The sequence below is a fragment of the Fringilla coelebs genome (genome assembly GCF_963513975.1).
Source record: "Fringilla coelebs genome assembly, chromosome: 13".
NCBI lineage: Eukaryota > Metazoa > Chordata > Aves > Passeriformes > Fringillidae > Fringilla > Fringilla coelebs.
The window spans coordinates 12,203,898-12,264,845 of NC_140039.1; the positions used below are offsets into that span (position 1 = coordinate 12,203,898).

General features: G+C 41.7%; 1 protein-coding gene and 1 long non-coding RNA gene across 3 annotated transcripts; both read left to right on the forward strand.

The window, feature by feature from the left end:
• The first annotated feature begins 1,798 nt into the window (after positions 1-1,798).
• On the forward strand, positions 1,799-19,559 carry TXNRD3 (thioredoxin reductase 3). Its single transcript, XM_084214367.1, has 16 exons — positions 1,799-2,223; positions 7,708-7,768; positions 9,302-9,411; positions 9,688-9,801; positions 11,590-11,662; positions 12,518-12,637; positions 13,096-13,238; positions 14,615-14,730; positions 14,839-15,064; positions 15,282-15,374; positions 15,790-15,866; positions 16,413-16,569; positions 16,777-16,884; positions 17,789-17,884; positions 18,092-18,226; positions 18,355-19,559. Exons 1-16 carry the CDS (start codon positions 2,044-2,046, stop codon positions 18,415-18,417), a joined length of 1,872 nt encoding a protein of 623 aa, XP_084070493.1. The 5' UTR covers positions 1,799-2,043; the 3' UTR covers positions 18,418-19,559.
• Positions 19,560-34,949: 15,390 nt separating this feature from the next.
• Positions 34,950-60,371, forward strand: LOC311158666. 2 transcript variants are annotated; one of them, XR_014616478.1, is made up of 3 exons: positions 34,950-35,069; positions 37,009-37,081; positions 59,022-60,371. It is a non-coding gene; the product is annotated as an uncharacterized lncRNA (long non-coding RNA). The 2 variants fall into 2 exon arrangements; XR_014616479.1 differs by lacking the exon at positions 59,022-60,371 and adding an exon at positions 38,266-38,618.
• Positions 60,372-60,948: the final 577 nt, after the last annotated feature.

A 60,948-nucleotide genomic window follows, 5' to 3' on the forward strand; every position in this document is an offset into this window, starting at 1 on the left:
CCATCCAACCTGGACTGGAATGTCTTCAGGGATGGGGCATCTACCACTCCTCTGGGCAACCTGGTCCAAGGTTTATCCACCCTCATTGTAAATAAATTCTTCCTTGTATCTAACCTGAATCTACCCTCCTTTCGTTTAAAACCATTACCCCATTCTTGCTCCAAGGCAACAGTGGTAATAACAACCAACAGCAGAGTGCACAGAGCAGAAAATAAACCCTCAAGTGACTTAATTTGCTGTGGACATTTATTCCTCATGGGACTTGGCACACTGCCATCAGTGTTGAGCATGCCAACAGAAAAGATCTTTTGGATATTTATTCCTTTCTCAGACCTTTCTAGAGCTGATGGATGTGTATATTGAAGGAAACAGACCAAGTTTAATATGAAAACCTACCAGCCTTCAGACAGTGGCATAAACCTTTGAGTTTAGGGTATTAATTCCTGTAATAATAGTAAAGGCAGCACTGTTTCTCACAAGGTAAAAGGAGTCTGAGAAGGAGAGAGAACAATTAGCCAAAGTTAGGAACTAAACAAGCAGTTTTATTTGGACTATGAACATAGTACAGTGGGTAGTTCTGGCCCATACATGTTATGCCAAACCTCAGTAGCTGCAGGTACTGTATCCACTTTCCTATACGCTGATACTGAAATAAAAGGCTGCAAAACTTAGATTTGTTTTTCTCTGTGGGGAGTGTATAAAGTCTTAGTCTAGAACTCCTTCATTGCCAACATTCAAATAAATGCAATATACATTTTTTTCAAGCTCACTGGGCAGTGAACATCACAGGTACATGTGATTCAAAAAGGAATTAAGCAAGTTAATTCAGCTGTCTCCCACCAGGCCCATTTTCATCACTGGTGGCATTACAGCTATTATATGTGGCTATTTTTAGCATTAGTAAATAGCAGTAGGACTGGTCTGTGGCAGGTGTGGGAGGAGAAATGGACTTCCATTACCTACGTTGTTAAAAACTCCTTGTTGAATCTTATGAAATCACTCCGTGCTTTCCTCACCTACAGAAAATAACACCTGTCACTCAGAAGCTCACAGGGTTTGGTTTAGCGAAGTTCTCGGACGTTAAAGCAGGACAGCGCCCTAGGACGGCCCACAGAAGCTGCCGCTGCCACGGGCGCACATTCGGGAGATGCCCGAGCTCTCGGCGCCTTGGCTCGCCGCCCGCACTGCCCCGAGCCCAGGCAGGGCTCCGTCCCCCTGGCCCTGCCCCACACGGGCTCTTGCCGGGCCTCGACAGCGGCCCTGCCACCCGCCAGCCCTGCGGGTTCCCAATTACCAGGCTTCGTGCGAATGGAGTAGTCCCATCTCATCGCACATGTATGCAATAAGCAATACCAGATGCTTCAACATGCCCTTCCTTTAGACCCGCAATGTGTAACAAAATGAAACTTTTTCTGCTTTCTTGGCTAACAATCCATTTTATTATCGGAGACGCTCCACTTGTACCCGTTCTGCTCCCTGTGCAGGAGATCCAAGGGGCAGCAGGTGGAGGCACACGGGGGAAGCAGCTTCTCCCCCATACTTCGCGCTAACTTAACGGGCACCGAGGCAGGTCGAACCCGGGCCTTAGGCCGACCGCTCCAGGCCGGGACGTCCGCGAGGGGGCAAGGGACAACCCCCACACCGCCCCCGGCTCCGCCCGCCCTGCCCGGCACGATCCGCCCTCCCAGCCTCGGCCGGGCGGGCGCTGAGGCGGCTCCACCCGCCCCGCGCCCCGCCCGGCACCACCCGCCCGCCAGCCGCTCATGCGCGCTCTCGCCGGCCTCCTGTAGGCTCACTTTTCGCCCCCTCGCAGAGGGGAGAGAGGCTTAAACAACGCAAGTTTATCCTTCTCTGCATAGCCTTTAGGCAGATAGTGACACTTTCGCCTCTGGTATAAGAGGCGTTTTATAATTTTACAGCGATTCATCGTGCTTGCGGCTGAAATGCAGGGGGGAGGGCCCTCCTTGGCATGTTGTCCCCTCCTCGCTCCCTCCGAATAGGTCGGCCCGGCTCGTCATTCTGACCGCTGCGGAAGGGGCGGGCATGGCCGAGGGTCGGCACGGCGGCGGGGAAGGCGACCGTGCCGTCATGGCGCCGCCGCCGCCGCCGCCGGTACAGACCCGGCTGCCGGACTGGGACGGGCTGAAGGTCCGCGTGCGGAACCTCATCACCTCCCACCGCGTCATGATCTTCAGCAAGACCTACTGCCCCTACTGCAACAAGGTGAGGCGGCGGTGAGAGCCCGCCCGGCGCGGTGCCCCGCGGGCCCTTCCCCTCGAGGCGTGCATGGGCAGACCTTGCCCCGAGGGCGCCCGCTCGGCCCGGGCAGGGCGCAGGGGAGCGGGGCTGAGGGAGGGCGGTGTGGGCTTGCGGCGGTTGCTGCCCGCGGCGGCACCTGCGGGCTTTGGAGCGTGCAGAAGTGGCGCTGTGTCCGTCCCGCTCCAGCACCACGTGCCAGCCTTGGAAAACCACTTGCTACTCGAAACCAGGCGAGGATCCGTGGCGTTCGTGGTAGTTCTTTCGCTTTGCCACGGTGGGAGATGGATGTGTGGCGAGTTCTGCACAGTGTGCTTGTTCCTCAGCTCTACAGCCGCTCAAATCAGGGTGCTGGCTGTGTTCCTTTCTCGCTGGAAATTTGGGTACCACATTGGTGTTCAGTTTGGACAAAGCTGCTGTCCACGAGAGGGATGAGCTAAGTTTTCTGCCCTTTATAAATTTAAGGAAGGTTGACTCTGTAGCAGGTGCGTAAGTTCTAAATTCTGGTCGCAGCGTGTGTTTAAAAGAAGAGAAAAGCACTGTTGGTTAATTGTGATGTTTAAAGAAAAATATGTTTTTAGCCCTAATTGTACACCAATATACACACATTGACTATAGCTAATAAGCCAAACTCATTAAAAAACTCAAGGCCTTCATTAGAGTTTTATGATACTTACACACTGGTCATAGTCCACACAGGACCTGAGGGTTTGTAGGCCCTGGGTTTCTTGGACAGTTACAAAAGGTGTGTTATGAAATTTTATTGAAACCTCACACTACCATATTTGATATGTAAGAACATTGTGTAAGAACATAAGTGGAACTGTTGGATCAAGACCTGTTGTTCCTCAATAGAACTGATAACCAGGAACATACTCAGAAGCCTCACTCCCGTTTCTGGGTTAGATTTAGTTCTGGGAAGGGAAGAGATATTATGATCCCCTTGCAGAAAACTTAACTGAAAATATCCTATCTTGCTTGCAACTTCATTGAGGTTTTGGGAAAGAAAACTTCTGTGTTTGGGAGGATCAACCAAACCAGTGCCTTCTGTCTAAAAACTTTTTGGCAGATAGTAAATCAGAGTACATAGCTCAAATCCTTCTTAATAACTTACTCGAAGTTTTGGTAAATGATGAGTTGGAGTCTTGCTCTGGTCTAGTCCAGTTGACAAAAGTGTTATCTTCTGCTGAGGAAAAATAATTTCTTGAGGACTTTGGAGTTGCCCATTGAGAAATGCCTAGTCTTGGCGTTCAATATTGCCCTGTGTGCTTTTATTGCTTGTGATTGTAAATGCTGATGCTCATGGCACTCAGTTCAGTGTGTTTGAGGTCACATGATGGCACTGTAACTTTTTAAACCTTGTGTCTTTTTCCTTCATCTCTTTGTGGTGTTGCAGAGGCTCTAGACTAAGACAAGAAGGGGACAAAAGACTTGATTGTAGTCCAGTAATTAAATTCCAGATTGTTCTTTCCTGCATTTGTTCATAGCTTTTCCATTAGGCAGATTGCTTGCTTCCCTGAAGCAATCAGATATGAGGAATATTAGGAATATTAGTCTTACTGTCTGCAAAGGGGAAGAGAGAATGAGCACAGGGAGTAGGAGGACCCTCTGTCATGGCCCTTTCTAGGAGAGGGAGTTGAAAAATGCTGTGTGAATTTTTGTGAAGAAACAGGTCGTAAATACAGCTGGGGGAAGAAGAGGTGACTGCCCTGCTAGGCAGATTTCCTTAGCTTATTTTCCTGCTTGGAACAGAAAGGTAATATAACAAAGAAAATGTGAGAAGGGGTATAGATTGCAGACAGAGAATTAAAGAAAGTTTATGGAAGAAGGAAGCCTCACATGAGACATCAAGTGATAAAACAGTGGAATATCTGTAACACTAAGGGTATTAACAATCCCTCTTACCTAAGACTTAGAAGCTAGTGAAAGGAATGGGAAAACAATGGCTAATGCAGGGTTCTTGTTAGCTGATAAAGTCTATAGAATTAATGAAGTGAATATAATTTGGAAGTGTAGTTACAGCTTGGGTACTTAGACTGTAATCACATAGCTCTTAGTTCTTAGACAGATATGAATAGTGTGCATTGTATTATCTTTTACTGAGGATGGTTGCTAGCAGTGTGCTTTTGGTAGGATTAATAGAAAAAGTTGTTTAGTGCTCATGGTCTGAAAGTCCCTAATTTGGTGGTGGAAAGAATTCTCTATTTCAAGTGGAGGTAGCCATGCTAGAAGAAAATTGAAATGGCACTTTTCTTTAGAAACACAACTGCAAATGAATTCCCTAAGTGAATTAGGTAGGTGATTGTATTCAGATTAGCTAATAGCATGACTTGGCAATTGTGCAGTTGTTCCTCTGCAAATGCAATTTGTTGTTCAACTGCTTTAACAGGGCAGTGGTGGAGAGGGGGTGGTGGTAGAATTACTTCCTTGTTATAATTTAACTTGGCTGTTTCTTCAATTTCTTAGCATCCAGAAAAGATTATAAGTAAGATAGACATGCATAAAGAAAACAGGTTTTTTAGCATGAAAAAATGGCAAGGCTGAACACTGTGATATGTTGATACCTTAAGAGCAACAGCTGTGATTGCATAAAGTTACTGGTTATTTTAGTTATATTTTATGCTTTTACAGATTACATACTCTGTCCTCAGGGGGTTCTGGCCAATTCAGCTGTAGCTATTATGGAGTGTTAGCTGATACTTGAAAATGGAGATCTAGGACATAGCATTATTATTTTATGATATGAAGCTTATCTCAAACCTGCTTAGCTTCCCTAGTGACAGAAAGCATCTCTGGGAAGCATTTCCTAAAGTTAGACTAATTTCTAGGTTTCAGTGGAGTTATCTATTGTTTAATAATACTTGGAAGTGTTTTTAGTCCATCACTTTTTGTGAAAACTGAATGGGTTTAGTAGGTAACTGAGGCCATTGCATTGGTGAAAAGGGAAGTAAATGGTTGTATCAGTGACCCTGCAGCCTTGTATCCCATCCCAGACATTTAGAGAAATGATAGTTTTGTCTTTGGGCTGTAAGAACATCTCGCAGTACACTGCTGAAGTTTCCAGTGGGGGGTGACACAGGAATTTCTTGACCTGAGTTGGTATTAGTTTTATTGGGTTCAAAGTTTTCAGTGGATTTTCTTTTTCATTAGTTGGTCTAATAGCTCCTTTGATCTCATTTTAATTTTCGCTTTTACAATGCCAGATAGCAGTGAGTTTTCTGTTTGTGTTCCCTAGGGAGATTTACTTCCTTTTCATTTCAAAGTTGTTTTCTGGTAAATGCAGTTATTGCTGAGTGCTCCAGTGAGTATTTCTGAGAAATCATTTCCTGTTCAGCTTATCTTGATATTACTCATGATTTGTGTGTTATCTTTCTACTCCTCCTAATCATTTCCTTCTCCAAACCAAAGTCATCTATTATCTCTTGCCTGCATTGAAGATTTTGTAACTGCTCATGTGCTTGCTATGATCCTTCCTTCAGTTTCATTAGCACAACACAAGTGTGATTTGTTCATAAGTGTAAAGTGCAATAGTTACCTCTAATTAGGATGCTGGCATTTGTCTGATTTATTTTCCTCTCTACTGAGTACTTTCAGTAGAGGATAAAGGTGGTCTAAATGCCTTAAATCTGTCCTTTCTTGAGCGTAATCTTTCTTGGTTTAGTAATGTTTTGTCCTCCCTCCTGCCAGCTGCTGTTGCAATGTTTTGGCAGAGTTTTTTAAAAAGAAAACAAAAACTAATGAACAACTTGCCTGTTATTCTCCTGCTTTGCTGCAAACTAAACCAGCAGCCAAGCAGCTAATTTTCTGATTTGCCTCTCCATTCTTAACGCTTCCTAGCAGCAATCACTTTAAGCTTTGCTTTTTGGATCTTGCATGGCATTTACTTTGGGATTTGTAACAGCAGATGCAGAGCAGGAGGTCTGGAGTGCTTCCACTGCTGTTTTGCTTTCATTCTGCCTGTAGCTGTAATCTTTCCAGGAAGCAAGCCTGAAGGTAACGGTGAGCTTAGGACAAAAAATTTCAAGGATCATGTCGATGGTTAGAGGACTGGAGCATCACACACACTGAATGTGTGAAGGAGGAGCTCAGTTTGTTGAACCTTGGTAAGGCTGACTGGGAGTTTTAGTTGCTGCCTTCAGCTGACAAGTGGGAAGACAACCAGAGTGTCATTCAAGTTGCAGAGTGAAAGGAGAAGAACCAACAAATACAAGTTGCAATGGCAGACACTCCAGTGGGATGAAATGGAAGCTCTTTACTGTGAGGACGGTCAAACATTGAGCCAGCCCAGGGAAATTCTGGTGTCTCTGTCCTTGTGGATGTTCCAAGTGAGAGGACAGTGTTTGAGCAATGTCATCAGCCTTCACATTTGGCTCTGCTTTGAGCGGGGAGTTCATGCAGGTGGCCTGAAAAGGTCCCTTAGTACTTCCACTATTCTAAAACTGTAGAACCAATATAATCAGAGGCAAAGCTTTTTTTTTTTTTTTTTAATGTTATCTTTGATATATGATATGCTAAGATACTTAATTTGTAGTTGGTACAGAATACTTCTCGTTTCGCTGCAGAAAATCTTCTTGTTTGTCTGCATAAAGCTGAAACTGTATCAGAAAACACTGGAATACTCAGTATTCACTATAGTAACAGTGTGACTCTCAGCAATATTAAAAACATTTTATTCCTCATAGACATCTTTAAACTTACTAGATGGGACTCAACATACTCTTGATGAAGCTCTGTCAATAAATTTGAGGTTCATCAGAAAGCTGATTTTAAAATGTTCAGACTTCTTGCTGGCAAGTGGGTCCATCCCACAGACATTCAGTGATTTTTGCTAGAGCTGTTTTCACATGCCACCTTCACAAAAAAATGTTACTGTAGAAATCTCATTTTGTAAAAGGTTGCCTGATTTGAATCAGGTAATGATACACTTTGTCCATCCAGAACTGAGGTTAAAAAACCACCCAGCTGAGTGCTGAGTACTCAGTGCTGAGTATTTGGAACATATTCCTTCCTTCTGCAGCTTTTTTTTAAAATTTCCTTGATAGCGTTTTGTTTTGCTTCTTTTCCTCTACTCCCTTTTCTCCTTTCTTTTTTTTTTCTTTTTTTTCCCCTTAGTATTACCAAGGAATCTTGCTGCTGTTTTCTCTCCTCTTTTTTTTTTTTTTTTTAAATGGCAGTCAGTTCCATGGCTTTTGGTATGTCACAGGTGGAGAAGTCAGCAGCTAAGCAAATTGTATCTAGAAGCTTTTTAAGGTAATGGGACTTGTATTGGAAGGCTAAATGCTCTGGCTTTAAGTGAGGGACACACAAAACATAGAACCAAACCGCCAAAGTGTGGAGCCTGTGCCTCAGAGCACAGAGGAGACTTAGAGGTCTCGTGAGTGTGTCCAACAGGGAAGTTGTACCCTGAGCTGACAAACCTTTGCACTGCCATGGTGTCTGTTCCTGTTGCAGGTGAAGGAACTCTTCCGCTCCCTGCGTGTGGACTATTATGCTCTGGAACTGGATGTAACTGGTGAGTAGGAGAAAAATGTATCACATGCTGCTGCTTCATGTAACTAAAAATGACTGATTCCTTAAGCTGTCTTGAACTAACTGGGGGACATGTGAAACAAATAAAATACATTGTAATATATGCAGAGATAAAGGCAATTAGGCTTCAATGTGGTTTTTGTACAGGATGTGTTTTTAATACAACTGAAGGCTTTCACTGTAAAAACCATCAGATGATAGAGAATGTGAGATCTGATTTCTGTCCAAGGCGCTATGGCTTCTGGGGAATAAGTCTGTAATTTTTTTCCTACTCCTGGTTCTCTTGTGGCTTCAGATGAATTGTTAATGTTTGACTTGGTATATTGGTGACCTTCTTTGGGAAAAGTGCTGAGTCACTGGAAGGAAGGGTAAATTCCAGTACCTTGGCTGCTGCCAAGTTTCAAGTTGTTTTTCTCCTTAAAGCCCAAGCTGCTTTAGTTTTAGGGCATGTGCAGTGCCTTATCTGTATACGACAAATAGTTTCCTTTATTGGTCTTACTAAACTCTTAAAAGCACTTTTGGTAAACTGTTGAGTGTCTTTTTTTTTTTTTCTGTACAAAACTTAAATTTCCAATGTTTTTTTAAAGTTCTAATGGCTTTTTGAAGTTTTTATTTTTGCCTAAGCAATGTTTGAGAGAAATATAGCTATTTATTCATCTCTTCTTAGTTACTTTTGCTTCTTATTCAAATCGTCATACTGTGAATTAATTATAGCCTAAGATATGTAAAGTACAATGTACAGCCTTTTTTTTCCTGGAATTACTTCTAATTAATAATATATTTCCCTTGCAGTTGCTCTGATTACTGATACTTAGTAGATACAATCCTGGAATAAAAAGATTTTAGTCAAAGTGATTACTGTAAATTCCCATTCCCACATTTACTGTTCAGAGATCCAAATTGAGCCTGTGTGTAGGTGCTGATGATTCAGATGGCAGGTGAGGTCAAGCAATGATAATTTTAAAAGTAGAAAGTTTCTGACAGTGTGGTGGGTAGGAAAAGGAGAAAGGTAGCTTTAGGGTAAGTAGAAAAGCATGTTCATACTTCCCTTACCCATTGTCTCATAGTACAAAGCTGCTGGGCAAAATTATGTTCCTGTGCACAGAGCATACTCCAAAATAAGACAGTTCTCATGAAAGAAAAGGTGTCTGTGTGATCTTGTGAGAGCTGGAAAAAATTTTTGTGTAGTGAACGCTGTAGTGTGTAGCAACAAATGTGACACTGTAAGAGATAAAAATCCTTGAAATAGAAGAGCTAAACTCTTACTACTTCAGCATTACTTCATTCTGTAGAATTGTGGCTTGAAATATCAATTTAATTTCTGTATTTAGGCCTCTTCCTTTGAGAAATAGTTTCCGAAGACTTGCTTATGTCCAGGAAACCTGCAAATTGAATGTTTATAATTGTCTTTGCAGGCCTACAATGTATTACAGTCCAAACCTTTAATACTTCAGGTTGTTCTAGAATCTCTCTTCCTGAAATCTGTTTATAATGTACTCATTTCTTTTATTCTTAGAGAATGGAGACAGTATTCAGCAAGTATTGGCAGAGCTGACCAACCAGAGGACAGTGCCTAATGTATTTGTGAATGGAACTCACATTGGTGGCTGTGATGCAACATATCAGGTAACCTGGCTTTAAAAATCCTAACTTGGTATGTCATGGGTGAAGAAGTCAGCAGTTAAGCAAATTTTATCTAGAAGCTTTTTCTTAAGGTAATGGGACTTGTATTGGAAGGTTAAATGGAAGTAGACAAGACTGAGTGAATTTGCTGTTTGGTCGTACTTAAATGTTGTGTGACACAGCAGACTGGGTGGCGTCAGTCAGAGGAGGCAATGTTATCAGTTGTTTGCTGAGAAACATGTGTGCTAATTTGATTATTTATTTTTTTTTCTCTCCCAGGCTTATAAGGATGGATCACTGCAGAAACTCCTTGGGGATGACCGCATTACAGAGCCCTATGAATATGATCTCATTATTATTGGTGGTGGCTCAGGTGGACTTGCATGTTCTAAGGTAGGATGTGAAAATGACATTAAGGAACAGGTGGTATGTAAAACTTATTCAGAAGTTAATCTCTCTATTAATTATCTTGGTATAAAAAAGTCTATATTTTGATGAGTATTACCGTTCAACTTGTTAATTAATGAAGTAATAGTGGTTCAGCCTTACTCAGGGGATAAAGGGACCAATTTCTAGCCAATGTCTATTCAGCTCTTGATCCTGATAATAGATTTTAGTTTTCTGGCTGAGGGTGGAACCAAATGTTTTTTAACTATTTCTTCTACAGGTGCTTCCAAACAGTAATCTAGAAAACTTAAGGGCTGCTGTTGAAGCCTTTTGACAGTTTAGGATTCAGTATCACCAGTCATCTAAAATTAGTGCTTCTAGCAGTTCCCTTCAAGGAGCTGCTTCACTCTTTAGTTCCCTTTTTAGGTGCTTTTTCAGAAAGGGAAGCTGAGATTGTGTAGCTCTTACACAATTAGCTGTTGTTCAGAGTGCCTCAGAACCTAACGTCCAGATTCAGTTTTCTCTGCTACCCACGGGATTTGGACACGCACTCCCATCTCTCAGCCAGGTGCTAAACTGTCAGTTTGTCTTGGGCAGGGTGAGGCTCTTCTTGACAGCCTTGACAATAGCTGAACTCTACAGCTAAACATGGAACCTTCATTAGAAAATACAAAGCAGGCAGAAGAAGCTGACAGTGGAATTCTTCAGTTGGCCAATTGTCTTTTCAGAATGTTCAGATCTTTCCTCACAGTACCTTCTGGGACATCAGTTGTAAACTTGGTGCTAATTGCCAAATTGTTCAGAGTAGTATTCACAAAATATAAGATAGCCAGCTAAACCTTGTTTGAGGCAGGATTGCAGTTGATGTTCTTAAATACATTTGAGGCACCTAGAGATTTGATTTAAGTGCTTGAAAAATCAAACAATGTGTACCTGGGAATTTCTTGGATAGAGGAATAGGCTTATTCAGGTTGGAATGGACTTGAGAAGAATATCTAATGTAAGCTCCTTGCTCCAAACAAGGTCAACTGTAAAGTCACACAGGATTGTCAGGGACTCATTAATTTAAAATAAGCGAGGGGTGGAGATGGCACAGCCTTTCTGGGAAACCTATTTGGTTGTCCTCATGGTGTGAAAGTTCCTTATATCCAGTCTCAGTTGCTTGTTTCAACTTAAAGCCATTGTCTTTTGTCCCTTTGATACTTGGCCACTGTGAAGAGCCTGGCACAGTCATCTTAATCTACTTCTCATAGGTACTGGAAAGTTGCTCTGGTGTCCCCTCCAAATTCAGTTGTTCTCCAGGTTGAATGTGTCCAATTCCCTTGGCCTTCTCATAGGTGGTGTGCTCCAGCCCCTTGAATATCATGGTGGTGCTCCATTGGAATGTCTCCAGTGTGTCACCTTCTTTTCCATGCATGAACGTGCCAAGTCAGTTCTGTCCTTCTGAAAGGAAAGCAGAGCTAGCAGCATAAATATTTCTTTAGGTTAGGTAGAAGGGAATCACAGGCTGCTGAGCCCGTCTCATACCTTTTTCAGATCATGGCTTTTGACAGCATAGGATGATCTTGATGCAGCATTGAACATGCAAGGAGCCATTCAAAGTTTGGAAAGAAGTCAGTTCTTGAGGGATTTCCGTTTTTGTCTAGGGAAAAAGACAGAAGAGCCATGAATAATGACTAGCTGGTGAAGGTAGTGAAGAAACATTCTACTAGTACTAAATGTATCATGACTATAAATGAGTGGACAGGCTTGCTTGGTTCAGTAGTGCTGACTGGTCTTCTCCATCTTTTATAGGAAGCTGCTGCCTTGGGAAAGAAAGTAATGGTATTAGATTATGTTGTTCCAACACCCATTGGAACCTCATGGGGTAAGCTTTTTTAATCTTGTATTTGATGATGTTTGAGTACCAGTGATACATACTGAGATGTTACATATTATAGATTTGTGTTCTTAGGAGTTGAGGGTAAATCCCTGTAATTCTGGGATAGCAAGAGTTATTTGCTTGGCATGCCTGCTGCTTTTCTGGAGGGTTATTTCTGCTTTGGGCATTGCTATCTCTGTTCTCTGTCAAAAGTTTTTCTAGCTTTGATCACTTTCAAACCATGTGTGGGTAGTGTGCGTGCATGTTCACATTCTGATGTTTGTGGAGATATTTTGCCTTTTAGTTCATCCAGTTCTATATTGTAGGCAACTGATAGGCTCGCTTTAGAACAGTGACTCCTTGGCTATGTATGTCTCACATTTTCCTAATTAAGGACAGCTGCTGGCCGACCTCATTAGTGATACTGGCAGCTGAAAATGAGTAAGAAACTTTGGTGAAACTTCTGTTGAGTCAAGGAATGAATGTGCTCTTGTAGATAGTATTTCAAACACAGGCATATTTAAATACCACATAATAGATGATACTAAATTTTAGAAACTCTGGGCTTTTTGCCTTGCTTGCTTGACAACCTGACTAAAATCTGAAGCCTTGTGGGTTAAGTAACCAGGCTCTATGTTTGACATGCTGTCCCTGTCTTGGGCCAGTGAGCCTAATAACGTCTTACACCAAATACAAGCTTAGTGTGTTCATTGTATTGTATGTCCTTGCAAGAGAAATTTCATGTTAGTGGTGTGACTATAGCAAACCTCCCTGAGTGACATGAGTGATTATGCAAAGTATGTGCTAGGGAAAGCATAAATCCCATTCATGGAAGCAATAATGTGATTCTTTCCATCTTAGGACTTGGTGGCACGTGTGTAAATGTAGGTTGCATTCCCAAGAAGCTGATGCATCAAGCAGCACTTCTGGGTCAGGCACTCCAAGATTCAAGGAAGTTTGGGTGGCAGTATGAAGAACAAGGTTGGTAAGAACATGGAGGGAAGACCAAGACTGTACAGATGAGATGCTGAACTCAAGAGTGTAAAGGCTGATCTCTGAGGATGTGTTCTTGTATTTGAGTCTTGTATTCTTGAGTGTTCTTGTAGTTGGACTTCATATATTAGAAGCAGAGTTCACTTTTCTTAGGTGAATCAGAAGGTGTCCTCGTTCTTGAGTCATAGAAATCTTTGGGGTTGAAAGTTAATTGTGTTTTGTTCTCTGTATTAACTGAAATAAATAACAGAACTTCTAGAATGGGCTTAGTTTAGATAGTAACAAGTAACATAAATATTAATGTAGTAGAACAAGACCTTAATATGTATCTTCATTACTGATAATGATGTTTTCTTAGCATGATGTACAATGAATAAGTTAATCTTTTCTTAAGGGGCACATTGCACTTTTATTTCCTTAAATATTAAATGAGTGTCTTGTTTCAGTTAAACACAACTGGGAGACCATGGTAGAAGCAGTTCAGAACTACATTGGTTCTCTAAACTGGGGCTATCGAGTGTCTTTGAGAGAGAAGTCTGTGACATACCTCAATTCTTATGGAGAATTCGTGGAACCACACAAAATCAAGGTATACTCCGCATTTAAAATATTTAGCTGAGAGGGAAAACTCTTCCTCTAGAGCTGTCTTAGAAAATTCAACACCAAAAAGGCTTCATCTTAACATTGCCAAGTTAGGTCAACTGAAGTTAGTAACTCATTTGTGAAGTTACTGATTAAAATAATTATTGTACTTTAGTACCTGCCACAGTGTTTGCAAACCTAGTTCTGGAAGAGTGATGTGGATTTGTGTCTTGTAAGAATAGAGGAAGGTGGTCTCAGTTTCTACCTTCATGACTGATTTCAGCAGCCTGAGTGAGAAGGAGGGGAAAAGAAAGGAAACTCTATCTGTATGATTTTGCAACTTGGAAAATCCTCATACTAAAGCATAAAAACAATTGAAATTAAATTTAGATTAAGTGCTTGCATAAGAGCTCTGCTAGAGCCTTGTGCTGTATCAGCATACAAATTAAGGTGTCAGTTTTGCAAGACAAAGCTTGTTCTGCCAATCTTGCTATAAGTGAGCATACTGAAGCAAGGTTAACCTAGAAGTGCATATTGAAGGCAACTGTTGCATTCAGTGGGTGTAATTGTCTGTGTGCAATATCAAGGCTGAACTACTTGCGTTTTAAACCAAGAGCTCGGTGCTGAAAGATAATAGTAAATTCAATTTACCTTGTGTACCACCTGTTCAAGTGTCCAAGCCACTTAAGTGTCCTTAATCAATAAATGAAGTAGAACAGTGAGACTTCCCAGCAGGAGGCTGGACTAGATGACCTCCTGAGATCCCTTCCAACCTGAATTACCTGTTGACTTGATGGGGAAAATGTTTCCCTTCATCTGTGACAGAAAACTAACAAAGATTCTGGGAGAGATGCATTGGCAAGATGGAATTTCCAAAGACCAAGGGTCTCTAGAGCTCAAATTAGTTAGAATTCATGCTAGGTTGGGTCTTAGGCCCTCTGAACTGAAATCATATAACTAGTTACCTTTTTTTTCTTTTTAATTACTTTTTTTTTATGTTAGCTGAAGGACTAATTCATATTATGTTGTCCCTCTCATTGCATTGGCCTTTTATGGTGAGGATAAAGGGGTTGTCTTAATTTGTTGTGGCTTTTTATAACTCGGAAGTCCAGTTGTTATGAGTAATCCCATCTAACTTAGTAGTTAAAATGGGCAGGATTCAAAGAGTAAATTATTTTAAGTGCTCTAATGGAAGAAAAGCCTGATAGTTGTTTAAACCTGTTGTTCTTCAGTGACCTGTGTGATCTCTAAATGCATTTGTTCTTGTTTCAAACTGCTTATTCTTAATTTTTAAACATATCTACAATAATTAAGGAAAGGATTACATAATTTTTATCTTAAAGCATATGAAAATGTCAGTCTTAACTGTGTCTTCATCAACAGGCAACTAACAGAAAAGGACAAGTAACCTATCACACAGCAGAGACTTTTGTGCTGGCTATGGGAGAAAGGCCAAGATACCTGGGTATCCCTGGAGATAAAGAATTCTGCATTACAAGGTGAGATGAAAAGGCACGGAAGACTGAACTTGTCTGCTCTAGTGTTTGCCAAGACAAACAAGCTTGTGTTGGAAGGACCTTGTAACTTACGTAGACTTCTCTTTTCAGTGATGACCTCTTCTCCCTGCCTTACTGCCCTGGCAAGACTCTGGTTGTGGGTGCTTCCTACGTGGCTCTGGAGTGTGCAGGGTTTCTGGCTGGCCTGGGTCTGGATGTCACCGTGATGGTGCGTTCCATTCTTCTGCGGGGTTTTGACCAAGAAATGGCAGAAAAGGTCGGAGCCTACATGGAAACACACGGCGTGAAGTTCATCAGGAAGTTTGTGCCTGTTCAGGCAAGTGCTTTCTTCTCTTAACACATCATTACTTTAAACAGCACATGTAAAATCCAGGTGTTGTCTGGGAAGGCTTTGGCTCTGTGCAGAAATAAATGTTTTATGAGACTGAGCTTTTTTAACTGCTTAATGATAGATTAGTAGGTCGAGGCTTGAATGACAATGGAAGTGAGCTCTGCTACTTCAGGTCGTTCTAAGCTTACAAAAATTTGCACAGGTTGAGCAGCTGGAGCAAGGAATGCCAGGAAGACTGAAGGTGACTGCAAAGTCTACTGAAGGATCAGAAACCCTTGAAGATGAATATAACACCGTAAGCATGTCTGGATTTGAAATAAATGGCTATTGAGGCACATGAATAGTGTTGAAATACTACTTCTTGAACAACTTGGAGGGAACTCCTCCTTAAAAAGTTGTTCATGTAATTTACTGGCAGAAAAAAAAAAGTGGAAATTCACTATTTGTTTTTAGTTGAACCCTGTCAGCCTGGAGTTTAGTTCATATAAACAGTGTTGTTGCTTCTGTTTTTGTTTTGGCTTTTCTGTTTGTTACCTCTCTAAAACAAGTTGTACCTGGAAGAGAGTTATTGGTGGCTCTTTCAAATTTTGGCAAAAAAAATTTGGAAGTCATTTTATTCATATGCTTCAGTTTTTTCACTGAAAAACCAAAGGAAATCTTATGTTATACTTCTCTTGCATAAAGTATTGCATTTAATTTGGGGTTTTTAGGTTTTGCTAGCTGTTGGCCGTGATGCGTGTACCAGGAATATTGGCTTACAGACAATCGGTGTCAAAATCAATGAGAAGTGAGTATTACTGAACTCCCTAAAACCACTGAAGGCATCGAATTTTTTTTTTTAAACCTCTGTAAAAATAGCTCATGATGCTGGTGGTCTTTTTATTCCCACTCTTATATATGATGATTATGTGAACCTTTGAAAACTTTTGTTGTTCTGAATTTGAGTACAATTGTTCATTAATTTAATTTCTTCAGTATGTACATTGTAAAATAACTATTCTGAGTGAATATGTACTAGTTGGTCATTGTGCTGAAAGCACAGAGCTCTATAATAATCAGGTGAAAGACTGTGAGTCCAAAGATGTCTGAGTAGCTTGACTGCCATCAGCTAGGCACTGTTGTTCATGTCTGAACTGGCCCACTGAATACAGACTTCAGCAGTGTGTCAGAGTTGGAGGTGATTGATGCTCTGAAGAGTTTGCAGTTGAAGTAAAAAAGACAAAGATATTTAATGAAATAAGCTCAGTAGTTAGAATAGTTTCTCCCCTGTTTTTTACAGAGATCTGAGCAAAATTGTGATGCTGAATTCTGTGGTCTTCTGTTTGTTTTAAAGGAATGGGAAAGTCCCTGTAAATGATGAAGAACAAACCAATGTGCCTTATGTTTATGCAATTGGGGATATCTTGGAGGGAAAGCTTGAACTTACTCCAGTTGCCATTCAGGCAGGGAGACTGCTGGCCCAAAGGCTGTATGGAGGTGGTTCCAAAAAGGTAAAGCTATAAGCAGACAACTTCAACTTTTTTTTCAATAAGATGCTTTTTGCCTCAACTGCAGTAACATGAGTTAATTTATCCACTTATCTGTTAACTCTGCTAGTATTTTGTAAAAAAGAAGAAAAGTTCTTATATAACTTTTTCTGTTATGTAGTGCATAGAACTTGCATAGTCTAAATATGATTTTTTTATTTTTATTTTTAGTGTGACTATATCAATGTACCAACAACAGTGTTTACCCCTTTAGAGTATGGCAGCTGTGGGTATCCTGAAGAAAAAGCCGTAGATGAATATGGACAACAAAACTTGGAGGTAAGAACACCCAGGAGTTCAATTAACTTGTAGCTTGAGGGTGTTTTTCTTGGACCTTGCTGCTTTAGTCTCAAGGCATAGGTTAACAAGATTAGAAGTTTAGACAGGTAGAACTGATGTGGCTGTGTTTTCATCTGGCCAGCAAGGTACTGGGCTTGCAGAAACCCAGGACTGGACTTAATGCCATAAGAATTGTGCATGATCACTTGCAGGTGGCTGAGAGAAGCATTTGACCTCAGGAGGCCAGACTTGGGTTGCAGAGCTGTAGGAATGGTTTTTGTTGTCGTGAAATAAAGGCTTTTATTGGTGAAGTGTCCCAAACTCCTGGGATGAACTATTTTCTGCTGGTTTGCTGTGCTTGAATTGTGAATTTATTTTTTGCTGACATTAACATACATCTATAGGAGTATTGGGGATAACTTCCCCATTTTATTATGGGGGAGTTATAACTTCCCCAATTTCTGGCTTCTGCACATCTCTGAGGAGTTATGAGGAAGCTGCTTGCATACCTTGTGTTTAATTCTTTATATCTCTTAAAATCACTTGACATTATTGAGCTTCTGCTGTTACTGTTTTGCATAGTAGGTTTAAACTTACAGTAACTGAATATTAATTTTGTACTTCTCTTTCTGAAAGCTTGATTTGCAACTACTGTATATTGTAGCTGTTTTTATCAGGTATTTAAATCTGAGCTACATGGTTTGAGTCAAGTCTTCCTCTGCTGAGTTTTGGAGTATGGACTCTGTGCAGAGTGGAAAAAAATCACTCTTGTCTCGTTTGTTATAGACAAGAATATAGTGGGTTAAATGTCAAACCACCTATTTATAAAGGTACTAAAAAGTAGAATTGTGCCTGACTGAGTAAATGAAATTCTAATGCTCTTTTTCTTGTTTTTTTTTCCCAGGTTTATCACACTTTGTTCTGGCCACTTGAATGGACAGTGCCTGGCAGAGATAACAATACCTGTTATGCAAAGGTTATCTGCAATAAACAGGACAATGTAAGTAGCAGGATGGTTATGCTGAGGGTATTGTTGAAGTGGAAAGGACTGCAGAACTACTTTATTTGAAGTAGTCAATTTTTTCCTTAAAGACTCTGCTATTGACCTGCTTGCATAACATTTTTAGTGTAGTGGGAGTTACACACTAGAGCTTTTGTCAAACTTTGCCTGGTACTGACTCATATTTTTCTCTCATTTGTTCTAAAGAATCGTGTGATAGGACTGCATGTTCTTGGACCCAATGCTGGTGAAGTTACCCAAGGTTTTGCTGCCGCAATCAAATGCGGTCTCACCAAAGAATTACTTGATGAAACAATTGGAATCCATCCTACTTGTGCAGAGGTAAGAGAGGGGGAAGGCACAGCCTGATTTAAAACCTGCTCTTGAAGGCAGTTTTACCAAGAGATCCGTAGCTATGTGGATGATGATGCAGGCAACAGTAAATAAGCTCTTGTTTTGGTCTCTTACAGGTGTTCACTACAATGGATATTACCAAATCTTCTGGCCAGGACATCACTCAGAAGGGCTGCTGAGGTTAAGCCTGCTGTTTTACTTGTTTCCATGTTGCGCACTCTCGGTCCTGTGGAAGCTCTAATACATCCAACTGCTTTGCAGCAATGCATCAGTCCCACTGTGGGTGCTGCAGCTGGGAGTGGTGCCTTGGAGAGGCTTCCTCAGCACGAGTGTGTTGCACATGGAGCAGTAATGCAGCAGGGAGATCTCAGACTGTGAATCCTGACTTTGCTTGGATTTGCACTGCGGTGCTTTCTTGACGTTGTTGCTCAAAATCTTCTTGTGAGATGAGCTACGACTGATGATGCCAGGCGAGGCTGGGAGGTTCCTGTCTAGTCAGATGACTGAACTCCTCCTGAAGGAAATTCTTAAATTGCACAAATTAAAGCTAATGCTTCTAGTACCAGTGTCTTGTACAAATGCTTGAAATAGATGACAAATACATAATTGAGTGATTCTTGCCAACAGTTTACAGTAGACTGATTTATCTTTTTGATACAATTAAGTATAACAAAATGCATGTTCAGTTGAGGCAAGAGGGCATAAACAGGATGCAGTGTTGAGCAGTGCAGTTCAAGCACTAGTCTCCCATCCCTACCAGTCTAAAACTGTGGAGTAAGTAACCGAAGACACCACTGTTGTTCACATTCAGTTTTTTGATCTCAGGTGACATCATGTCTTCAAAATGAAAATTTGATTTGTAGGTGTCTTGTGTGTGAAGGCTAAAGAGTGTAAGTGAAAGGCCATGTCGGTTTGCTTAAATCTGGTTTCAGCTCTGTAATTTAAAATCTCACAGAACCCAGAATTATATCTGTGCTGTTATGTGGAATGCTGAAGTCCTGGAGAAGCAGACTCTCTCCCACTAACACAGTAGGTGCCTGCCCATGGAGGCAGAAGGTGTTGTACAGAGCTGCTCTGATTCATGTGGCAGCCCAGGGCAATGAGCTGCTGTGCTTTCTGTAGTGTTGTGTGATGTCAGTACTTTGAAACTCTCTTCCCCCCCTAGCATTCTGCCCTGGGGGAGTTGTGCTTGAATCTGGCTCTTAGTTTTGTCCAAAGAGCTGTTTTGAAAGACTGTTCTGAACATTGTATGATAGTAGCCAGTTTTTAACTATTTAATCTGTGACCTACTGTGGAATTTGAAGTTCAATAAACAATGCATACAACACTCTGTGGTGTCTGACCTCATGATTTATGTTGCCTGAGATTTTGCTGGGCTTTAGTTCTGTTGTGTATCCCATACAGGACTAAAACCCCTGTGGATTTGTGCATATTGTAATCTTATAAATGGAGAAACAAGTTGTGTTGTCTCCCCTGGGGCCTTGCTCAAGATAACAATTGTGCTTTTCTTTGGGTATACAGAATTGAATTTAGTTGAATTCAAACTTGAAAGATCAGTTTTATACCATTTCTGTATATTCCACAAGATTCTGAATACTTTGAACTTCAACACAGCTCAGAGATGCTCAGTAGAATCTAGGTAGCGTTAGCAGCAAATCTTGCTGGTGTTCAAGTTTAGTAACTCTTGGAGACTTTGAGCAATACCCAAAGTCTCAGTAGCACTGCAAAATATCTTCACTTGACAGGGGGGGATACTTGTTGAGCTGCAGGGGCTGCTTTGCTGCAGAGGAGTTACTTCTGGTCCAGTAGAAATGATAACAAACTGACTGGGAATAGCAAAGTTTACCTGGTGTAGCCCTCTTGGAGAGGAAGTGAAGGAGGAAGCCAAGTCAATGAGTGCTAATTCCCGAATTTGCTATTAGTAAGCACTAATTGAGTTTTATTTCAAGTTGAGATTTGATTTGCAGGTTCAGGTTAATTGATCAATAATTACCACTTGCAGATCTGTAACAGTGTCCTAATTGCAGCTGTTCCCTTTGTCACGCTTGCCCCAGCTGTCAGCTCTGGGCCATACACAGCTGGTGGCATCCAGAACTTTTACAGAGTTACTCTTTAAAGCTTTCAACTCTCCAGTTAAAATACACAGTAAGTAGCTTATAGCTGAAGGAAGTGAACATGTCACTTGTGTTTCAGTAGGCTCAGGTGTAAAATACAATGTGCTGTGACAACAAGCCATGGATCAAAGCCAAAATTTTAAGGTGGACAGTAGGTGTTAGAGAAGAAGGTGAGATCTGAGAAGTGGGATTTGTAGCAACAAAATAAATACCCTGAATTTGGGTAGTACGAACACTCCAGCAGTGGCATTAATAGCAAATTGGTGTTTACATTTCTGTTGTCATAAATGTTGTTGAACAAATTCTGAAGAGCTGTTCTGTGTTCTTAAAGCACTGGTATTTATTCATGCTCCAATACCAGGAAGCTTTTATAAGCTGTAGTTGAAAATGCTCAGTTGTGACTGAGTTTGTGCTTAGCTGCTTGTCTAGATGACTGATAATTATGGCACTCTGTACCTCAACTGGAGCTCTTGAAACAGTGGATGAACAGCAAAGCTCTGTGTTTTTTTAACTTATTGGTAAAATTTATCCATTTCAGGTCCAGAAGTGGTTATGATTATAGTTACTATAAACATTGAAGACAATCATCAAATTAGTAGATGGTTTTCCACCTAGCATAAGTTTTAATTACATCTTGAGCACTGTAATTTGTCTTGAGTAACACAAGCAGCTAAAGTTGGCCTGTGCAAGAACTGTGGGGGCAAGTAAGAGACAAAAGGGGGAGCTGAATATTCTGTAATAAGCCATGCAATGCCAAAATTAGACACAAAAGTCTTTTCCTGGGTAACTGAACTGTTTAAAGCTTCTGATTCTCACAATTCCCCTTGGAGCTGCTTTTGACAAAGACTTGAAGTGTTTACCCTTTTCCAGCACATCTCATACTGGCAGAAAATTGAAAAATAGGGTTGGTTTTTTTCCTTAGCTCACAACTGAAGTTAAAAGTACATGTTAAAATCCTGTGCCTGTCAAGCCTTCCCTGAATATTGGCAAGGGAAAAATTCCTGGATATGCCTTACAAGAGTTGGGAACAACAGAGGAAGGAAGGATCAAGCATTTTAACTAAAAATAGCAGTGGATCTATTGAATGTCATGTGCTTTGTGGTTCTTGCTCTGCAAGGGGAGAAATGTTCAGATTACCAAAATCAGCTGTAAAATTGTGGATGGATATGAATAAAAAAGAAAAAAAGTGACTCTTTCTTGAGGTTCAAATAGAGACAGCCAAGTTTGGAGGTGTTTTGACCTATAGTGTTTTGTACTAGCTTTTCTTCAAATAATTTGCCGTTCTTACAGTGTGTAAAGTTCAAATGTCGTAGTGGTGAAAACCTAAAGACTTCTTCTTTCTACATAGAAAAATTTGTCTTAAAAGACTTCTAGGAAAATTTATTGTGGGCTTAAAACCATTTAGCAACTTTGTGGGTGTGACCAGTGAGAGGATAGAACTATTAGAACTATTTCTTTAGTTAACTTGGTTAAAAATTATTACTGCACTCTTCTCTTTTCTGAAATACAAGAGTTGGGGGATTCTGTGTGTGCTATGGTGTGTAAGGAATTTGGTTTGTCTCCCTTTGGCACTGCACCCCGCTGGGATGGCCTTGCCCTGTTTGTGCTGCTGCTCCTGTCTCACTGCAGGAGCTGCACCCAAGCTGTGGCTCAGTGGGCTGAGCACACGGTGAGCCCGAGAGCCTGGACAAGAAACTCCCTTTAAGCAGTGCTTGCTCTGCTGTGTGCTCCTCACAGGGGCTGATGGCTGTGGGTAGATGCTGGCAGGGCTCACCACTGCTTTGTCTTGTAAAAATGTCACTCTTGGGAAGCTGGCACTGCCTCACTTGTGTAACCTTCCCTTGACGTGCTCTGACTTGGGGCTGGCGTGCTGTGTGGGCGAGGGCAGAGCAGGGATGGGGTGGAAGTCATGGGGCTGGAACTGGGCATCAGGAGGGCAGGGAGCCCACACTGGCACAGGTTGGGCAGAAGAGCAAAAAGAATGGTTGAAGGGGAAGGATCGGTTCACTCACTTCTTTGCCTCCCTTGCCTCAAGCAGGATGAAAAATCGTGATAAAGCCCATACCAGCCTGGGGTAAAAATGCTTTGCTGGGACTGTATCAGCCAGGTTTGCTGCCAGGTGATGTTTCTGCATGTTCCATCTTTTCTGGGTGTAGGTAGAGTCCAGTGAGCAGACTGAGAAACAGACTTTACTATGCACAGTTCCATTGCTTTGCAGAAAGAACTTCCCTCGGCTTGATTACTTCTGTTCCTCTACTCATCTGTCTCTGTTGACAAGATTATTGCCTCTCCTGTGGGATATGAGATCTTCCTACTCTCTTTCCCCAAAAAAAGAGGCCCCACACTTTCTTGGAGCGAACACCCCCTACTTTAATTCTCTTCCCCATCCTCTGTCACTTTCCAGGCTCTCAATTACAGATTGCATTTCTGTTGCTCTTGAATGTTGATTTTATTGACCTTTGCCAATCCCTGCCCTCCTCCCGGCTGAGGGACAAGCTTGAAAAGAATTATTCTCCTCGAAGGTGATGAAAAGTGCTCTTTGATTGCCAGATTGGCATCTCCATAACATTCAAGGTCTCTGCTGGCCAGGGAGGTGGAAGAAAAAAGCTTGGGAACCAAGCCAGTTGCTTCCCACGTTGGATGAAGCATCATTAAACAGCCCCTTCCCTTCAGGCTCCTGTTTGTGTCTCCCTCTTATTAAAGGAGCTGAGTTTCTAAATTAGGAAGCCTAAGATTCTGCTGTTGAGATGTTCACATTTAATTTATTTTGCACTCTACAGGAGCTGAAGTTCATCTCGCTGATCCTGACCTCAATCAGCAGGGAATGCAGACTTTTAAAATGTGTTTGTGCCTTGTACTCAGGTTTGCTAATGTTGGCTGTGACAGCAGAGGTTAAAGCTTTGCTTTGTCTTGCATTTGTGGTGTGACTGGGTTGGTTACTTAACATCTCCAAGGATAAGCTTCTATTGCATGAGTGAGAGGATGAGTTGGTGTTTGCACCGCACTCCAGGGTTCTGAAGTGAGATGTGTTAAGGGCAGTGTCACCAACAGGACCCATTTGACACGGGGCTGTTGCTGGCTGAGGGCCTGCAGCTGTGTCAGGGGGTGCTGGGGGCCCTGAGAAGCTGAATTCCTGGATTTCCCAATGCAAATTCTGGAAGCAAGGTGAGGTGGGTTAACCTGGCATGGCATCAGCTGCCCACCAAGCTGCTCTCTCATTCTGCCTTCTCTGGACAGACACAAAGAGAAAACACAAACAGCTTTTGGGTGGAGATGAGGACAGAGACCACTCACCAGTAACTGTCATGGGAAAAACAGACTCAACTTGGGGAAAAAACAACTTAACTTACTGCAAATCAGTACTGGAGTAAGACAGGGAGAAATAAAAACTAAACCAACCTTCTTGCCTGGCTCAGCTTCACTGGCAACCCTTCCACCTCCTGCCCAGGAGCGCAGGGAGATGGGGGATGGAGGGTGGTGGTCAGGTCATAACCCTTCATCTCCCCTGCTCCTTCCCCACACTGTGCCCCTGCTCCAGTTTGGGGCCCTTCCTGGGGAGAACCATCCCCAAAGCTCCCCATGTGTCTTCCCCACAGACACAGGTTCACATCACTGCCTTCAGTCCCTTTCAAATTATCAAGCACAAATAAGTAGTTGATGCTTTTGGGAGGGGAATTTCTGGCTTGGCACTTCTCCTGTGGTCCTTCTGCTGTTCACAAAATACCATGAATAGGGCAGAGCTGTTGTGTTTAGAATCACACCATCTGTGCACTGCTCCAGTATTCCAAGAGTTTGTACTTGTAATCAAGGATTAAACTATCTTTGCAATCCATCCTCGTGGCATATGATAGCAAGCAGAGATTGCTCCTAAATATTGCAGACGGTTGTTGAGCCTTGAGTTACTGTCTTCCAGCATGGTAGCAAAGACAGATGTATTTGTCAGACATCAAAAAAGTAATGCACTTCAAAATTCAGAAAGTTCTAAAGATTAGCTATGTTCCTGAGTAAAGTTTGGGCACAGTTTCCTTCCATGGTTGTCTTCTTCTCTTCTAAAGGAAAAAAAATTGGTTTCAGCACAGGTCACCACTAATATTTTTTTTTTAGTGCTTTTTATGTGTAACAATACAAGGTAAAAAAACCCACTTTGTTATCTCTAAACCTAACATAAGCAAATGAGATTAGCTACTCACAATTTTGGATAGCAATATAAATATCTGCTACTCTTTTTGATTTGGTGTTCATTTTTGGGATTGTTCTGGTTTTTTTAGATTTAATAGCTCAAGGAAATGAAAAAAAAGAAGGGGAAGGCATAAGAATGGATCTAAATGTATCTGTCCCCCAAAGTGTTTTGATTTGTGTCAGGAGGGGCAGCACAGTTTGCAATAGAGATGGGATTTGTTCACCTCTGACTTTGGCAACTCTGTGGCCTTTTTCCATGTCTTACAGAGACATCACTGCTGCCTCTGGCAGAGGTGCCTTGGTGGGCTGCACCATGGAGAGCTCACCTTGCTGCCTTTTCATTGCTCCTGTGCTGTCAGCAGATGGTTAACACCTGGAAGATCAAAAGAATTTTCCAGCTAGTCTTAAAAATAGTACTATGTATTTAAAAACTCAATTATTTTCAAAGTGAGTGATAAAAATTTCGTGCACTGAATTTTTGGAGTCTTTTTAGTTTGTGGCTTCCTGATTCATCCTTTACTAGAATGATGGTACTTTAAATGTATTTAATAATTATTGCAATGTGAAAGATTTTAGCCTTTAGTTTGAGGGGTACTTACCCACTGTGAGGAAAACTGAGTGGTAGTCTAACACTCTGTATCACTGATTTGTTACACTGAAATTAGGATCCCAGCAGCTGGAGCAAAGACAAAATATTGTGTGCCCCCTTTTCAGCCTCAGTTGCTGCTTTGCGTCTTAGGAGGTTGTTTTCTGAGGTGAGCTCAAGGCTTGCAAAATGCTGTGTCCAAAGGATGCCCAGGATTCATTTTCTGGGACAGCAGCAGGCAAAGAGCTCAGGTAGTGCCTGCTCCCCAAACTGAGCTCTAACTCAGATATGTTTGTATTTCTCAATTGTCTTTTCAACTGCTCATAAAAGAGGTGTCAGTGGTTTTAATTGCCTGTCATCCCTCAAGAGTCTTTCCCTTAAACTTGTGCCCTTAAACTTCGGAGGGTGATAAACTTGTTCTGAGGCTGGCCTCGGCTTTGCAGTTGCTAATAAGCAGGAACATCTGGTTGTTGCTGTCAAAGCCAATGCTAAACACTGGAAAAATGTCAAGATTGTACAAGTTTGTAGTGAAGTTTATCAGGAAAAAGGGTCTTGGGCACTTTCAAAGCTTCTTTAGAAGTTTAAAAAGCCCTCTGGCTAAGAGCCAACTTCAGCATCTTTTTTTTTTTTTTTTGTCATGACAAAAATTAATTTTTCCCTTATTCTGTTTTCTAGTGGTAGTCTCAGGAAAACAATTGGATGAAATTATTTTTTACCTTCCTGGGAATTAATCCTGTGTGATCTGATAGTTTTTTTTAATTAAAAACAGCAGAATCTTGGAGTAAAAAGGGCTGTTTGCACAAGTCACAGACATACCTAGGCTGTCACAAATCTCCTTGTCCACTCAAATGTTTATTTTTGAATTCTTGGCTGGAGCAATGAGATTATATCAGTGGACACAAAGCAGAGGCTTTCAAGTCTTGGTGAGTGATGAGACATCTGGTTGAAATTCAAGTGACAGGAGGTCATCTCTGAAGGAAGATTTATATAAAAACTTGTGAATTTCAGCATTAAAGGGAGATTTTTTGAGACATACCATATGCTCCCTGCTCACTACAGGTTAAAAATTCCAACACAAGATTCCCTGTTCAGCTCCTCCAGTCAGGCTTGGCACAGCCTCTACAGCGTCCTCAGCTCCCAGGTAAACATCACCCTGACATTTCTCCTGCTTTTAATTTTCAGGTGGGTTTTTATTGGACTCAGACCCCCTCAGTGCTGGGTGTCTGCTGCCCTTCATGAAGGATTTTACTGAACTTGAGCCTTTCTCCCAACTCCTGTGCTTTTGAACCTTTGGGGCTCATGCTCTCAGTGTGCTCTGGTCTGGGAGTCTGTCAGTTCTGAAACACGAGGAAAGAGCCCTACCCTGACCAAAGAAAACTGAAGTTTTCAGTAAAACTGCTCCTCTTTCAAATATGGGAAAGAAAAATATCTTTTTGTAGATAAATAGAGCTCGTTTTCTTGAAGTGTCATCAGAGCAAAACAGTGTTGGCTAAACAGAGCTGATGGAAGGAAATCTGAATGTTTCCTATGGCATGCACAGTTAGACTCTGCAGTCTTGCAAGAGGAATAGAGTATCCTGCTACGTGGCAAGGACTCAAGGCTTCTCCCACCCATGGATTCTGGCAGAAATCTTCTTTGGTGGGAGAAGGCAACAATGCCAAAACTCCTCTCCATCATTTAATCATTACTACTGCTTTATTTACACCAAGGTTCAGCATGGAAAGGATCCTCTCCCATTAAAAGACCTCTCCAGTGAAGTGTTACTGTTTGTGCTGAAGCTCAGATATGCAATGAAATTTTTAATTCACAGCAGCAACGAAAAAATAAAGTAGGAGCTGGTATCTTATTTGCAGTGAATCTTCCTGCCAGTAAAAAAAAAAAAAAAAAAAAAAAAAAATCTCCCTTTCTGAAGCATATGTAACTCATAAAATCTGAAAATTACTTTAAAGCATTGGCCTTGTACAGAGCTACACTGTGTAATTGGCTTTTTCAAGAAACCTCTGCATCATATGCTTTAAGGTATGTACTAAGTGATTTAATGGGGTATGTCATTTTTAATTACTATGGAAGAGCATTCATAAGTATAAAAATGCAAGTCATGTCCTCTTGGCATTACTGCCTCTAAAAGCATTTTTATGTAACCTGCAGGAACCAGCACAGTGTTTTCGTTATCCTCTAAGTGCATGATAGTTTTACATTTTTGTGATCTGCAGGATGAGTTCAGTGGCTGATTTGTGGTAAATTAGCCTTAACTGAGCTCTCAGAAAAACTGCTGCCAATATCTGAGTTTAAATGGTCTAAAATTAGCTCATCCAGCTTTACAATGCATCACTGTCTCAGAAGCATTCCAGTTTTCTCCACCCTCTCAATGCCATCTAGTGCAGCATAATCTCTGCTAACAGGAGGGAAAAAGCCATGTCATTGTGATGGCCCCATCTGTGCCACAGCAGCATCTGAGTCCAGTGGCCATCTGTGGAAAATAATTGATTTTTTTTTCTTCTTTTTTCTCTTGATATTGAGTTCTCAGCAAATCAGTAGAATTTAAAAATGACATAAAACCTCTTTATAGGAGAAGGTGATTTGCTTTGAGAAAGTGTCGTGTGCAATTTAACCTGCAGTGTATTGTAATTGATGCTGGCTGCCTTTGACAGCTATTTCATGATTTTCTCCCCTGTGCCTGTGCTCTGGCCCTGCATGCTGAAAGGAGCTGATGCCTGACAGAGGAGAAGCTGCTGTGCTGTTCTCACTGCAGCCCCTGAGCATTTCAATGGCTTCATCCATTTCTGAACCTGTCAGGAATCCAGCCCACAGAATGCAGTGAGAAATCCAGCAGAGCAGTGGCTGACAGCAGGTTTGTGGATTTGTGGGATAGCAGAACACTGAAACAGCGCACTGCAAAGAACTGAAATGTGTGGGAAAGGTCCCAACCAACAAAGTAACCTCCACCCCAGCACTTACAGGAGGAAGCACGTCTTCTATCAAAGCTGGAGCTGGAAATCTCCAGCTAGAGTTGGTCTTTCATCATCTGCAGCACTTCTAACAAATTTGAAATTTTCCAATAGTTTTTAGTGTTTAAAAATATATGAAGAATATGATGCCACCCAATTCATGGCATCAGTGGGGGATAACTTTTTAAAGTGGAAGTGTGAAAACACTCCTGGAAACAACAAGGCCTGTTCCTCAACAGAGGATTGGCTGAATGGAAGCTCTTTAGCATTGAGATAGGTAATCCTTTCCCTTTAATGAAAATTTAGCTTTCATTTATATTTCCCCTCATTATTTTTTTTTTTTTTTTATTTTCCTTGGCTAAGATTGAAGTGCTCCCTCTGCACCCAGACAAGATGGGACGTCCCTGTGTCCTTGCTGCAGCCAGCCATGAGCCTGCTGTCCAAACACCCCCGTGGAACAATTCACCTCTGGGGGACCTCAGAGCCTGCACAGCAAGGTCCTGGCTTTACTTTTGCCCTTTCCTTTGCTCAAAATGCTGCTTGTCCCAACTTCTGCCCTTGGCTGCTGAAAAATTCTGTCCCATCTCACTTTCTTGGCAGAGGAGAAACGACAAAAACAGTTTTCTAGCTGAAGTCAGAGGAGATGATGGTGAGGGGGTGTGTATATATCAATATAGATAACAAGATATATTTATATTGGTGCATTACATATTTCAGTGGCTTCTGATTGCAATGTCAATATTGGCTTTCTTCCTTCTACAGGAATAAACCTTGGAGAAGCCGCAGAAAACAAAACAGAAAGAGGCTCTGAAGTTCATTCAATGCATTTGCTTCACTTAAAGTAGACATAAGTCTCCTGAAAATGATCTTGCTTGAGCTGTGGTAAGCTTTGAAATGCCCCTGCTTCAGTTGTTGTTTGTGTTTGCACGTTTTGTGGGAAAGAGGGTAGAAAAAGTTGCTAAGGAGAAGGGATTGGGAAGGTTGAAGCCATACAAGCAGCACATGGTGAAGCTGGAGACAGGATTGCACTGGCCTTGCTAAAGTCTGGATTAGGCACACAACAACCACTTCATCTTACCTGGGCCAGGGGAGTGTACAGAGGGTGGGTGGGTGCTTGGGCAGGTAAGAGCTGTTGGTTCTCTGCTGCTGCTGGCTTTCCCTGTGAGCCCTGGCTGCCTGAGCCTGTGTATGGCCAGTGATGTGCTGGGAGCCTCAAATTAACCCAATGCTTTCACATCCCTTTCCTCTGAACCTCACATCACAGAAATTGTTATTCTGCAAAAGCTGTGGCATGATTATAAAGAAAGCTGTGCAGATGTAACCTGGTGTTCCCTTCCTAGCACTATTAAAAATACTCAGGCTTTTATGCCTTGATATAAGCTTCCACCTTGTTAATACTGCTTATTCTCCTAGACTGAATTGGAAGCTACAAATGCTGAATTGTAACCTCATGGACAATGAGGGAAACTGAGAAAAAAATTTTGATAGAGGAATAGGAGTCAGAAAATTCATTTCCATTTTAATGGGATTTTAGTTGTGTTCTGAATATGGTTCAAGTTTAAATCCAGCACTTATAAAGCTCATATGACAAATAGGTTGTATTTTCAGTGAAGGAATATAGGAGTTGTCTCCTGAAGCACCCACCGTGGTGCATGCAGAGAGAATTGAGTGTGTAATTGTTTATTTACAGAGGTGTCTGTGGGATTTAGAAGCATCACAATATGTTCAGAGTCCATTTGTATTGTAGAGAGTTTGTTTGGGGTTATGTGAAGGCAAGTTAGATTAAGAAAACTAAAAGAACCTGTGAGGATGCTGCTAATCAGGAAGCTGAGTTTAGATGAGTTGCAGCCAGAGCCATGCAGTGGTCTTATCTGCTGTAAATAATCAAGCAAACTTATTAGTTTTGTTTCCTTTTTATCTCCAGACTCTATTTATAATTTCTCCCACAATGAAGTCATAAGAAAGAAAAAGAGAGTTTGAGTTTCTGCTAAAAAAAAAAACAAACTAGAAACAAAAAGAAAAGCAATACTTCTTTCTCTTCAGCCCCTTTCAGATATTGTCTCTCCTAAGTAACAAAGAAAATACCAATTCAGATAATCACTGAATTTTAAAATTGGTAGCATCTCCAGATAGACTCTGTTTTACTGTCTAATAAAATAATTCCAATCTTGCTGAATTGTTTCCTGTGTGATATGATAGTGACTCTGGGGTGCTTTCACTGGCTTTGCAGTGGAGCTGATTACCAAAGGCTCTTCTAATGTGTTTCTAGGGAATCACCAAGTGACCCAGAGCAAAAATTCTATTACTTCCTGTGTATCTCAAACAGGAAAACTACAAAAAGGAACAAATTTAAGACACAGGCTGTAGAACAAATTGCTACAAAACTCACAATATGGGCCACTGTTTGTGCTGCCTCTTTCTGTCACAAAATGTTCTCATGTCCTTTTCCAACAGGAAAGCTGCTGGACTCCAGCTCTCCTTCAGGCCAGGAGAGGATTGCTGCTGCTGCTGCTGTGCTCAGTGAGATACAGAATTTATTTAAAGCATCAGCAGTTAAAGCACTGTTCATGGGTGTCATTCATCCATAATGCCCAGGATTAACTTGGATTAGTCCTCCTTTGAGTTTCTCCCTGGTGAGGGTGGCCTGGACAGCCAGGTGGGAACAATTTCAGCAGACAGGAAGGCTGGGGATGGGGAAGTGACCTGCTCTGGTGCTTGTCCCTGCACCAGTGTATGGGGTCTCCCCTTTTTTTACAGCATCAGACGTATAGATCAAGAGCTGGAGCACTGAGAATGAGGCTCACAGACCAATTTCTATTTCACTGAGCTGTTTTTATTCTGGTCCTTTGGTGAGGCTTATTCAGGAGTGCTGTGGAGCAGGTGGAAAAGAAGCTAATGTGTTATGGATTATCTGACACCTTCAGCTGCATCTTTCATTCCCAAGGAACAAAAATCATTCCACAAGCACAGAAACTTCTTTTAATTAACCATCAGAGGTAAAGAAGTCTCCACCCCCTCCCCAGGAGCTAAGTTGTCAAATCAAGCCAGGGCTGGTTGATCTGCTCTCTCTGGTTCTGATAGTTCTGTTTATGTGGTTCTGGTACAGACCTGTGGGTGCTGGAATCAGAGTCAAATCCATTTTCTGTTGATTCAAAGCAGAGATTGGAACCAGGAACTTGAAAAAGAAAAGCTTCATCACAGAATTTCACAGTGATGTGGGGTGTGGACTGCTCTGTCTATAGGTAGAATTCTCTCTCTTTTCTACTTTTCTGTTACTTCCATTTTCTACTTTGTTGCAGAGTACTCATGTACCTATCACACCAGAATTAATAAAATGGCTTTTAAGATAGACATTAGGAATCAGGAAGCCTGACTCCTTTCTTGGCTAGATTTATGTTAGTCTTTCCACTTGTATTTAAAAAAAAAATCTGAAAAAAACCCCTAAAAATTGCAAGTGTTTTCTCAGGGGCAAATATCATATTGAAGCCTATTTAGGGGGCTATCCCAAATCCTTGCTGCATGTGGGGTCTGTGACTAAGGGATACAAAGGTTTTAAACTGAAACAGGGTCGGTTTAAGTTAGATGTCATGAATAAATTCTTCCCTGTGAGGGTCATGAGGCTCTGGGACACATTTCTCAGAGAAGCTGTGGATGTCCCTTCCCTGGAAGTGTTCAGGGCCATGCTGGACAAGGCTCTGGGCAACCTGGTTTAGTGGAAGATGTCTCTGCCCATGTGCTGGAACTCAATGGTCTTTAATTCCTATCTAACCAAAACTACTCTGTGATTATTTCAATGGCATGTAGGCAGGAGAGGATGAGTCCCATGGAGTTCTGGTGCCCTGTGTGTCCTTCACAAATATTAGTAAGCTACTATCCTTCTGTGGTTAAGATATTAAAATCTAATGTGGCTCTAGGGAAAGCTAAGGAAGAAAAAATAATGCAGTTTCTCAAATAGAATAAATCCAAGGTGAAAACTGGTAGCTTTGCCTAGGAACATAGGAAGGGAAATCTGGTTTAGATTAGCATTTTAGAGGTTGTTAAATCTGAACAGCACAGCTTAGGGTTCATTGGGCACTAAGGGAAAATCTGCTAGACAAATTCCAGGGCAATTCTCAGTGCAATTTGTACTCTGCCCTCAGTAAGAATTTGGCAACACCTGAAGTCTCAGAGGGCGTGTGCAGGTGTATCAGAGGGCAGTGGAGATCAGCTCTGCACCTGAAAGCTGCTTAAGGGTTGTATTGACAGGATGTGAGAAATTACAAAATACCAGCTGGATTCTCTAGGAGCTGCAATGCCATTTGTAAGAGAATGTTATTAAAATATCTGTTTTCACTAAAGTGAGCATGTAGAAGTGGATTACAAGTGCAGATCTATATGACTGCTTGTCATTGCTCTTAAGCAGAGGTTAATTTCAAAATGCACTGCACAAGCCTCTGCCTGTGGGTTTAATCTTCAGACACACCATTGATTTAAATATTTTCTCCCAGAAAATGGAGAGAGATCTACCTATGTAGCAACAGGAATAAAAACAATCCTCCTTCCTTCTTGTACACAGACACGCAACACTCACACAGCCAGAGGTGCAATAATCCCTATTTAGCTGGCAGAGCTGGTGGGAGCGTAGTGGTGGCCCCAGGCAGAGGTTATGGGGCAAGTACAGGGAGTGACTCCTGGTGTTATCTAACCCAGCTTTGGGGGGGCTCTGGGGAGCCCTAAGTAATTGTTTTCTGACCCTTCCCTTCGCTGGAGCCGGCTTTAAATCCCCAATCAATAAAAGGAAGTTGGGCCATGGCTTTGAGTGAATAATGCAGCAGTTTTCAGCACAGTGCGGCCACTGAAGGGCAGCAGTTCATGATCCAGGGGTGATCAGACTCTCACACTTGCTCTCACAGGCCTGGGTTTGTGCACTGCTGGAGTTCACAGGAGTTTTCTCCATCTTCATGCCAAGCTGAACGTGGGGAAGGTTTTTATTCTGCTGACTTATCCGTGGCTCTGGATGAATGGGTGTGTCCCTGCTGGGATGTTAAAGGTACTGGGAGTCACCTTGTGTTGTGCAACCTGTGAGATGGTTGCACCTGGAAAAGCTTTTTACAGCACTCAGTCCAAGAACACAGAGTGAGCAGAGCTGATCTCTCCAGGCAGCTTTCTGGCACTGAGAACTCCTGAGCTTTATTGCAGCTCCAATCTGAGATGTGAAGATAAGAAAGGAGCAACAGTCACAGTTACAGAACTCCAGTTACAGAACTCCATTTCCTGGAAAAGTTTATGGAAGGAAAATCACAGCATCATGCAACACTATGGGTACGCAAGATATGAAGTGACTGCCCCAAAGGTGTAGTGGTGGCAGAGCAAAAAATTAAAACACTGAGGTAGAACTGAGGAGATTTTGACTAGAGCAAGATGAACATTTTGCACTAAGTTAGCAGTCTAGTTAGCAGTAAAACTTGACAAAACTGCAATGTTTCCTAGAAGCACACCAGCTATGTTAAAATTAGTGTTAAAAAAGATCCCAAAGACCAGGATGAATTTCTTGTTGTTTTGTCTTGAGCAAGAAACTGTCCCTGTGGCCAGGATTTAATCTAGGAGCTGTAGAGCGCCAGTTCACATTTTTGCTGTTTCCCATTTGGTCTGGGTGCTTGAATGTGTGTGTCTCTCATCCCAAACAACTGGGAAATTTGACCTTTCACTGTTTCCAGGCACTGGCTTCATTAGCATTCCTTATTAAATGGACATGTAAGTATCATTGGAGTCATTAGAGTTTAAAAGGGTGAAAATCCCTACTTTAAAATTTTAAATCCTATAAGTACATAAATGGATGAGTTGAATTTTGTGTGTTGCTTTTACTAGGAGAAAAATACTTGTCTTTGAAGGTTAAAAGCCATCTGTAATTAAGAATAAATAAGTCATGGCCAATTTATTAGACTTGCTCTTTTATATGAGACAATTGTCTTTTAGATTTTCTTTCCTCTCTCTGGTGTGCTGATCCTGTCATTGCTGTTACCTAGTGCAAATAATGGCAATAATATATAACAGCACTTCACACATAGCATGAGAAGACAGCAGTGTGAAACCAGAAAAACACATCAAGCCAACAAATGTCTCAGGTATTTCCCCTGCCCTTTGTTGTTGTTCTGTGTATTCCTGTGTGCTGTTGTGTTTTGGTTTTGGTTTTTCAGCACTGAGTGCCAGGGCTTGCAGTTTGTCTGCTGAGCCCATTCCTGATACAGCACCCAACGGACTGGGTGGTGATTTATGTTGGGAAAAATGCCTAACATAATGATAGATCACTGAATCCCTCCGTTTGGGACTTATCTTGTATCTCTGGAAAGGTACAGACTGTGGCCTTCCCTAATGAGCAAAGCACGACAATCTTTTTTCCTGAGATGACCTTCAGCTATTTCATTCAAAAACAACCACAAAAAATACACTTAGATTACATGCAAAATTGGAGGCTTTAAGTTTTAGGCAACCTCATCTGCTGGAACTGACCTAAAGGATTCTCTGGAAGGTTTTGCTGCACCTGTCCAGCTCACCAGCTGATCAGCAGCCATGTATAAGGGGGCAGAAATTGTGCCACCAGCTTTCTGAGGTTTTCTCAGTCTGAAAACATAAAGAAATACTTTTGTTGCAGCAGAAGTAAATGAAAATCCAGGAATCTGAGAGGACTATTTTAGTAATGTTCCCAGACTCACATGGGCTTGGGAAGCCCAAGTTTCCTGGGCAGCTGCCAAGTGCAGGTAATGAAAGGTTGTTTAGCACTTGGGAAGTGTACAAAGCAAATGCTAAACACCAGTTACATTCTGCTGTCCAAGTCACAAGACTGCCTAGAGAACTGCTGGTGATAAATGTTCACAATTATGGTAACAGAAATACCATCAGGAATTCAGGGTGGAACAAGGCAGGGCCACCCTGGGCTAATTACATGGACTCCAGGAGAGGAGAAACTTCCTTGAGAGAGAAGTTTTGAAACAGACACATTTGACCAGAGAAATGCTGACTGTGTGGTAAGAAATACTTTCATATTTCAGGAGGATGAACTTAGCAATTCCAGCTTGGGAAGTGTTCTGGGTCACTCACAGAGCCACCGCATCTGAGGGCCAGCTGTGCTGCTTCTGACTGGAAACCAAAGCCACCCCTCACTGATGTTGTTGCTCTCTGCAGCACTTTGCTTAAGTCACTTAAGCATCTGCAAGAAGTTTAGTGGTGCATGAGATGAGGAAAGGTTCAGTATTTATGAATAGGTCCAACTGTGCTTCCAAGACAGATTTTTTCCATGCACAGCAGCACCAAAAGTTGGGCAACAGCCAGAATGTTACACTAAGTTTTTTATTTGTCCTCCTTATTGCTTTATTAGCAATTCCAGGGTAATCTGTTGTTTCAGACTAATTTTACTCCCATTTTGCAGGATTAGTGAAAGAACCATTGTAACAATCAGCTAAGGACACTGAAACACTTGAGGTCTGATCTCCATTTGCACCTGGGGAGTGGATGTATCGTGTCTGTACAGAAACTGCACAGGCTGTAGATAAAATACAGCAACATCTGAACAGAAGGCATCTCTTATCTTCATGAGTTGCCTTAATTAGCTTGGGGTAGAGTTAAATTGCCTTCCCTACAGAATGAAAGTTTCTGCTCATTTGTTCTTTGTTTTCTGAATGCTGCTGAAGTCTTGCCATTTATATAATTGCGGAGTTTCTTTCCCCAAAGAGTCTTGAAGTGTTTAAGCTTAATGCAGGATGAGAGACAGGTCAATGAGTTAGGAGACTGTTTCTGGGGAGAGGGAAGAACTTTTCTAGGCTGTGACAGCACAAATTCTGTAGAGTATTTTGTAAGAAAGCAGAAAAGCTAAAGAAGGAAGTGAGGGATGATTAAAAAGAGTTGTGAAGGAAGGAATCACAATTATAAGAGAAGGGGAGCAAGGTGATACAGGCAGCCACAGAAACAAGGTGCAGGAGCTAGAAGTGAACTGGTAAAAAGGAAGTCAGATATACAAATTTATCTCCCTGCCAGGATAGTAAATTGGACACTGTGACGTTGGTACAACAGAGCAGCTCTAAATTCTCACAGGCAGGATTACCCTGGAAAAGTGACCCAAGCAGGGGCTGCTGCTGAGGGTGGAAAACCACAGGAGCTGCAGAGGAGAAGACAGAACTCGTGTTCAAATGGTTGTATTCATGTCAGCAATTCAGTTACTTATCTCTCGTGAAGTCACTTTAGAGCCACCTTTAAGTCCTTTGGATATGATTGACAATTACTGTGACTATTTGCTTTTCCTTCTTGGGGATGGTGAAATTTTAATCAAAATTACCTCAATATAGTAAGTTTGCAAAAGCTGAATTCCTAATGGTTTTTTCCCCAACGCTTTTACAATCTGATCAATCTTTAATAATGAGACGGAGCTGAAAAAAAAAAAAACAGCCCAATTTTCTACTCAGACAATGCAATTTCATCAGAAATGAATCATCTTAAGTGAATACATTGATTTAGATTAAATTTGATAGGAAAATATCAAAATGAATAATTTTACCTTATTTCTTTTTGGCAATATTGAAATATTTTATATTGGTATTTTATTCATTTAATTTCAACTTCTATGATATTTACATTATTTTGATATTCCCATACTATTGCATATAAGAGTTTCAGTGATTCAAACCCTGTATGTTTGTTATTTGCAGGGAAAATAAATGTCAAAATGTTGGAATTTCCCATGGGATCAGAATTCCACTTTCTATTTACAATAAAATGTGTAAAGAAATGCAGTACTCTGGAGTAAGTCTGACCTTAGTACTTCTGAGCTCTGGAATGCCAGGCAATCTAATATATGGATCAGGATTGTGTAGGAAGATTTCTGAATGATTTATGCCAATCACATTTTCATTATTTCCTCACCAATACTGGCAGTGGTAATTCCTTGTATAGTAATGCATCTTTTCCATCCAGCTAGATACAACTTCAGTGAAATAAACTGCTGAGTCTCCTTGGAGCATGGCTTCCTGCTTTAAGGATTGTTCAGGTATTTCATCTGTTTTTGCTGAATTAGGTCCAATGCTGGTCAATTTATGATTTCAATCCCCAGTATTATCATTGATACTTATTTTACAAAATGTTCTGCAGCACTGATGAGTTTCAATCCGTGCAGAGATAATGGCAACTGTTCTCCTGTGCTTGCTCATAAAATTGATCTGAAAACGATCAATGAAATGGTGAAACTTTCTTTAAAACACTAGAATGACACTTAAAATGATTAGAGGGGATTTTTTTTTTTTTAATTAAGCACATAACCAATATTTATGTAAAGCAAGAGCTTCAGCTTGTGCTGAGGAAGTAATTAACAGATCAGGTGAAAGTTCACCTCTGCAAATGGGTGTGGGTAAGGGAAACTGAATACATTCTAAGATTGCTCATCTGAAAAATACCTGTATAAAAATTGATTTGATACTTTCCTGAAACAATTACAGTTGCCATCTTTATGTATTGCACAAACTATTTCATCAGCTTGTCTTCTGGAGAAAACCCTTTGCAGAACCCACTCTGAAATTTAATATAGGTAAACTTCTTGATTTAAAAGTTTGAATTTGACTTCTTCTTTCTGGTCAGATTACCCAATCTAAGGCTGTAGGTTTTGATCTCTTAATAAGCTATCTCCTCTCAAAACATTGATAAAGAGCTCAGATAACAGTATTGAGTTTATTCTGTGTGATTAGCCCCACTGGAGCCTCTTATCCACCTGTTCTCCTCCTGATAGGAAATATTCAGAAACTCAGTGCAATGAACGGAAGGAGGGTTAGACAAAGGAGAGATGGTAACCAGAGTTCCATAACAGGCTCTATGGAACTCTCTAAGCCCAAAGCCACACACAGAGTAAATTATCTTCTTATCAACCAAATCTGCTGGTGATCTGAAAAATAGCCTTTTTGTATTTAGTTTCTCAAACTTAAGATGCATTTGCTGATGCCTGCTGAAAATTTCCAGAGCCCTTGTGCATGCTACTCCACCAGAAATACTGCATGGAACCTGTTTGTGGAAACCCTGAGGGGCAAATGCTGAACAAAACCTCTGAAATTCTGTCAGAAACTATGCAAAATATCAGCATAAATTATATCAGCATATATTTTTTTTTGCTGAGTCTGATCTAAACATCTTAAATGTATCTGTTTTTCTCTAACCAGAATATTCTTACCCTGTTTTGGTCTGCAGGGTAGCCGATCTCCCTTCCAAGACAGAAATATTACTCTGGAAAAAAGTTTTTCTGGCCTCTTCTAGACACAGGTTTTGGGTTCTACTTCCTATTTATTTCAGTTATTCCACTGACCAGGGACATCACAGAAATTCCTTTACACTGAGCAACTCCAACTACTCCTTGAACAACCCTCTCTCCTTCTTGGTTCTTTCCTGCTGGGTTTCTGCTGGGCTGAGCTGGGTAAGAGTGAGTCTATTCTGTCTTGGAAAATGGCTGTTTTGTGGAAACCTGCTCCTGAAAAATGTATTGACTGGCTTATAAACATGTTACATTAGATTTTGTGCAATCTGACAGACTGATCTCATAGCAACGACACTGCAGGAATGTGGGTTAGTAAAGATTTTGTGTTGTCAGTTTTTATATCAACCTTAGAATTTTTTATTTATTTTTTGGAGCAAAAAAGGGTAATATATGTCACTATGTTTCAGATGTAATATTTAAGAACATTTTCAAGAAAGTTTTTTTTAAAGTGCCATCTCTCTAAAAACAACCTGCCTCTAAATTCAGGCCATGCACTTTGTTCCACATGGAGAACAACTGACAGCCTACACCAGCCCATTTCCTTGTCACTGGTTGCTGTCCAAACTAAACCATCCATTCCACATCTACAGACAATCCCCGTTTCACCTGGGGTTCCCAGATACCCCTTAGGGTTCTGTAAACACGGTTCTGTAAACAGCCAATTGTTTCAATTGTTTTAATGCTGTTTTCTTTGTCAAGAAGAGTTTAAACCCCATCCTCTGCTGGCAAGTTTCCCTCCTAATTGCAGCACAGCAGCGCTGCCCATGTCATTGTGAAGTGGCTGATAGTGGCGGGGTTCTAAATGACAAGGCACAGAAGAAAAGCCCCTGCTCTCTAGAAGCTGCTGTAGGAACAGATAAATAATATAGTATATATTTAAGTATATAATTAGCGTATATAATTAGCGAGGCAGACCTTGCAGAGGAATCATTGGTGCCCTTTATGGAAAGGATCTGCCTTGTGGGGCTGATTGGGTGAAAGGCAAGGGGATGGGGGATGCCCTTAATAAAGGCAAAACCAGAGCTAAGGCTGGACTGACAAGTGCAAAGGGGGGAGCAGATGAATTCTCAGAAATTCTGGGGCAGAGTGTGATTATAAATGGAATAAAAGATACACAGGGAGGGCAGGGGCACAAAGGCCTGGGGTTTGTGGGGAGGGGAGAACGATGTGGGTGTGATTGCTGCTGGGTACAGACCGAGGGGAGCACTGCAGCTGTGGGATGAGGCTTGCTGGAAAAGTTGTCAAAAATCAAAACAGCCAAAGGACAGACAAATATTTTAGCCGTAAATTTTTGAAGGGAGAACACATACTTAAAAAAAAAACCCCTGTAATTGTGGTGGAGCAAAAAGCAAAGGAAGTCTTGCTAAGGGCAGTGTGGACATGCCACAGGGATGATGCCAAAGTCCTGAGAGTGCAGAGACAGGGAACCTCAATGACAGGATAAATGCTTTATTTTTCTCATGAAAGCTGTCAGAAATAATTACACTTAATTTATAGTTTTCATTTGAAGATCTATTCAGTAGTTCCCAAAAGACACTCCTATGTCCAAAAGCACATTCCAAAAGCTCTTACCCCTCCAGTAGAAATAATTGTTCTCTTTTGTAACTTATAAAAACATGTTTGGCCTCCTCTCACATCTGCCTGTGGTACACAAGCTTAGCAGATGCAGACATTCCTGCGCTGTTTGTTCCAGCAAGGTGAATTATGATGAATTAAACACCGGGGGTGAGCAGCTGACGTTGACAAGGTTTTTCTGCAAGTCACCGTGAGGTAACGAGAAGTGTCTGCTTTAATGATTTTCGCTGTTTAAATTTTTATTGTATTCAGCTGGATTTTTTTTTTTATAGCCTTTGATTAAAGTTCAGAGGGAAGATGAATTTAAAAGTCTTCGAGTTTGTTAGATGTGCTACAGCTTGCCAGTCACCCTGCCAAAAATTTCCACTGTGTACTTCTTATAGTTCTGCGTGGTCTAAATTTAATTGACTGCAGATGAGAAGCATTATTGCAGATCTGTCATTGCAGCCACTCTTCATATGTTTCACTAGCTGGAATGAGCAGTCACTGGGTTTGTTTCTGACCTAATTCATAATGATGTAAAGCAGCAGTGATTTCACAGAAGAGGAAACAGATTTAGCTGGTGTAAAGGGCAGATCTGGGCTCAGCGCTGCTCCAGTAGTGCTCATTTACAGGTGAGTGGAAGAGTAAAGCCCATTGTTAAAACACTAAATTTCAATTTTGTGGGAACAGAGGTACATTATATAAGCTGTTCAGTTGATATAACAACATAATTCATCATTTTATTTTGCTGATTCTGTTAGGACTATGAAAAAAAGACAATAACCTGGGCTTTCCAGCCCAGCCCTTCCTTAGGATACTGACTATTGTCACTAGAAGCAAAGCTCTAAAGATCAAAGAATGGACAGAGATGTATTTAAGATGCCAGTTTACACAAGCTGGTAATGTTATTTTGGTGTATTGAAACATTATCATTCCAGCAGCCTCATTTTAGTAAGTTAAAGTAAACTAATTCATATGTGGATGTCTGGATTTTTCTGCACATTGATTTATCAAGTATATTTGTTTATTAAATCCCCCTTACTGATAACAAACAATTACTACTTCAGGTAATTTATTTAAAACATGGGAGCTGATCCTGTGCCAAGAGCTATAGTACAAATTAATACAGACCAGAAGCCTACGTGCCTTGTACTTGCTCCACCAGATCAATATGTGAAGTCAGACTGGCATCCACCAGGTTTGTTAACAGTCTTTAACAGGATCTTGTTGGGAATACAAATGTCCAGCACATTGCTGGTGGGATCCTTCTTTTTTCTGCATATAATTTGTATTAACAGCTGACTGGGAGAACAGAAGGCACTATGATCTTAGTGGGAATACACAGGGAAAAGTTGAGACTGTGATCTTGCCTCTATTAAAATTGATTGCCATGCGATGGATTTGGTCTCTCTCTAATCTGGGACAATCTCAAAAATTCCTGAGAGTCTTCCTGCAAAATGTAAATGTGATGTTGAAATGGGAAGCATTTTGTGCACAGCCATTATATGCCTTTAGGCATGTAAGATAGGAAGAAACAGAAGGCAGGATGGACTGAGAAGCCTTAAAACAAAGCCTTCATCAGAGTAGAAATGTCCAGCTTCCTGTCAACACCAGCAGTTAAATAACTCAGAAGCTTTTCAAACAATTGCTTGGGCTGGAGACAGGAGCTGTGACATCTGTGCTGTCAATTAAAGCTCTGTGGAGTCACTGGAGAAGGACAAGAACAAACACTTGTTAACAGGGTATTGAATATGGATAATCGTCCCCTGCCCTCACAAACTGAGTGGTGGCTAGTGATTTACTGCTGAGGAAGAGAGGCAGTCGGGGCATGACATGGAATATTGCTTCTCCAAACCAGATTTTTGATATTATTTATAAGTGTTATTAAAGGAATCACTGAAAGTAAAGAGTCAAATTAAGGTTTGGAGTTTTCTTCCTTAATGACTTAGTTTCCTTCCTAGTTATGTCAATAGCTTTTACCTTGCTGAGGACAGTAAAAAGTTCAATTGTATTTATAGGGTTGTTTCATCCAAAATCCTGAAATGCCCCAACTTTATTTAAGAGTTTGAGCTTATTTCAATAGCCTGTAGGTCATATCTTCCTGCTGGGTTTTTTCTCCCATTTGGAATATTACCGTTTGACAGGGAAAATCTGTATTACATTTGCAAATTGGGATTTTCAAAATTTAGTCCAAATTCAGAAGACAAGACTCAGATTTGTCTTTTGATAGAATTTGTACCTTGGGACTCTTTAGACTTTCAGAAGGACAGGCCAATTCTCAAACATTTCCAGCAACAAAGATGCTTAGTTTACTTTAGATTTTTTGGCCTTTAAAAATGTGTTTTCTACCATTTCTTGTACTAATGGTTTGTTGTTTTTTCACAAGAGTGCTCGCAGACGGCAAAGTTTAACTAATAAACATGCAAATGTGTTCACAGGAAGGTTTGTGCCAGAAATTTTCATGGGTCGCTGTTCTGCTCCTGATTGAATAAATCCTGGTGGCTGCTCTGACTTTCTTCCTCTTTTCAGATTTGCTAACCAATGACAGAGCAGAGAAGGGCTGGGTGAGAGAAAGGCTGGAGACATTAAGACAAAAGCCCCTCTGACTTTTCCCAGTCCAGAACTGTACATAACATGAATTTTGTTGACAATTACAATAGCCAGTTGAAAGAAGATTGACTCATGAGTTATTAATAAGCAAGTAATTGGGGATTTTTTTAGAAAAATGTTGCAGTGGCAAAATAGTATTTGGGAGGGGTTTTGTGCAGTGAAGTTTTTTCAGTTCTTTTAATTGAAAGAAATTAGTGAGCAAAATGTGTAATAGTGAAACTTTATGGAAATGTGCTCCTCCATTTCAGGTTCAGGGATCTTAGATGCTTCTCACTTCCCTCAGTGGTGTCCTTCAGTTTCTTTCCTTGCCTCTTTCTCTCCTCCCTCTTGGTCTTTGAAAGACATAATACCTCTAAACCAGAATGTTTTACATGTAAAATAGTCCCACTCACTTGTAGACTTGGAGTAATAAGAGAAGAAATTTCAAAGATGCATTCAAAGAATAAGAAAAAGAAATTGAATGGTGTTACTTTCCTCTGTTCACCTTCCACTGGCAATGCTCAGCCCCGGTTTGAAAGGCTCAGGGTGTGGGCTGTGTAAGGCAGTGCCAGTCCCAGTGTCACCTCCCCTGTCCTCAGACACCAGCTCCCACTTCCCTTCAGTTCTGTGTCGTGTGTCACCTGTGTGGGTGTTGCTTTTGGGGCCTAAATCTGGCTCATGAACCAGGGCAAAACCCTCCCTCCTTCGTCCTGCTACAAAAACACAGAAATTGAGTTCTCAGGTTCCTGTTATACCAGAGACAGAAATAAAGCACATTTCAGAGTTAGCTGGGAGAATATTAAGATTGGTTAGTTCACCCCATGTAATATCCTCTTCTACAAACACAGATTTTCCCTCCCTCAAAATAAAATGAGTCTTAACATCTGTATTGCCAAACATTAAAATATCCTGCAAAGAACTTGAATGTCAGGTCTGTGTCCCTAAAGTATTAAAGAAATTTGGGTCAAATCCAACATTATAAATCTAAATGTCATTGGGAAGATCTAGTTAGAATTTTTACTTTTGTAAAGCATCTTTTAATTATGAAAAAGCACATGGCTATTATTACTTCTCTTGACAGTTGTGTTTACAGCAAAAAAATGTTCAATTTGTGTGTGATATGGAAACAATGAAGAAATCAAAATATTTAAGATCTATTTAGACTGCAAAGCAGGCCAAATGAAAAGATATCACTGCTGTGACTGACCTACAGAGGACTTGTTGATAAAGAAAAATTGGTGTGCTGATGCTTACTCTGTCAAATGATAAAGCACAAACAGAAAACAAGGCTGAAACCCCTTTTGGTAAATACACAGCTAAATGCCTCCCAGACCCGCCTCAAGCATCCACTTTTGCTGCCTTGTGATTTGGTAGGGCTGTCTATAGATCCAGCTTGCTCAAAGATTTTTCATTTAAGTGTCAGTTGCTGTGGTAACAGCATGAAGAGCAGATCAGATGGATGCCAGGACCAGATGGGTTTCTCTAAGAGCTCCACACACACGGACAGTTGGTGGTGACCCAATTCCAAAAGGTTACCCTCACAGATTTCTACTGCAGCTGACTTCTCCAGGGGTCTGGACCTTGTCTCTGAACCCCAGGGGTTCTTTTTATTTTGCAGCCCTGGGCTTTCATCAGAAGCTCATGGACTTCCCACAGAGGAAATGCTGGCAGATTAGCAGAAGTGATGGAGTTTCATACCCTGATGTTTATGCTGTCTCCTCATTGTTAAGGGCTGGGCTGAGCTCAGTCTTGAGCTCTGTCAAAAGGTTGGGTAATTATTACATGATAATCACACAGTGCAGTTTCTCCCAGGCTTAATCTGATTTGCTTACATCCCACCTAGAATCCACCCACATGTAGTTTAACCAATATCTCTGACTAGATTCAATTTTCCATGGTCAGAGCTGTGTTACATACAAGGTGTATCAGCAAATATTTGACCTTTGCTGAGGTCTTCTTGGTTGGTTCTCTTGCATTTAAAAATGAACAAAAATTCTGATGAATAATTCACTTGAAATCATAGTAATGGTCTGGTGTTTAGTGTTTGGTAAAACCCCAAGTTTCCCTTTCTGTTTTGGAAGGTTGGGGTTTCTGTTTGTTTTTTGTTTTCCTGAGAAATGTGTGAAGGGAGTGTGCATGTCGTGGTTTAGATTCAATTACGTGGGCTGGGCCAGTCAGCGTTCCAGCTTTATCTGGAAAGGGGATGGAAGGCAACTCCTTAAACAATGCTCATTTCCCTTCCTCTCCTACCTCCAAAATATGTTCTAACATGTTGGTTTGTTCAATCTTGATCCAATCTCAAGCATATTGAGGGTTTTTAGAGGAGTGATGCTACGTCACAGATCTGGGGGAATTAGGGGATACTCCCAAAACAAGGCTCTGCCTGTTCTGTATGGATGATGTGTGTCCCTTGCCCCCTGGCCTGGCTGTGTCTGCAGATTCACAGCAGTGCAGCTGGGCAGATGAGAAGGTGTGGATCTTGACTTTAGGAGTGTTAAAATCTACTTTGTAAAAAAAAACATTTGGTAGTTGATAAAAATTCATGAGAAGGCATTCACAGAATTGAGAAAAGTTTCATTTTCTGCTTTTAATTGGTGCAGATTCAGTGCTCTGGGGTTCTGTTCCTGGGGTTAGACTGTGCCATGTAGATGCCAGTCAGTCCCCTGATCTTCAAGCTTCTTGCTTCATGACCTCACCAGAAGATGTTCAGCCCATGCAAATGGCGAGTGATTTTGGACTCGTGACATTTTTTTGTCCCTAATCAAGCAAACATAGTTCTAAAAATGTCTGTCAGGAGGCTGGGAGTAAGGCTCCACATCAGCTGGATTCTGTCAGCTCTGCCAGGCAGTCAAAGCAGTGAGATCTGTGAACGTGCTGGTTAAATTTATGTGGTTGAATTTATGTGGCATTTATATTCTTTCTTCCTGCCTCTTGGTCACATGTTTGGGACTGTGCTGCAGCTGGAGATACACCACTGGCACCAGGGAACACTCTGTGCCTCTGGCAGGTGCTGCAGGCACTTTGTGGAGGGCAGCCTCCCAGTTTCCCTGGTCACAGCTCAGCAGATTAGCCTGCCCATGGTGCTGAAATGAACCACAGCCTGCTTGTCCTCACAGGCTGTGCTCATCCACACAGAGAAGCCTCAAAGTGATTAATTTCTGCATTTGCAGCTCTGGGCTTTGAACATAGAGATGAAGAGAAAATACTTGGCAATAGAAACACAGAGAGGAGCAGATCAAAAGAAACAGAAGAATTCAGAAATATCTGCAGTAGCAAATGGGGAGACTGGAGTCTTTCTGGGACAAGGCCACTGAGTAACGAGGTAAAAAGTGCCTTTGTACACTTCTGGCTTTGGACCAGAAAGCAGCAGTCTGGGAGGTGTTGATACACAGAGCTCTAAGTGTTAAAATAGACACACCTTATGCTGGAAATGGTAAGAAATCAGCTCAATTTCCAGAGAGTCAGAGCCCAGCCTGGGATGTTTCAGACAGGCTTGTGCTGGCTCAGGATGCCCCACACTGGTGTTTGTCCGTGGGCTCAGCTGGCTGTGCACGTGTTTAAGTTCCCATGGTGAAATGCTGCCTCATCTCAACTGAGATGGGCTTTGCTTTTCTAAGGTTAATTTGGTTTTTGCCTGCTGAAGTTGCTCAGTGCCTCACAAATGGAGCAAAACTCCCAGGTGATGTATTCTTCCTGTGGCAACGTGGCAAAAAATTATTCCCCAGAGAGGAATCCCCAGGCAGGGTCTGCATCACTTAAAGCTCTGCTCATGACCTGTTTTGGGGAGCTGATGGGTCTCAGGTCTCCTGAGCCTCATTTAGCCTGGGCTGAGTATTCACAGGCAATTACTAAATCAGTTTTAAGATTGTTTCATAGATGGTCTTGATTCCTTTATCTTCCAGTGCAAGCTGTTCAATAAAGCTCCAGGATATTTAGCAGAATTTGCTGTCTGAGAGCCTCCTTGATAACACTCCAGTGCTGCTTCCTCACTGCTTTTGAAGGTATCTTAGAAGCTTTTAAAAATGATCTTTGTATCTTGCTGTGCAGTTAATGCTCTAAGTTTCTCACTGGTATGTACAGATGTTTCTTGGATATTGGTAACTGCTAGAAAGTGGGAATGTGTAAAGAAAATGCTTAACTTCATGGATCTTCCCTTTTCTTCAGCTATTTTTTTTCTGGTTTGTTTCCATCACCTGCAAAATAAACTGCACTGTTCCATCAGACAGCAGGACTGGAACAAAATGCATTGCTTGAAGGAAATTTGGATAACCTGAATTTCGTTAAGATCCAAGCCTGGATTTTTAAATCCCTTAATTTTGGCCATTTCACAGTGTCCTGTTAATTGGAATAAGTGCCCCCCAAAAATATAAGTATGCAAGGTTAATTCTGTGTAAAAAGGCAAAAAAGCAGGGCTCATAATTTAGAGCCAAACCTAAGCTGGGGAAAACCCCTTCTAATTCTTATATATATATTTCAATGTTTTATTGGGTTACTTCTATTTAGAAAAAAAAAAATTGTTTTTACTTCTCTGAAGTGCTTGCTGTCCATGCACAATAGCACTGGGCTATTTAGTGTGGAGAACCCAGAATAAATCACGCTCCCTTGACTTCTGCATTGAATGAGCTGCTGAAAAAGAAAATAACAGCATCATTTGGAGGAAAAATCAAGCAGGAATGGGATAGAGTTCCTAGTGGGAACCTTGATTTGGAACTCTGCAAACATATTCATATGCAGATAAATGAGGTTTTAAACTTAATGATGTCCAGTTTTATTATGTTCATAAAATATTGTTCTTTTTATATCCTTACCACATTCATCCATCTTTGAAAATCCATCTTTAAACACCAAAAGGGAGAAAAAGCTGCTGTTCCTGGGGTCACTGCCATCGATTCCCACCTGGAAGGGTTCTTGATGAGAATGTAAAGTATGAGCAGCCATAACGAGCCAGACCAGAGGTCTACAGAGCCCAATACAAGGGAAATTAAAAGAGCAGGAAAACATCCCATGACAGCTCTCCAGTACATCTTCACAGCATCCAGTGCACTGTAGTATTGCTGCTACTTGAGCTTTAACTGGGACATCTCATGGATTTTTCTGTCTTGGGTTTGCCTGATTGATTTTTGAACCTGTAAAAAATTTAGTTGAACTTGCACTGCTGTGAAAAACGAGGAATTGAATTCTGAATGAGCTGCTGCATTCAGAAACGTAAGAATCAGTTCAGAGTGAAGAAGAACTGATCCCAGCAGCCAAGCCTGCCACCATGTGCTAAATATACTTCAGAACAATCCTTTGTGGCAGATCTCTGGAGGTGCATTGTTGGGAGTGAAAGGAAGGAAGAAAGGAACCTTTTGTGAAATCCAGAGCCAGGGCACAAGTCCTGCAAGAACTGCTATTTTTCTGGACAAAACCTGGAAGATTTCCCATCCTGCTTTAGTCAGGAGTTGCTTCCAAAGCAGAGATTGCTGCCCATTGAAAAAAAGCAAACCTTTCATAATAAAAAAGCACACAAAATGCTTCCACCAAATTAGACTGTGCAAACAAACTGGCTTTTGAATAGGGGGTTTCTTTATGTGATGCAGGCTGGGTTTCTGAAAAGAGTTTTGTTACAAAGACTAGACACAGTTGCGCTTACCTATTTCTCCCCCGTTCTCCCTTCCAGCTATTTCCTTGATTTCCTTGGTATTCTGCTCCTTCTACATTCATGCACTAAACACACAAAACCAAATTTGTTGGTGTTTTTGTGAAAGTTCACTGTTTGTTTCTGTATTTATCATAGGTCTTCCATTTTTAAAAGGGAATCCATATTTGAAGTTGTTCACTGAATCTTAAATTTTGATGAAGATATTAAAGAGATGTTTTTGTGGAAGCAAATACCTCGTCAGAAATCACACCATGGTGATCCTGGGCTCAGCTCACAGCAGCAAAGAGTGAAGTCAGCTCGGGGATTACCTTTCCTTATCCGAAGGAGTGATTGTGACAGGCAATTTGAATAACCACCGGGGCCAAGGGCTCAGGTGCCAGGGATCTGGGAACTCCTACCTTTGGAATCTCCCTGCGTTCTTCCCTTGGCCGGCTCTGACTGGAGCCGCAGCCTGAGGAACAGGTTTGCATGAAACCATTGAGATGGCTGTACAGAGGGCACCGTGTGTCACTGTCACCGTGTGTCACCCTGTGTCACCCTGTGTCACCGTGTCCCCCCAGCCCTGTGCCGCTGGGACAGAAGGCAGAGATGCTGAAGAACCGTCTGTGCTTTGGCCACCTCCTCCTGGGGTTCCTTCCCAAACCCCTGCTTGGAGCCGGGCGCCTTTTGACACACAGGCGGGAATAACCGGGATTCTCCAGGGCTGCCACAGACATTTCCCTGCTCCGGGTGACATCTACTGGTAGAAGGATCTTTGTGTTTGCAGGAGGGAGCTTGGAAATATACACCAAGTTTAACACAGGCACCTAAATCCAACGCAGAATTTATTAGCGAAAACGTTTCTGTATTTGTTTGGGTTATTCTGTGGGCAAAGGGAGGCAGATTTGTGGCAGGAAGGCAGGGTTCTTGGCAATATTGAAATGAGTGCAAAATAAATCACTGCAGAGGGTTTTACAGGCAGCACTTCAGCTGAGCTATGAATAAGTGGGATTATGCTGTCGCTGCCTCCAAGGCTTTTCTGTGGTTTTGTTCCGTTTGCTTGTTCTGCTCTCCCCATACAAAGGAGCTGTTGGTAGGAAGTGTCACTCTGTCAGAGAATTCTGAAAGCCAGGTTCACTGTGGGAATCTGAGATGGCACCTTTTTGTTTATAATCAATGCTTTCTGGCCCCGGCATGTCACAGGCTGTTGGTTTAGGAAACAAGTGTAAAGCAGGCTTTTCTTTCTGCTAGTGGCTTGTCTTCTATGGGTTTTTTTTAGGTTACTGACATTGAAAATGAATCCCCTGTTAGAGACACCTTCAGATTGCATCAAGCAATGAACAAGAAATTAGAAGTGAAGATGGAGCCAAAACAGATTTTTTTGGTTTTTTTAAGCCCTTTTGGCAGACAGAAAATTCCATTTGGAAAAGGCACAGAGTTCATAAAAAAATAGAAATTGGGATTTAAAGATGATATCCCTGTCCACATTATTAGTGTAAATATATTTGCTTTGGTCTGTGAATTCAGAAGCAAAATGAACTGTAACTGCAATGGTTTCTCTTTGGGGGGTTGAATTCCCTTCCCTTTCCAACTGATTTGGCTTTACCAGGGGTAAGTTCTCTGCTTGTCCATTTCTCATCTTTCCCATGTAAACTTCCTCAGGTTACTGTATGGCTCAGTGAGTGGTTTAGAGATCCTTGAGGAAGGGAAAGCATTTTTCTGCTGACATCAAAGTACTTGACTGAAGACTTTGCAATGAGCAGACATAAAAATCAGCACAGATTTGGATTTTTGAGACCCCATGGGATGTAAAGACCTCTTAGATTCTGCTTGGTCTCTTTTATAACAGTGAGTAAGTTAGATAGGATTCTGTAAATGTGTACTCTAGAGCTGTATTCTTGGCTGTTAAGCCGGATGTTGCTGTGCCACAATGTCAGTTTATTATACAATAAATGTTTAAACTTGTCTTTTAATTATGGCTTAGGAGATTATTTCAGGGAGGTTTACTAAACCAGGTCCCAGAAAGACACAAATGGCAGACACCAGGCACTCACTGCTGTAACTGAAGGTGTTTTCCACAGCAGTGCTCTCTGTTTGCTCTTGTGGGGGATGTGAAAAAGCCCCAGATGCCCTCAGACCATGAAAGAGTGCTATTGCTGAAGAAAACTCCTGAATGATGATGAAACAGAGAAACTCACCATAAGCTGCTCCTTTCCTAGGATGTGTCTCTTGGATGAAGTCACACTGGGAAGGACTTTGAGAGCTTTGATTTTATAGCTCTTGGAAAAAATGGCATTTGTGTATGTTTTGGGAGATTTTGTGTGTTGTAGGTTTGGTATTTTAATGTTAAAAGCAAGTCCTACAGACTTCCAGAAATTGTCCATACTGAAAGACTACAGAAAATAGGAAACTCCTGAGAAAAGCTTGGATAAGAAGAAAGTTCCTGTGATCCAGATGGACTATTCTATCCTAGAATAGGTGCTTTCCACAGTTGTTACTCAGTCGGTATAACTTACAGGGAATGACACATTAGTCACTGTGCTGGGACTCTAATGACCCATAGCAGGATAAATTATGCTGTGTGCTCACACAATTGTTTCCTTGAAATATGTTTATTTTTCTGTGAGTGCAGGCTAGGATCACAGGATGGTTCAAGACACCAAGACTGTCTTGTGAGCACATTTAGCTATTCCTGCAGGCAAGGTCAGCTGTCTTTGTCAAATTTACACACAAATTAGTAGAGTTAAGGATTCATTTTCTCATTGCAATTTGTGAGAAAATTAATGAATCATCTCTTGGTAGGTGTTTTAAATGTGAACAAGAAACCTTTTGTAATTAACTCACTATGAGCCTGTCTACATTAAAGGTCCTAAAAGCCAGGAAAGCTGTAAGCCTGGGAAGATGGGCACTGGCTGGTGTTGTGTGATGGACAAGCCTGAATATTTGCTTGTGTATTCCATCTCTTGTGTTCCTCTTTCCCTGCCATGAATATTTACCTTACTCTTCCTTCCTTCATTTCCATGGGTAATTCCTTGCCATCTCCTTCCACTGCCAGTTTCTCTACAGAGCTCTTTCCCAACATCACCTCATGCTGAGAGGAGCAGGTACCCCACATCAGGAGAATTTGAGCTTCCTCTCCACTTGTGACCCTTTCTGATGACAACATCACACTGAGGTACCTTGAAAACCAGCTTATAAATAAAACAAAGAAGTAAACAGTGCTTCAGATTTGTTAAATTTTGGAACAAGAAACAATTTCCTGCAATACTGATCTTTGCAGAGGACGCTGCTGTGTGTGTATATCTATATCTATATCTATATCTATATCTATATCTATATCTATATCTATATCTATATCTATATCTATATCTATATCTATATCTATATCTATATCTATATCTAATCTATAATCTATCTATCTATTTTTATATATATATATATATATGTGTGCCTGTATGCATATATATATTTAAGGTTTTATATTAATATTATTTATACTTATTATTATGTATTATATATTTAATATAATATAATTAGAATAATATAGCTATAAATATATTACAAATATAAGATATAATTTAATAATTATATGAATATAATTAATATATTGATAATTATATTTTATTGTAGTTATTACTTATATTATTTTATATTTTATATGCATACTATTTTATTTGTATGTTATCAATTTATATAAATTAATAGATAATGTATTTTTTATATTTATATGCATAAATAAATATTCCCTTTACCACTTTGCACTTCCCCAGCCAAGACAGGTCAATATTTTGTAAAGTCAGAGCAGCTCTGTAGCAGAGGTGCCGATTTTTGCAGGGGCTCTGGCAGCTGGATCCCCGCAGTGCTGCCCGGCAGCCGGGAGGTGGGGCACCGGCTTTGCTGCTTCCTGCTGGTGATGGCGACAGGACCGAGGGTGAACACCAATCCTGAGGCTCGTAAGGTTCAGAAGAGATAAAGTAGCAACAGATTGACGATTAAAATTGCATAAGTGAAATAGTAGAAAGTGAGAATTTTTAATACGACTCTCAAACTGAAGCTGGCTGGCCATGAGGTCTCTCAGCGCTGCTGAAAATGTTGTCAAATCCAGGTGGCAGACGGAGGGAACAGGGAAAAATAGAAGAGTAGGGAATTGAACTAAGGGAAATATGATGTAGCTCTATTTTGCCCCTGTTTCTGAAACTCTTTGGGGCAGTAATTAACTGAGAACACTGACTGTACAGATGTCAGCTTAAAATAGATGTAATTTCTACGTTCGCAGCAAGGACCGGGAAAAATCCAATATAAAAGCTGGGTTTGAATATAAGGCAAAACTTGTTCATTTACATTGAGGTAAATTTAGAACAAACCCACAGAAGTCCTCTAGCAGAGTTGTTAGGAGTTTATTCTGCTGTAATTGTGAGCAGAGACATCTCCAGTCTCTGGACAAGCTGTGAGAAGCTCAGCCTGAGCTTCATCACATCCAGGAGTCACAGCAGTACTTGGCAGCTTGCAGGAGCCTTTAGTTCTAGGTTGATAAGCACATAATTGTGATTCAATTAAACTCAGAACAACACTGCATTGACACCCACAAAGAGATTTTTCCTTCCCTAAGCTGCTTCCACCTTTGGAGCAGTAAGTGCACATCCCTGTTTAGGAGCACATAGTCAAAGGTGCATTCAGATGTTTGGAAAATTCCATAGCTGCCCAGAAACAGCTGCTCTGAGACAGCTGGCTATTAATTTATCAAGCATATTTATCCACTCTGAATGGACTGAAAGTGCTTATCTTGTAGTTTATAGAGTTGCATCCTCTGGATGTGCTCCTCAAACCACTCTGCAGGTAAAGGTGTGTTAACACGTGTTGTTAGTAACATGTCCTAAATAACAATGGACTTGGGCTCTTCCCCAGAGGAAGAACTTGACCCTACCCTGACTACAACCTCCTCCCAGGGTCTTGTAGGAGCCATAACATCCCCTTTGAGCCTCCTTTTCCCCAGGTTAAACACCCCCAGCCAGTCCCAAGGAGGTTTGTGCTCCAGCCCCTTCCCCAGCTCCCTTGCCCTTCTCTGGACACACTCCAGCCCCTCAAAGCCTTTGTGCAGTGAGGGGCCAAAACTGAACCAGGATTGGAGCTGTGGCCTCAGCAGTGCCCAGTGCAGGGGGACAATCCCTGCCCTGCTCCTGCTGGCCACACTATTGCTGATACAGCCAGGCTGCCACCGGCCTTCTTGGCCACCTGGGCTCACCTGGCCTCATGTTCAGCTGCTGTCAACAAACATCCCCAGGTCATTTGCCACCAGGCAGCTTTCCAGCCACTCTGCCCCCAGCCTGTAGTGCTGCATGGGGTTAATATATAAACGTATTGCACAGCTCATAACCTGCTGATAATTTACACAACATTTTTCTTTGCCATAATTAGGCCCTATTAAAAATTACTCATGCCATAGAAACTGTATCTTCTTTCACTCCTCCCATTTTTCTGGTGAAGAAGAGTATGAAAATGCCATGTACAGTTATCTATGCCATGGCACTAGTCCTGACTTTGCTGCTGGTGCTATCAAAGCAGGTCAGTCTCCCTCAGCTTTGAGAGCCTAATCTTTGGGAAGACTGAGTAAAAGCACTCCTCTAAGTCAGGTAAGGTCCTTCCTTCTCAGTGCACTGATAATTATAATTGCTACCATCTTCCTTCTTTGTGAGGACTGTGAATCCAGTTGGGATCTGGAGAGCCATCTCTGACAATATCAGATGTTCTCAGAACTCTTAATCGAAGGCAGCCCATGAAAGCACCCTGGGGAGTGCTTTATTCTCTGTGTTTAAAAGGACATGAAAGTACAATAGTTCTCTTTATATGGGTACAAAGCAGCCAATTGATCTTGTCAGTTTAATAAATAATACAATTGCTTCCATCAGACACTGTTAATAGACTCCTGTCTGGACTAATGTTGTACAGAATTGTACAAGCACAGAAATGTTATCTTCCTCGGTCTGCCTTGGATTAACCATCTCCCCCTTTGTCACCTAGAGGCAAAGCTTCCAGCAGTAGCTCCTGGAGGGCATCAGATCCCCTGATCTTCATCTTTGTCTTCATTTTAATGTGTGTTCTTGGAAGAGATGAGCTAATTTCCTGATGCATCTGTTGTCTGACTTGTTCCTAACATTTGTATGGATTCAAAGAAGCTTGAGAATGTAAAATATGCAGCAGGTTTAGGGGGTTTCTTTTTGTTTATTTTTAAGCAATTCACTATCTATGGGGTCCCAAGATGCAAAGTTTGAATCCTGCTCTTCAAACACTTTAAAGGTGAAGGGAAGCTCAGTTCACACCTGGGGCATCATGAACACAAGGACCAGGCATCAGCAGAATTGATAGAAGGCTTTGGTTCAAGAAGCTCACAGCTCAGGACTTTGGGAATCTTCTTCTTCAGTGTCAGCATAACCAGCTCATGCCCTTCTGTAGATGCCCCACTCAGCATTTTAAGCAGGCCCTGAGTTTTGCATGATCAGCACTGCTTTTTAGGTGAGCTTTAGGTGGAACACACACACCAGTGTTCACCAAAAAGTGCTGATAGCATTAGCAAAGGTAGCTTTGAAACTTCTCATTGTCTTTGACTTTAAATCTTTTACTGACTTATTTTCTTTTCTCTGCCATGACAGAAAGTGGTTCTGGGTTTTGCAGCTCAGGGATGTGTTAATCAGGGAAAAAAGAGAAAGTATTTGTCAGAGAGAATAGGTTTTCAGGGGTTTCAGGATGTTTTGCTTTGAAGATAGTTAATTTCACAGCAGTTACGGATGTTGCATTTTTACGTCTTTCTGCCAATTACATACCGAAATATATGTTTATATATGCATAGAAGGTTTGTAAATATAAAACTATAAAAATATAGGTACGGTTTATATAAATATGTACATGTGTATATATATGAATTTAGTGTTTGTCTGTCAGAGCCCCCACAGGTGTTTTCCTCAGATGACGATGACAGTGTTTTCTCCTCATGCCTCCCTTAGAGTATCAAAAGAGATATTGTAGTGAGTAAAACAATGGCTGATCCCCTTATGTATGTTTGCAAGGAAAATAGTTCTGGTTTTGATGCTGGAATCAGTTGTTCAATTGTTAATAACATTTTGTTTCTCTATAATAACCCAAGTGAATAATGCAGTGACCAATGAGTAAAAACCCCTGCTGGTGTATTTAGATTCCCTCTGCCTTGGTTTGCCCTGCTGTAAAATGTAGGTAGCAGCAGTGTCAGAACTCAAAGGGGCACTAGGAGGATAAATACATTATTTACATTGAGCTGTGCAGGTAATTCAGGTGCTGGGACAATATATGAAGGCAAGGGATTTGTAGCTAAGCAGAAAGATATTCAGGCTGAGCGATGAGGTCCTACAGCACGAGGAGAAGTCAACAGAGCTGGAATTCTTATGGATCAGTGGGAAAAGTAATTTCTGGGAATTGAATGCTTCATCCCAAAAGTCTTTTTCTCTGGATCCCTGTGGGATCAAGTCTGTGTTTCCATCAGTATTGCTTTTGAATTATTGCACTGCTTGCAGAGATAATACATTGCTGCCCTCCTATGTAAAGATGGATTCAAATGTTTTTACTTTAAATTCAAAACCTATTCAAAATTTAGATTCCTTGGCTAATTTTAGATATAAATTCAGAAAAAAAAAAAAAAAAGAAAACCAGTTCTTCAAATAATAAAATGATCATGTTGAAAATCAGTTTTTTTATTCCCATATCCATTTTGAACTGAGGTTACAGTGTTTGAAGGGTGAGACCAAATTATGCTTCTAAAGTCACAATTGGTATTTGAAAGGCAGCTCTGTGCCCTCCTTTGAGTGCTATTGATGCTTTCAGCTGGGGCATGAAAGACCTAGAACTCTGATCTCTGGTTTTGGCAAGTCAAGTCATTCAATTCAATTTCAGAGCTGTGCAGCTGTGAAGCTTTACAGTTTTTGATGTTTAAAAAGGTAGGGATTATTTCTGTTCTCTGTGATTTCTGAGAACTGCTGCTTCTGTTAGCAAAGCCAGGAAGAAACCTGTCTGTCTGATGTGCATGGACTGTAAACTGACACCTGGCAAACACCTGAGCAGATATTACACATCTGGCTGGCATCTCCGAGATCAAAGCACTCGCTGATGCTCTGCTGCCCTTTGAACAGCATTTAATTGGCCATGAGACCACATTTCAGGACCTGGGACTGAGCTTTGCCTCCCTGGGTCCCTGGATGAATCCAGTTCAGGTCTGCAGGAGCGAGGTCGGTGTTCCCAGCCTCCTTCCTAGGCAGAGAGGGCCCCGTGCCCTGGCTCCCTCACGGCCGGGCCTGCAGGCCCTGCTCTGCCCTGGGACACGTCAGCACGGACTGCGGGGGGACAGCCCTGGTGCCCTCTGCAGACATTCCAGGCAGGTTTGGCTGCCATTCCCAGCTCACAAGGTTTGTCCCAAACCCCTCAGAACCCCGTTCCCCGGGGAGCAGAGAGGAGCAGAAGCAGCAGGCCTGAGGTTGGACCATGGGTCTGCGGCAGGGAGGCAGCACACGGTGATGGCTCCTCTGCTCACCCTGCTCAGGCCATCTCCTGCATGGCCTCACCCCCTGATGGGGACCCCCAAACCCCGTTGTCAGAGCCCCAGGACCCTGAGGTGGGCCTTGGGAGGCCAGCGCTGCCCCCTCTGCCCACCATGACCCCTCGGCCCAGCCCCACAGCCCGGCTGAAGCCAGTCAGACAGTGATATGGTGACAGTGATAATGGATGGGTGGCTGTTTCCCCAGTCATGATCAACTTGTTCTGCCCCTCAGGGACCCTCAGCCAGCCCCAGCTGCGGGGAATGGCCTCTGGTCCCATCCCATGCCATTTAGGAGGTCCCAGGGACTTGTGCTTGGCTGTGTCAGCAGCTGTGGCTCTCTGTCTGGGATGCTCTAAAGAGTTAAAGCCTGCTTTTGTGCAGAAACTTTATTCTGTGCAACCCATCTCCTTCCTCTTTGGTGTTAGGGGAGGCAGGGAAGGGCAGTGGGAAATGCTTTTTGTCTGGGATCAGGCAGAGCATTGGCCCTGTTGTTTGCACTGTCCTAGAGAGAAAGGATCTGGCACTGTAGAGAGGGGCACACCAGGCGTTCTGAGTGGGGAAAATAGTGGGGAAAATAGTGTGTCTGCACTCTTGCCCCACATGATGGACTTACCAGCTAACTGGAGTGTGGTGTGTGCACTCTGAGTGAGCAGGACAGATCTGGCATCCAGATCTCTCCCATGATGATTTCCCAGGCAGGACAGATCTGCATGGGTGCAGGGCAGGGAGCTGGGGGCAGTCAGAGCAGCCTGAGCTGGTGGGGGGTGTCAGGATGCTGACAGCACCTCCTCACTCCAGGAGGGAAGTGTGGAACACGGGCAGATAGATGTGCACTGGGGAAAGGAGACATCAAAGTCATGCTGCAGGATGTTTCCTCTGAGCAGGGGACTCTGCCAGGGCTCAATTCAGCTGTGTGCAGCATTCCTGCTGTCTGCAGCCAAGTCCAAAGGCATTGAGGATACCAGTACCTTGCAAGATTAAGCTCTTTGATTCCAATCTCTTCAGCTACAAAGCATGTTGTTTTATCTAGTGCTTGTCCCTGTCTGTTTTAGGCCGTGGTGCCTGCTGAGAAAAGGTATGCATAATGAAATGATTAAATCATGCGTTTTCAAATAATCAAAGTCATGCTGTTTCAGCTATGCAGAAATCCTGTTCCTCTTATGAGACATCTCGCCAGATTCAGAATTTGTTTTGGATTTTACATTTCTTAGAAGGACTCAGAATGAAAAAGAGCATCTGTTTAAGGCCAGTTCTGCATTCCTGTATGCCCAGGGCCAGAGATGATGACATTCATATTCTTCTTGTGTCGCTGCAGAGAGAAAATAACTTTGCAGTCTGATTTTATGCTCTAAAGAAAATCATTCACACTGTGACAGCACTTCAAAATATTTCAATCCTTATCCTGTATATGCTGCTGGCTATGACTGCAGTGCAGAATAAAAACGCTTCACTGAATCAGTACTTATGGGAAGGGGTAAAGTTTCCAAATCACTCCTTTCCATCTTAATTTTGTAACTAATCCCTCATCCCTGCTGTATCTCCAGTTTGAGATGTCTCTCCTGTAACCCTGCACAGCTCCCAGCTCTGGCATCCCTGACACAGTTGGTTGCTCAGCACTGCTTGAATTTGTGCAGGGTAAGGTCAGTGTGGGCTGCTGCATATGGAATCACCTCCTGCCTGTGGGGAATCTCCCAGGGAAATGTGCCCTGGGGTGGGTGGTGAAGAAAGTGATGCAGAAAGACATTTATGGTGCAAATACAGTGTGTCCTGCCCATCCACCAAGGTAAGGTTTCTTCTAAAAAGGATGCTGTTCCGGCTCTTTTACCTAAAAGGAAACTCTGTGTGCTTGTTTGAGTGATGATCATATGTGTTCCCATGTTGTACTGTTTGGGGTCACTTAGAGGAGTACGTGAGAAAGCAGCTGAAAACAAACAGGAAAGTTGTTATCAAGGAGGACATTGACTTGCTAAGGCCATGAAAGTGACTGAACTGATGGACATTAATATAATTGTTTGAATGAAAAAAATATTTACAGAGGAGATGGCACAGCACATATAAAGCAGCTGCACTATAAGACTCACTTATAAGTTAATTTTTGCAGGTCCTAAAGAGAGTCTCAGGGAAAAGAGAAGTGTAGTCCCTCCCTACCTCAGTGTGCCACATTTATGAAAATGAGTAACAACAGCAGTCTCTCTAAGAAAGCAAAGATATTTAAGCAAAAATCAAAATATCAAATGTACACTTCAAACAGAAAAAATTGTACTTTTTTAGGCCAAGAGGAAGAGTTTAATTTTGACAAAAGAATTTTTAAGAACTCATCTGCTTTACCATAAGGAAAACTGTCACCACCTGTCCTGTTTTTATTACAGAATTGTTGTTCCCAAAGGCTCCAGATCCACATGTGCAATTCTCCATCTGAAAATCGAACCATCATAGACCAAATGACTCCTGCAGTTTCAGAGAGCCCCAGTGAAGGAGCAAGTGGTTATATGGCTGCACTACTGGGATGCCACCCTGCTCTGCAGCTCAGATGATGGAGACAACATGGTGATAAGACAGAAGGCATTAGTCCAGCAGAAAGTGTTAATTGGGGACAATGGAAGTGCCAGAGTAGCTATATGCAGACAGCAGATGGAGATGGAAGAAAAGGAAATAATAAAATTGTGCATTAAGACAGAGCTTGCTTAGGAGTCTGTTTACATTTGCACTCATCTTATGAGATGAATTTGCTATTTTCCTCTAGATATAGATTTCATCAGATGACAAAATTTTAGAACACCCAGCTTAGCAGCAGTGCAGAACAAACTCAGAATTTGAAAAGAAAAGAGCAATTTCTTATCCCTGAAAGAACAAAGCTGGATGGTTTTGCTGGTTCCCTTCAGCTTTAAAATGCTGCTGCAGAGCAGTGCCTGGCACTATTCTCTTTTGCTCTGTGGTGCTCTCTGGGACAGGACATGATGCTGCCATGGAGAAACCCACCTGGACAGAAGAGTCTGGCAGATATTCACAGACCTTCATGTGGAGCTTAAAGCTTTTCCCAACTAGGAGCCAATGTCAACAGTGTCCATATTCAGCCTTTCTTTGTAGAGTTCTGCCTCATCCTCTGGGCTGTTTTGCATCCTACTTGAATCTAAAACTACAATCAGCAGCCAAGAGAAGAGCTGTGTGGGGGTTTTAGAGTCTTCAGTGCCATCTATTTGAAAAATGTCTGTTACTAAATGGTGTAAAGCCTTTAGCAGTCAAGAGCACAACAACTTTTTGTCAAAAACAAATTATACCAGTCCATATTGATTTTCCTTGTCTGAGCAATTCCCAGATCAAATGTGCTCTTTCTACAAGTCAAAGGGTGATATTTCTAACTGCAGTCACTCCAAACTGTGAAGAGCTAAACCCCAAGTTTTTCTTTCTGTGCTCCATCACTGCTGTAAATAAAAACTTTACAATGAAGACTCACCTTACCATTTTGTTGCTGATCCATAAAGCTTACTTTCAAAACAAGGAAAAAGCTTCCCAGCTCCACAAACTGGACATGGCTGTGAAGAGCAATTGCACATAAAAGACCCAATTGTGTGCAGCTTTTATGCTCCTGAGCATCCCAAGTGCTCTGGTGCATCCTGCCCCCTGCTCCCACTGTCTGACCTGTATGCTCAGCTTCCAGAGGACAGGAGTGCCTGGAGTCTGTGCTCTTCCCAACAAGCTCCCTCTGCTTGAATCTGTCACAACAGGGACAAGAAAGAGCAGAGTGGAGCAAGAGATGAAAATGCCCAAGGTCCTGACCTCAGATGAGATTGGTACCTCCATTCCCTGTGGTGTTCAGATTTAACTCCCTTCCTCCTCCTTGAGGTTTGCCAAGGAGATTCTACTTCTGCCAAGTGATCAGCGATGGTGATGTTTGAGATCTGCTGGCAGAACTGACAGCAGCAATATCTCCAGTTCTCCACAGAGATACTGGTTGAGAGCAGGGACCCCCACACAAACCTGCAGTTGTGTTGCCCCAAGTAAGATTACACAGCCAAGATTATGGACTTTAGGATATTAATAAATCAACATTTATCCATGAGTGGACTCTGGGAGGATCCTTAAAATCTATTTCACGAACAACAATAAAATTGGAATTTCAAAAAACAAAATACGTCAAATACCAAAGGGACATCCTATTGAAGGAGAGGAAATCAAGTTGATTTGACTCCAGAGACAAAACCTGAATGCTTTGAATATTTCTCTCTGTACAACTGATACAATGACTTTTGTTTTTCCAAACAAAAACTACACTTCCATCTTTTTTTCTTTTTTTAA

What these genes read in the sequence shown, in the direction of transcription:
- TXNRD3 (XM_084214367.1), top strand. Translation starts at nt 2,044, where the DNA reads ATGGCCGAGGGTCGGCACGGCGGCGGGGAAGGCGACCGTGCCGTCATG. An exon ending in ACCCATTGGAACCTCATGGG is followed by an intron (nt 11,663 to 12,517) that starts GTAAGCTTTTTT and finishes TTTCCATCTTAG; the next exon opens with GACTTGGTGGCACGTGTGTA. An exon ending in ATGGAGGTGGTTCCAAAAAG is followed by an intron (nt 16,570 to 16,776) that starts GTAAAGCTATAA and finishes TTTTATTTTTAG; the next exon opens with TGTGACTATATCAATGTACC.